The sequence below is a fragment of the Triticum dicoccoides genome, chromosome 5A, assembly GCF_002162155.2.
Source record: "Triticum dicoccoides isolate Atlit2015 ecotype Zavitan chromosome 5A, WEW_v2.0, whole genome shotgun sequence".
NCBI lineage: Eukaryota > Viridiplantae > Streptophyta > Magnoliopsida > Poales > Poaceae > Triticum > Triticum dicoccoides.
Genome location: NC_041388.1, coordinates 489,976,805 through 490,048,893, shown reverse-complemented (window position 1 = coordinate 490,048,893; position 72,089 = coordinate 489,976,805). Strand labels below are relative to the sequence as shown.

Below are 72,089 nucleotides of genomic sequence, written 5' to 3'. Positions count from 1 at the left end.
TGGATATCTCGATAACTTATCAAGAGTATGTGATGAGTCGGAATACATTAAAACATCCTCAATTGTCATATGTGTACGACCTGGGAGGATAAATATGGCACGTCCATTGTCATCGAATATCGTATCGCATCCATCAATAGTTAAAATATATTCATTCCCCTTTTTTAGACTTTGTAAATGTTTCATCTCTCTCAGGTTGGAGTTTGTGGTGGCGCAGTCCACAACGCATAATCCCCTTCCATCGGATTGCCCCGTAGAGAACGTGAGCGATTCCTCTCTTTCTGTTTTCTGTGCTCTCGACAGAGCGGTTGATAATGTGTTCGAAGGCAAAAATGAGAGAAGTAGAATGGCAAATGAACCGTTGAGATAGTTTATTACAATATATACGCCCCAAAATTATGCGATGGTACAAATTAGCGTCGATTGCTAGCGAAGCGACACTGCATCTTTTTAGGGATATCACGCAGGTCGATTCTGACCAGAGAATATTCAACTTTAGTTAACCGAGTTTAATTAAGTTGTAACATAAATCCCACAAAATGGTGGCGTGGGAGTTTATTTAACATGGTACAAAAGCATATGCTACACACATACACTCACCCCTATGAATATACACACGCACACTTTATCCCTACGAGCACCTTCGAGATACAGGCGACACAATATCTTGAGATTCACGAAGTCACAACAAGCATCTCATAGTCAACGAAAATGTCTCCTCCCATTGAATGACATCGCCGAAAAGCCTGCAATAAATTCAGGAAAATATGAGCACCAGTGTCAAGTCTATGGCTTAAACTCTGGTAGGCTGGTTTCGTCGCAAAGAACCTAAGCATTTGAGCTACGCTCAGTTTACAGTGTAGGTTGAGATGGGTATTATGTTTCGTTCACACCCCAAATTAGACTATATGATCATTTCCTCTTGCGTGAACATCCGTCTAAAGTTCAACACCCACTAGAAGGGTTGGGCACGCTTCGCTGCATCGTTTGTTGTTGTGATTTCACAAAGATAAATTTTGGTTTGGCGCTTCGGGAAGATGGTGAAGTGTTTCTTTTTGTAATGTAGTGTTTTGGTGGGTTTTTCGGCGGTGCGATTCTCTGTTATCTGCTAATCAATTCTCTGTTATCTGCTAATCAAACCATACTTATATGGAGAAGTTTCTTACGATGGTGACCACATGTACTATATTGATGCTAAATTGCACATGTTGGCGTTTTTTAGGTGATGAGAGGATGCGCGGGACTGATGTGTTTTTAAAGTCTGACTGTTGTTGATTAATTTGAGAAGTGCTACTTTAAAATCATGAATCAAATCTATAATTGAATACCTCAACTGAATGAATGAGATAGGTCCTAGAGAACTGATTGACCTGGTCAAAATCATGAAGGGAATCCAAATTGAACACCTTAATTGAATGGGAGAGCTCGAAAATTAGAGAGCATAGTGAATTAGATGATGTATCACTAGGTGAAAAGGATTTATTTTTTTACGAAAAGGGATGTATCACTAGCCAGACCTCCTGGACGGAGATGACAATATATTTCTTTGGATTTCATGCCATGTTACAATTAGTTAGTTTTAAAAGTTATGTTGAAAATTGATTAGATTTTGGAAACTAGGCAGACATGCACAACTTTTTCTCTTGCAAACATGCAAAACTTTGCTGGCTGGTATAATATTCAAATTGGTTACCTCAAAGGCATTTTGGTACTGCAGACAAGTTATAGTACCCAAATAATTTTTGGTCGACGTTCTTAATTTATCCCATGAGCTCACCTCAACTTAGTGCACCAGCTGGATGAGCTGCCAATGACACTAAACCACGTCACTACAAGGATGAAGTGACCATCTAATCTGGCTTCTCATAAGAGCCAAAGCAGCTTTCTCTTATTGCAAATGATGTGACTAAGCTCAATAAACGTTCCTTTCAGAGAGAAAAAGGAACTCTGCATACGCCTCTACTTTTTTGCTGATCAATTTTAGATGTGATTTTCTGATCTAGTGGAGCTATTCTAGAAGCAACACATCCACATCAAAGAAGAGTAGGATTAGTTTGCAAGCCTCCACTAAGGAGTCAGCATAATCTTGGATTAGTATTTTGCCTATCTTGGGTTAGGCCACCTCTCATTAAATAAAGGAATGCCACACGTTCAAGAATGGAACGTGTGTTGCCATTATAAAATGAAGATTCAGCGAAAAGGGCTTGTCCCATCGTAAAGAATTACAATTAAACTGGAAAACTATCATTTTCGTGAGAACGACATGTGATCTCTGCAATGTGTGCGTGTGTGTGTGCGTGCGTGTGTGTGTGCGTGCATGCGTGCGCGCGCGCGCGTGTGTGTGTTTTGGCGAGGTAGAATGTGTGGTTTCTCACGCAAAAGATTCACCTTAAGAGACCGGATCTCTTTCTTCATATAATACCACGGGAGTGAAAAATACCATTTTTTTAAATACGGAAAATATTACACCTTTGAAGTCAGCGCCACCCCGCTCCCCGCTCCTAGCCTCGCCGGTGGCCGCTCTGGCCCCGGCGTCCACCTCCCTGCTCGCCTGTCGGTGTCATCCACGACGCCCACGATCTGGCCATGGCTCTCGCTGATCTAAACTTCGACGTGAGGCAAGATTTCGCCGCTGAAGTTTGGAGGAAATGGGGAGTCCCAATCAACTATGAAGCTGATAAAGATCATGAGGAATTCCTCCTAGTGGCTGAATTTAAGAGATCCCAAATCCGTCTCACCAACGAATCCGTAAGCACCATCCTTCTTGCTTTCTTTGGTGGTCGTGCATCTCTTTTTAAGGTCGAGCGCTTGCAAAATTGGTCGTTTAAATTTTCGGTCTCATCTAAAGAGGTGGGTTTTTCAATCATCAAAGGAGGTAATATCTCTACAGCCTTACTCCATATCAACTTCCTTCTTTGGGGCAATGGAGGTCCGAACTCGAGCTGGGAACTTGATCAATACCTCCAAAAAAAAAGAGGATGAGTGGACTCACATGTTTCACAAGCATCCCCGCAAATCTTATCTGCAAGCTTTTAGATCTCCGGCGATCTATTCGGGTTCAGTCCCCAGGAACATTGGTTCTCCTAGGACCCATGAGAATTTTCCAAACCGCACGCCATCTTCGGTGCCTGCTCGATCATCGGACATCAATGCCTTCAATGGGCACGTTAATGCCACAAAGGCGGGATCCTCGCAAGTTCAAAAATTGCTTTGCGTCCGTTGCCTCCTCTCGGGCCATAACAGGCCCAGCTGTACGAATCGCATTAAGTGTCGGTCTTGTAAACATTGGGGCCACATTGCCAAGGATTGCCACTCCTCGGCCCTTCATCAAAGCCCACCACATGCTCCCAGCCCGGTAGCCCACCGGACGATTGAGTTTCCAAGGCAAGATTACACTATTCCCGTGATTGTGACAACACAGCCATCCCATCAACCGACCAACCAGGATCCTCCAGTTAATGCTCCTCCGCGCCTTCCCCGATACACAGACACCATCACCGGACTACCCAAAACTCCATATCCCAGCGTCTCCTAGCTGCGGTCATCCAGCCTGCGCCGCCCAACCCCTCCCCCCTGTCGCCACCAAATCCTTCAGTTCTGACCACCAACACCACTTCGCCCATGGCCACATTCCCCTTTGATCCGACACCTTTCCTTCCTCCTAACCATCAGAGCATTCAGGTGGCGGGCCAACCCGCTAGGGTTCGCGTCATTACTGGTGCGGCCCCTACCACGCATGAGGACTGGGCGATTGTCACCATTGTGCTGATGCCAAATCTGCCGGTCGCCTTCAACACCATTCATGAGGTACTCATTGATTTTCTAACAGAGAGAGGACTGGGGTTTTCTGAGATTGAGCCTTGCCCATTCGGACAAGCTTATGTTAGATTCAACAGTGTCTTCGATAGGGATGCTCAAGTCACGAATAGTCCACATCTCTTCACAGATGTTAATGTCATCTTCCAGAAACACAATCAAGGGCTAAATTGAAGAAGTTTGGTTCTAAATAGAGATGTTTGGATTTTGCTCTGTGGTTATCCTTTTGATAGAAGATCTATTCAGGAATTTAGCAATGCATGCAACAAATTTGGCAAATTTCTTATGTGGGACAGAGTTAGAAGCACTAGGGCCAATCTCATGGTCCAGGTCAGAGTTGAGGAGTTATCAGACATTCCTGTCAGTATTGTGTTTGGGGAAGGAGATAGATTTCAGTCTGGCTCACTTACTGTTCCTGTAGTTATTCTGCATCACCAGATTCTTGGAGCTATTCCACCTGATGAAGATCCCATCCCACCTCATGGGAACCCACATCCAGTTCCTCCTCAAGTGAATTTTCACCCCAATCAGCATAATCACTTCATGGGCCCACTCCAGCAGCATGAGCATGATGATCTTCACCCCCAAAATGATCTGCCTGAGGTTAACCTGCAGTTGGCACTTAATAATGCTATTGTAAACCAAGCAGTGGAAGATCCTGAAGTTGATGAGGCATAGGAGGCACCCATGCCTGGTTGGGGCCATTGGGCTATGCCCATTGACCAAGAACTGCACCAGGGTGAATTTTTGGCTCTCAATGACATTATGGAACCCTTTGATGATGCACCTGCAGATGAAGGAAATGTCAACAACAGTATTACTGTTTCAGATGGTCCTGTTGATCACTCAGCTAATTCTTCAGAATCAGCCAATGGTCCCTTGGCGCCAGTTTTACTTGGGGTTCCAGATTTGAATGTGGCCATTGAGCCCAATGGGCCTGGCCCATTACCACAGGTGCCTGCTCTCCATGCTCTGCTCCAACAACCTGAGCCTGTGGTGGAAATTAAGCAACCTACTCTGTTGAGGCAACCTATTATTGACCGGAGCTCTTATCTTATCTTTATTCAAGAAAGGGAGGTACAAGAGGACAGATCTTTGGATCCTATGCATTTAGAATATCAAACTGCTGTCAAGTTGGCACTAAACAAGGAAAATTCACCTCAGGGTTCAGAACAGGCTGCACCATCTACTGTTCCTATTCCCATTCCTTCAGAGTTGGCTACTGCTGATGCAATTGCACCTATGATCAGTCAGGCATAGGACTATGTACTTGAGAGAGTCATTCCCCCACTGGAAACTGCAGGTGAGATTTCTGAAGATCTATCTGCTCCACTTGGTTTCCCTGTTCCTGAGTACATTAACTAGGCTCATACTATATGCTCAGGGACAATCCATAGGACTGACAAGACTGTTCAGGCTGCACCACAGGACATTGCCACTGCAATTCAGACAGAGGTGGATCTTCTTGGAACTTCAGGTGCTAAGATTTGGAGAACCCACTTTGCTCCTTCTCCTCACAGCAAGGAAACTATTCAGGTTCCATCTGACTGGGTAAATTTTTTGGCAGTTAATTTCTTATCAACAGAGAAGTTTGATTGGGCAAAGACTTTTGTTACCTCAAAAGTATGGACTATCATTGTGCAAGGATCCACTTGTCCTACCTCTCTACCTTTTGTTATCCCTGAGAAATGCCCAGATCCTGTCAATCTCACAGGCTCTTCATTTCTTTCTGTCGGCGTTCTGGGAACGGGGGTCCCCAGACTTGCCTGCATCCGGCGTGGCTCAAAGGGGGGCCCATCACGGCCCATCTTCATCAACATAGACCCAAGACCCTCGCGAGGGGCCAAGCCTCGCGGGGCGGACGACACGGAGCTTCCTCAGGCACAGCCTCATCAGGCTGGCTCGCGAGGAGGCAGAGAGATCAAGGCGGGGTACCTCACGAGGTGCCCGTGACGCAAGCCGTGACGACCAAGGGCGCCAGGCAGGCGCCAGCCCGTGCAGTGTCCTCCTTTCCTCTTTGGTGCAAAGGGACCAAGCGCAGGCGAGAGCATCAAGCAAAGGCACCCGTTTCGGTGCAACGAGACCAACACCAGTCCAACGGCAGGGAGGAAGTCATTGTGGAGCCCAAGCCAGCGTCACCACCAGAGTCTTTGGCAGGCGAGGACCAACTTTAGTCAGGATAAGTGTACCGAATGTTCCCCTTCAAAATGGCCAATTGTTGGCGCCCTTCCCGCTCAATATTTGGGAAGAGGCCCAGGGCCTTTGCCTATAAATAGGACCAGCCACCCACAGGGTAGGGGTTTTTTCGATCGATCGGTGGGAGATCGAAATCAGAGAGAGAATCAAGAAGAGAGAGAGAGAGAGAGAGAGAGAGAGAGAGAGAGAGAGAAGGGTGACTGAACTCCTCCTAGCAGTTCGTCCCCCCAGCCAAGAACAGACCCTCGCGAGGCTGTTCTTCATTGTATTGCTCATCCTCATCAGCCCAAGAGGCAATCCACCACACCACACACTGGAGTAGGGTATTACACCACAACGGTGGAGCGAACCAGTATAAACCCTGTGTCTCTTGTGTTGTTCTTTCCATAGCTTAGATCTTAGCGAGGCGGAGGGGTGCAGGTAGGTAGGAGGCGAAATCTGCGCGCGCACCCCAGTGTTCGAACCTCAAGGGTCTGCCGGAACCCGAAATCCGACATTTGGCGCGCCAGGTAGGGGTACGCCGGAATCCACCTTCTACCGCTTCGTGCCCCGTCGCGTCGTCATCGCCATGTCCGGCGACCAGGCGGGCAACCCAGATCCATGGGCGGCGTGGCCCGCCCGTGCAGAGCCGCTCGCCTCGGGGGACCCCGTGCCCCAGGCAGCTCGCGGTCCGCAGGGTGCTGCGGGCCGCGGGCGACACGGACAGGCTTCGACAGCTCTCACACCGCGGCAGGCACGGTCGGCAGCAAGGGCCTCCAATCACGCCGCGACCATGACACCGTACACCCGCCGGGAGCAGGCGAACTCGAGGGCCGCGCTCATGGTGGCCCGAGAGCTGCTGCAGTGCAGGCTGCTGGAGGGCGGCCGCGACGTGCTGCCGGAGCGGGTGGCAGAGCTCCTGGGCTTCGCCGCCTCGGGGGCTAACCCCTTCTGCACCCAGCTCTCATCTCAAGCCCAGGGCGGCCCGCGCGGGGGCTCCGCGCGCGCCCGCGGACTCCAAGGCTACTCCAACGCCAGCGAAGCTGTCGGCACCGGTCCGGCGGCGGCGCCGCCCCCGCTCCCGGTTCGTGAAGAAGAAGGACTCGACGCGACCCACGGCCCCAGTGGACAGCCGCACTACCACCCCACGGTGGGCGCGTCAAGTAGAGCTGCGTGGCACGCGGAGCACTACGGCATGGCCTTCGGGATGACGGCACTAGAAGAATACGTGCCCCTCATGATGGACCAAGGACACCCTCACGAGGGTGAACAAGGCTCGCTCCTCAGCCCAAGCTAGGGGGACGAGGCGCCAGAAGCTGAGCCCTTTCAGGAGTCCCGGGACGGTCCCACTGGCCACGCTGGAGGCAATGATTATCGGGTACCACTAATTCCTCAGGAGTAGGCATACGCTAATCATGGATCGCAGGAGGTGCAGGTCGCCACAGCGAGCAGCTACCCCGCTCCTACAGTCTCCTACCCCTCAGGAGGAGGGCGCAGGGGGCTGCAGGAGAGGGGCCGAGATCCGACATCACCACCGCGGTGTTCGGAGCAAGGTGTTCTCAGGAGGTAGGCCCTCTGCTGGGGAGGTGCCTCAGGGCCTGCCCCTGACGGAGGACCCATGGTCGTCGGGGGAACCGCTGGCGACCGCTCTACCCCATCGGCGGCGTCCTGGTTTCCAGTCGTCGTTGATGGCACTAGAGTGTGGCGCAAGGCGGGGCCCTCATCTGGCGATATGAAGCAAGGCCGGTACCTGTGAAGAAGGCCCAGTGCCTGTGAAGCTCGCCGCCCCGTGACACTCTCACTTAATAATGAGTGCGGTTGTACACGCCCCGGAGTCTCAGGGGTGCCGGCCTCAGGCCCTGGGGCTCCCTCCCACGTCCAGTGGCAGCACTTAGCTCCGCGCTGGTGAGAAGACGTCCAAGACTAGATTAGGTGCCGGACGCGGCCTTTTGTCTGCTTTCGTTGCTTTTCCCTTTGGTTGTCACTTTCCCCCGCTGGATTCAAGTTGGATTCAAATTTGAGATTTGCGTGTGTTCGGGGAAGGGGTGCTTAGTCTCGTTCGAGCAATTTCTCGCGTTTTGGTTACCACTTCGCCTCAGCTGTCTCCCCTCGTGAGCCCCTCGCGAGCCGGGTCAGGCCTAGCTTGCGCGCAGCCCAGACTGCCACCGCCACGTCCTCTCAGGAGGGTTTTTTACTACAGATCCTACAGATTCGATCATGGAACACTCGGGACACCATAGCCTCCCACAGGCTACCTCAGGGCCCGCACGGGACAAAGGTAAACTAGCCGACCAGCGCGTCACTTAAGCCAACCACTTGGCGCGGGCGCATGGGCAATGTAGCGTCTACTAATACGATGAACACAAGTTTTACATGAGGGGCTCCCCCTCCCAAAATGCTCTCACAGCCATCAGGCCAAAACCTGAGTTCTATTCATGCAGGGTAAGGAAGCAGGAACGACGCACAATCAGTCGGATAAATCCCCCAATGCGTCCTCAGGAGCACCACCCGAACCGTTGCTGGCGTCGCTGAACTCGCCATCGCTGTCCGCGTCGCCGCCAGCAGCATCAGGGCCGTTCACCACACCGCCCTCTCTGGCAGCCACGATCACACCGTCGTTGTCTGAAGCGAAGGCCCTGACAAGAGCATCCACATTGTCTTCCACCCAGTGCGTCAGGTCGTCTCGGACGGCCTGGGGGACTGGGGCGATGGCGGCGTCGAAATCGAAGTGGGGATCCATGTTCCGGAGATGGCTGAAGACGCGAGAAAAGGCGCGCCCGAGCAGGGCACGGCTCCTCTCCTCCACCAACCTGTCAGCCCTGACCGACCGCGCCTCCAGCTGCGTCATCACGTCGGTGAAGAACTGAAGATTGCCGGCGTAGTTGACTGCGTGCGGCTCGCCAACATCCGCCTCGCAGATGTTGCCCAAGGCTGTGTTGGCTCTCTCCCGGAGCGTGGTGAGCATGGGGCCGTGCTCATGCTCCAGGATCCGCCGCTGACATATCTCGTCCGCATTCTGGCGCGCGACGCCTCAGCCTCCTCCACCCGCTGGCGAAGAAGGAGTACCTCGGCCTGGGAGGTGGTTAACTCACCTTGCGCCACCTCAAGGGCGGCCAAGAAAGCATCGGCCCGCTGCATCGCTTCCTCCAGCTTGGCCGTCAAGGCAGCAGTCCTGCCTTCAGCCTCGGCCCGGATCAACCCCAGCTTCTCCCCAAACTCGTGCTCGAGGTTCAAACGCGCCATCGCCACCCGACGTCCGACCTCCTCCAGGACACGGGCTTCCTGTGCAGCGACATCATCCTCCGCCTACGTCACCAAGCGCTCCCTCGTCTCCAGACGCTCGTACTCGCGGGTACGTTCGGCAGCTTCCAGCGTCAGCGCCTCCTCACGCTTTTGGAGCTCTCCTGAGTCGCCAGAGGCCACCTTCATCAACGTGAGGGCTGCCTCGCGCAGCTCCACCTGCTCCTCCAGTGAGTGGCACCAGGCCAGGAGCTCCCGAGCCCGCTCCTCCGCCGCCTTTCGCCGCCGGTCAGCTTCCCGGGCCTCTTCAACGGCCCAAGATCGGGCCTCCCGAGAGGCCACCAGCGACGCCTTGGCCTCTGCATCGTCAAGATCGCGCTGACGGCGCGCAAGGGCGATGGCGCCCTCCAGCTCGCGCCTCTTTGCAGCCAGGCGCAGGCCCTCGGCCTCAAGGCGCGCGTCCTCATTAGCAAGCTCCTCACCAAGCAGGCTCACCGCGTCAGCCGCCCTTCGGAGGAATCCTTCGCGGAGAGCGCGATGCTCCCGGGCGCGCTCGAGCATGTCTTCCACACCATCATTTTCCCCAAGCAAGCACCGGGGGCCACGAATCCGCACTCCCCCTCCGGGCAGGGGGACTGGGGGCTGGCACCCTCGCGACGGCCGGGCACGCCATGCCAGAAGCCCGGCCTGGAGCCAGCCCGTCCCCAGATGAAGAGCGCAGGGAGCGCCTCAGCCAATCACAGACCATGACTAGGCGAGAAGTCCACGGCAGGCTGGCTATGCCACGAGAAGGCCCGTGAAGGAGGATCGCGAGGTGCGCAGGGCCACGAAGCACCTCGGGACGGTTTGCCTCTCCGATCGCCCTCACCACAAGGGCTCTGCTGCTCGGAGCGCTTGAGGACGGTGGAAGGGGCGAAGCCAAGGGGGACGGCACCTCAGCCGTCTCTGCGAGCTCGGCTGGAAGGGGCCTGTGGAGCAAGGATCAGTAAAAGCAACAGAAGGATTGGGAGCCGGGAAAGAAGAAGGCTTACTCATCAGTGGCGAAGTACTTCCTACGCTTCAGCAGGTGACAAGGGTAATCGTCGCCCAGGGCCTCCCTTCTCTTCCGGAGGGCCTCAAAGTCCACGCGGAAGTGGCCCAAGAGTTGAGCGCAGGGATCAACCTGCGACAAAGACGGAGCGTCAAGGCGATCCGTGTCAGGGGCGCCTGCCTGTTGCGCGCTGCCAATCGCCTCGCCAAGAGAAGCGGCTGGAGCCTCAGGAGCCTCAGTCGTAGGCGCTGAGGACAGCTGCTTGCCACCCTCAGCCTCAGCGGCACGGGCCCCAAGAGCTGCTCCCTCATGAGCATCGCCCGGCGCTATCACCCCACCGGGAGCCCCCTCGGCCTCTGGCGCCTCATGCCTCCCTGCTCCGCCACTTGAGGAAGAGTCGCCTTGGCCGACTGGAAAGGCGGTCACCATCACTGGGTTACCGCGAGGCCCCTGGAGGCCGGCGGGGCGCGCCCCCCACTCATCAAAGATAGGCATCTGATTCACAAAATCACCCCTGCTCTGGTAGAGGTACAGTAAGGCCCCTCCCTGCTGGATGCTGCCAGGGTTGGGGTCCCTTGTCAGGGTCAAGAGCGTTGTCCTTAGCACTTCAGGCGTCAGGTCCTCTTCCTGGAGCCTCATACGATCATCGCGCCCGCTGAAGGCCCACATCCGGCGGGAGTGGCGTTGGAGAGGAGCAACACGGCGTAGCAGGAACTCCTTCACCACCTTGGGTGCTGTCACGCCAAGCGACCTCAAGAACGCGAAACGGTGCCAAACGAAGACGAGCCGGAGGCTCTCAAGCGTCTCCTGGCCCCAGCCCGAATTGGGGACAGCAGGCGAAGTTGGCTCCGATAGCAGGAGGCTGGGCACCCCTGCATCCACATACAGACACCGCTCGTGGAACCCAGCCGCGGGCAGAGGGAGCCTGAAGTCAATCCCAGAGGCCGCTGTCTCAAACGCGGCAAAGAAGCTCACGCACGCCCAGCATTGGGTAGGGTCGACAAGGCGCAGAGAGAAGAAGTGGCACAGCAAGGCAACCGAAGGAAGGATGCTCATCATAGCCTCGCAAACAAAGGCGAAGACCAAAAGGAGGGTGATGGATTCAGGACCCAGATGCATCATGTGGATCTGATAGTGGGAAAGCACGGCGTTGAAGAAATCAGAAAAGGGAGGAACCAGACCCGCCCACAAGGCGTCGATAAAATACGGGACCTCGGTGACTATCCTGTCGATGGAGAAGTGGGACGCGGGCCACGCCGTCGTCCTCCCGCATTTGTTGAAGATAGTGGCCAGAGCCGAGCTGACCTTGCCCAAGCCCTCGGCGGGGGCCGCCAACGGCGGCGGGCAAGGCAGAGGCACGGGTTTCTTCCCTCTTCCCTTCTTCATCGAAGCCATGGCGATGGGAAGGGGGGAGGTTCGAGATTGGGTTGAAAATAGAAGCTAGAGTTCGAGCGAAGGAAGGACAGAGGGCGCTCGAGCAACAGAAAGGGGGGCGACTGTGTACAACTACGAGTCCGCCTAGCATGGCGCAAAATAAGGGGGGCGTGGGGGAACAGTGCCACCCACGTCCAATCAACCGCCACGCGGCACCCAAGGCCGCAGGCTATTAGGGCCCGCGGCGCTTCGCTCTTGCCCTTCCGCCTCCCTGCACGGTCAAGTCCGGGCGCGCCTTGGGCCCGGGGGCTACTGTCGGCGTTCTGGGAACGGGGGTCCCCAGACTTGCCTGCCTACGGCCTGCGGCGTGGCTCAAAGGGGGGCCCAGCACGTCCCATCTTCATCAACACAGACCCAAGACCCTTGCGAGGGGCCAAGCCTCGCGGGGCGGACGACATGGAGCTTCCTCAAGCACGGCCTCATCAGGCTGGCTCGCGAGGAGGCAGAGAGATCAAGGTGGGGTACCTCACGAGGTGCCCGTGACGCAAGCCATGATGACCAAGGGTGCCAGGCGGGCGCCAGCCCGCGTAGTGTCCTCCTTTCCTCTTTGGTGCAAAGGGAGCAAGCGCAGGCGAGAGCATCAAGCAAAGGCACCCGTTTCGGTGCAACGAGACCAAGACTAGTCCAACGGCAGGGAGGAAGTCATTGTGGAGCCCAAGCCAACGTCACCACCAGAGTCTTTGGCAGGCGAGGACCAACTTTAGTCAGGATAAGTGTACCAGATGTTCCCCTTCAAAATGGCCAATTGTTGGCGCCCTTCCCGCTCAATATTTGGGAAGAGGCCCAGGGCCTTTGCCTATAAATAGGACCAGCCACCCACAGGGTAGGGTTTTTTTTCGATCAATCGGTGGGAGATCGAAATCAGAGAGAGAATCAAGAAGAGAGAGAGAGAGAGAGAGAGAGAGAGAGAGAGAGAGAGAGAGAGAGAGAGAGAGAGAGAGAGAGAGAGAGAGAAGGGTGACTGAACTCCTCCTAGCAGTTCATCTCCCCCAGCCAAGAACAGACCCTTGCGAGGCTGTTCTTCCTTGTATTGCTCATCATCATCAGCCCAAGAGGCAATCCACCACACCACACACTGGAGTAGGGTATTACACCACAACGGTGGCCCGAACCAGTATAAACCCTGTGTCTCTTGTGCTGTTCTTTTCATAGCTTAGATCTTAGCGAGGCGGAGGGGTGCAGGTAGGTAGGAGGCGAAATCTCCACGCGCACCCCAGTGTTCGAACCTCAAGGGTCTGCCGGAACCCGAAATCCGACACTGTCTGAGCAGGCCACCTCTACAGAAGCTGACCCAACTGAAGTGACATCTGCCTCCTCCACTTCAGGGCTGCAGAACAAGAAAAAGAGGAAGGACAAAATCCCACTGGTTGACATAGAGGTAAGGAGAAGTTGTAGACTCCTAAAGCTAGCTAAGGGTTATAAACAATTAGTATGTTTGGATAAAGATTGCCTTGCTTGTTCTACTAAGCCACCCACTATCTCGGCTAAAGTGGTTAAAAGTCTGAATACCTCTTTCTGTAAGGTGACTGACAAAGACACCACTGAAGAAATCTTGTCCAAAAAGCCCAAGAAGTCCAAGGGTGCATGCACACTGCAGGAGGGAAGCAAGAACTCCAAGGAGCCTGGGAAGAAATGGATATAACTCCATTCCCTCCTTTTCTCAGTAGTAGTCTTGTGGGTGCTGAATTGGCTGCTACAGTTAGTATCCAGTGGATGGTGTTAACAAAATATTTTTGTGATAGACTTCTCATATCTGCTGCTATGTGTATCAGTATGAACTTTGGAACAGTTCTGTTCTTTTGGGGGACTATGGAAAAGGGGCCATGCTTTTATCTGTATAAGATGCTACTATCTCCTATGTATGACTGTTTGATGGGCTCCCTGCAAATTTCTGTTATAGTTCTGCACTTCTACCTATCATGAACGGAGAATGGAATATCCTAAATTGGAATATCAGAGGCATTAATGACCCCAAGAAATGGACTGTGATTAATAACAAAATTGAAGAGTCTCAATGTGCCATTGTATGTCTTCATAAAACTAAAAGAGAGACTTTTGACAGTTCATATCTCAAGAATTTCTGTCCAAGGAGGATTGGTAAATTTGAATATCTTTCCTCTGTGGGAGCGGCAGGTGGTATGCTTGTTGCATGGAATGAGCATATCTTTGGGGGGCAGGTTATTCACAATAACAGCTATGCTCTCTCTATCCAATTCACCTCTAAGCACAATGGGGAACAATGGATTCTCACCAATGTATATGGGCCATGTGAATCTCAAGAGAGACTGCTTTTCATCGACTGGTTCAAAAACTTTCACATTCCAGATGATAAGAGTTGGATTATTTTGGGGGATTTTAATTATATCAGATATCCTCTTAACAGGAATAGAGGGGATGGTTGCATTGAGGACATGCTCACATTTAATGAGGCCATTAATCAACAAGCTTTGATTGAAGTTCCACTTAAGGGCAGAAACTATACCTGGAGTAACATGCAAGATGCTCCACTGTTGGAAAAGTTGGATTGGTGTTTTACTTCAGAATCATGGACCTTACAATATCCTTCCACATTTGCTTACCCATTGGCCAAGACTACCTCTGATAATGTGTCCATCAACATTAAAATTGGCTCCTCTATCCCTAGATCCAACATCTTTAGATTTGAAAATTTCTGGATCAAACATCCCCAGTTTAAAGAGGTGGTCAAATCTATCTGGTCACAAGATGTGAATGAAGTGGATAGTGCTAAAATTATTGCAGCCAAGTTCAAGAGATTAAGAAAAGGGCTTAAGATTTGGGCCAGACAACTCTCCGACCTGAAAAGTACTATTGCAGATTCTAATTTCCTTATACTCTGCTATGATCATTTTGAAGAATTCAGACCACTCACCGCAGAGGAAACAAATGGGAGGAACATCCTTAAGGATCATATTGCTCAGCTACTGGATCATCAGAGAATTTATTGGAAGCAGAGAGCTACCATTAGGCAAATTCAGATGGGGGAGGCAAATACTAGATATTTTCAAGCCAAGGCCACTATTAAACACATAAATAATTGTATTGCTATGCTCATAGATGAATCTGATAATGAATTTCATGATCACCAGGCCAAGGCTGCCATCCTGTTCAGAGCTTTCAGAAATAGGTTGGGAACAAAAGTACCTTCTGAAAATCCCCTCAATCTTCATGAGCTGCTGCATCCTTCAGTTGATCTAGCAGAGCTAGAACTCCCATTTACAAACAAGGAGATTGATGAGGTGGTCAATCATATGCCATCAGACAAGTCACCTGGGCCAGATGGTTTTAATGCTGCTTTCCTTAAGTCATGTTGGGATATTGTGGCTGTGGATTTTTACAGACTCATTCATGATTTCTACAATGGCAATGTCAATATACAAAGCATCAACTACTCCTTTATCACTCTCATCCCCAAAAATGATGCTGCAGCTAGACCATCTGATTTTAGACCCATCTCTTTGCTCAACTGAACACTCAAGATCATTACCAAGTTGCTGGCAAATAGATTGCAGAAAGTTATCCTAAATTTGGTCCACACCAACCAGTATGGTTTCTTAAACAATAGATGCATCCAGGACTACCTTGCATGGTCTTATGAATATATCCACCAATGCTTCCACGGTAAAAAAGAACTGGTCCTATTGAAGCTTGACTTTGAGAAGGCCTTTGACATGCTTAATCATGAGACCATCATTCAGATCATGAGAGCTAAAGGTTTTGGTCCAAGGTGGATTCACTAGATACAAATGATCTATGGGTCTGGGTTTTCCTCTGTACTTCTCAATGGAGTTCCAGGTAAATAGTTTCTCTGTAAGAAGGGTGTTAGACAAGGTGATCCATTATCACCCCTCATCTTTGTGATTGCTGCTGATCTTCTTCAATCCATGATGAATGAAGCCATGCACAACAATTTAATACAATCTCCATTGGTACACCATTCATGCCCTGACTACCCTATAATTCAGTATGCTAATGACACTATTTTGGTGGCCAATGCTGATAGTAGACAGCTGGAACATATCAAAAATCTCCTACTCCATTATGCTGCATACACTGAGCTCAAAGTAAACTACTCAAAGTCAACTCTCATTGCTATCAACACCCCCATGGACAAGATGGACACACTTTCTTAGTTATTGGGCTGTCAAATTGGAACTTTGCCACACAAATATCTGGGTCTTCCTTTGTGTCATTCTAAGCCCAAGATTGTGGATTTTCTCCCTATGTTACAAAGGATTGAATCAAGGCTACTGAGCTGCTCTACCTTGCTATCAACTGGTGACAAATTGACCCTCATCAAATCTGTCTTCACCAGTATGCCCACTTTTTTCATGTGCACTCTTTGGATCCCTAAAACAGTGGTCAAGCAGATCAATTCTTATCTCATGAACTGTTTTTGGAGAAAATTTGGTACCCAGGATAGAGGAATGGTTTTGGTTTCTTGGGATAAAGTTTGCCTGCCCAAATCTCATGGTGGCCTGGGAGTCCTTGATTTATATAAGCATAATCAGGCTCTGCTCATGAAATTCTTGCACAAATTCTTCAACAAAGATGACACACCTTGAGTCAGGATTATATGGGAAACATATTATCAAGATGGGCTACCATGTAACAAATTGGTGGGCTCATTCTGGTGGAAAGGCATTCTGCAGACATTGCCTGAATACAAGAAGCATTCTAGATGTATTCCAGGAAAGGGGGAGACTATTCTACTGTGGCACGACAATTGGTCGGACCTACCACTTCATCTAAAGATGCCTGAGCTTCATTCTTCTGCCATCAACAAAGATATCACACTGAATCAGATGCATGAGCATCAGGCACTGGAGAACTGCTTCCACCAACCTCTATCACAATAAGCGTTTACTCAATTAAACATCCTTCAAGATCAACTACATGGTCTGACTCTCACTGATGACTCTGATAAGTGGACATACACTTGGGCCTCACCAAACTACTCTGCAATGAAGATGTACAAACATTTGTTTGCCAAGAATGGGGCTCACTTCATCTTCAGGCAGCTATGGAAATCGAATTGCAGACTAAGACACAAGATTTTCTTCTGGATGCTACTCTATGACAGAGTTAGTACAAGGAACATGCTACACAGAAAAAACATGTATTTGCTAGACTACAACTGTGCTCTTTGCTTGGACAGGACACAAGAAACTTTAATTCACTTGTTCTAGGACTGCCACTTTGCATTAAACTGCTGGAACTGTATCCTCCCAAACAGACAGAGGGGTATTTCGACCTACGATGAGATTGGAATGATGGTTACGCTTCTTCCCCAAGATTTGTCTATGGAGATCATTATCATGGGCTGCTGGGCCATCTGGATGGTCAGGAATGATAAGATTTTCAGATCTTCACCTCCTAGTTTGAACTCCTGGAAATTCTATGTTCAGGAAGGCATGCAACACATCAAACTCAGATCAAAGGAAGCCAAGGCCGCAAAGATAGACCAGTGAATTGAACAGACTTTGTAATTCTTTTTATTATGATACCTAGAACAGGCATTGGGTGATTTGTTGTGTGGTCTTGTACTTTGTACTTTGTTTATATTATATAAAATACCATAGAACAATTGTTCTATGGTCACAGGGTCAAAAAAAGTGAAAAATACCATTGAGCGAGGTACACATGTCCTTGATGCCCGCTTTTTATTTTGTCTTCTGATTTTTTAAATTTTATATCTTTTAAATGAAAATTTCCCCCGCAAAAAAATGAAAATGTCAAAGTAAGTTCTATTTTCATATTCATGTTTTTTGTCGGCCAGCGATTTCAAATAAGATCCATTTTGAATATATTTTAATGACTTTTAAAAAATATGTTAAGTTTTAATGTTGAGACTTAGTACAAGCGGACAAATAAAAACCAATTATTTTGTGTCTACTACCGACGAAAAAATTGCTTGAAATTATATCTCTAAAACTGGTTGAAACTTGGCAGTTTTAGATCCAAAAACCGCAAGTTTCATCGTTGAATTTTTTTGAGGGATTTTTTTATTGTGTCCTCGTGCGGAGTTGAACTACAACATAAATCGCGAGGCAAAATGAGCGGGGCGGGACTTGACAAGTGAGTGCCCCGCACCTGTGTGTCCCTGCGCATTTCAGTCGTATCACAATATTATAAATACTCACTTCTTCACATATTAACTATATTAAGAAAGACCGTGCGTGAAAAAATGACACATACATATGTCAAATTCTCCTATTTTTCATGGTCCGGTTGTGGACGGATTTGAAGAACTACAGAGAGCGTGATGAGGACATGACTATCTTGGATACGACCAAAAATATTGCATACATGCATATTTGTCAGGTGATTTCTAGTGGAAACTATTTAATAATCTATTTATGTTATCCAGAACTTGTGTTTTGTCTAATTATAGGTGTATGGGACATTTGTACAATCCACATATAAAGATAAGGAAAAAAATAGAAGTTTAGGTGTTGTTCAAAAAGTCCTCTCACGTCACTTTTGGGTCAAGAGAAGATAGAGTCCAAGTCTCACGTTTTAGATTCAGATTCGGACTGCATAGACATACCTGACTCAAAACGCCAACAACTTTTTCATACGGACTCCGGATTGGGTTATTCTTTCTTTGTTGGAAAGTAGACTTCGTGTTCTTTCCAACCCAATTGGAATCACCTTCAAATTCGTCCGGAGCATTGAGATATCGACGAAACAATCTAACACTGCAGTAGAATCCGAGTCAAATAACAAGTACAAAGGTGTTGCACCACCTCCACTTGGGCCCATGAGCCTTGTACGACCTATGGTTAGTTTTAGGCTGCCTTGGGACGTCCTTCCACCTCCTTGGCCGCCACCCCTTGCTCCTATATAAGTAGATTTATCTAGTAGCTTTTTCCTTGGGATTTGTTTAGTTAAAAGTCAGCCATTGCAATTTCGCGTACTTCGTTTGTGTCCAACGACCAGACCAAGACCGCTTACAGATCCCCACCTTTATCAATACTTCATCTATATTCGCAATATTCAGATTGCATTATCATATTCTTGCTTGTTCTTCGATTGCTTGCAGGAATAGACCTTCGTGGTCAGGCTGACCGTGCTTCCAGCATCGTCAGTAACATCAGGAGATTGGTTTAGGATTGCTAAGGCGCAACGTTGTGCACGTTTCTAGTCGAATCGTCAAAGTCGTCTCCACCAAATCGATAGTTATCATCTCATCGAAAGATCGGGACACCCTCGCCTCTATCAAGTGGTATCAGTTTTGAGGTTGCTCGGTGAGAATTTCCAGTTTTTCCTTGTTAGATTTATTTTCTTACCTATTGTCCAAGAAAAAGCCACAAAAAAAGTTAGATCTATTCATCCTTTGTCCAAGCCAGTCTGAGCCTTTGCAATTTTCCTTTCATTGTTTGTATAGTTGAATTATCGGTTGCATCGTCGTGTCGAGTTGCTGGTCTTAGTGTCTAATTCGTTTAGAGTCGAGTTCTGTTCACATTAGTCACGCCACCGCTGCATCGTTATCCCTTCCGCTGTCCATCACCCATCCATCAATTTCCACCACATGCTGCCCATTGTTTATTGTCGCAATCATCGTTGAGATCGTTCACATCTTTGCTTGATCCAATGTGCATCTTATCTAGTTTGTTTTGGAAAGAGGGAGAGAGAAAAAAAGAGAAAAAACGAAAGAAAAAAGTCAGAGAAAGAAAAAGAAAAAGAAAAAGAAAAAAGAGTGAGGAAAAAAAGAGAGAAGACAAAAAAACAAAATTCGGTTCTATCTAGACTCAATCTCGTAGTTGAATTCGGATTAGAATCTGTTTTGTGCACTGTTCAGTAAAACAAGCATAACTTTCTCATACGAAGTCCGTTTTAGCTCCGCAAGTACTCAAATGAAAGATAGCGACGAGCCGCATCTAAATAATTGCAAAAGCTAGTTCAATATTTGACACCTCAAAATCGGCTTCTAAATAGGTCTTTTTGCCCTTCGAAGTTCGCAAACACAGCTTGTTCCAGTTTTTCAGGCTAGTTTCACAATTTTTTGACTCCTCGTATCAACTCGGAATTAAGTGATTCTTTTTGCGTTTGAAAGCTTGAGTTAGTAGAGTTCTTTGAAAAAAGTTATCAGAGAATTGGCTCAAACTTTTCAAGAGGAAAGTTGGAGAGAGAGTTGTTGTATATCGTGTTTGGCAATTGTTTTTCATCATTATCTTTACTGTCGTTGTGATTTTCACTTATATCTTGCTGCCCAAAGCTATTTAGTATTCTTCATTGATTCTAGTTGTGCTACGTCGTGACCTCATTAGTGTTCTAGGCTCGCGTCTCTAGTCCGGTCTAGCCTAGGAACAGCACAGTATCGTCGTTGAGCGTTTATTCAACATTGCATCTCTGAATTGATTATTGTCAATCTTTTGCTACCATATATAGCCAACCCAGCTCCACATATTTCTACACCATGTATATGTATGTTCTCCTGGCAATCGCTTTACACAATCTTCAGAGTTATTTGACACCGCTGGTTGCCTTTCACCACCTGCTGCATGGTAAGAACTTGTAAGATATTGATATCTGCTTTATTGTGAGCACTTTACAACCACATCCTAGTAGTTCATAGGAACATTATTCTCGAATTTTGTTTCTTGTTTCTACTAATCATGGCAGGTTCCGAAGATAGAAGTTCTTGGGCGATGGACACATCTTCACCATCACGAGAGTTGGGACAACACACACATGCACATGGTCAGGTTATCTCTTTGCCGTCATTTGAGGGTAGATTTAATCCTGCTATTTATCTAGCTTGGGAGCTTGAAGTAGAACAAGTTTTTACTCACCATGATTTTTCTGAACTTGAGAGAGTATGAGCTATCACTAGAGCATTTAATGGTTTTGCTTCTGTTAGGTGGAGTGTACATTGTAAGAAAAACATTGATAACCAACCCACAGCTTGGAAAGTTTTGAAAGTTGTAATGAGACAACAATTTTTTTCTCCTTACTATCGTCGTGAATTGCTTCGCAAATTGGAACAATTAAAATAAGGTAGTAAGACTGTTCATGCTTACTACCAAGAGTTCATCTTATATGCATCATATTGACATGGAAGAATCCGAGAATGATATAATAAATAAATTTTTTGGTGGTTTGAACCATGATATCCGTGCAAGGTTTCAGTATATTCCTTGTTGCACTACTGGTATGTATGTTCGCGTTTGTACCTTTGAGAGACAGATACAGGAGGATGCATTGGGTGACTACAACAACTACTATTCCAGTTCATGCTCACCACCGTCGGTTGGTTCCTCCACCATTGCACCTATTAGAGCATCCCCAACTCGGATTGTGAGCGCGACATCATCTCAAGTGTATGATACGTTGTCAACGTCCGTACCTACATCAGCTACGTCTTTGCGACAAGGTAACAATAAAGATATTGATGATATAACTTCACATGAGAATGATGCATGCCTAGTTAACTTGAATGCATCATGTGTTGAGTTACCTGTTGATTTGAGCACACCACCTATTTTAGAGAATCTTATTACTGTCATGAATGTGTCATGTGATCAAATAACTGAAATAGCAACAATTTTGAGTGCACCCATTGAATTAACTGTTGATGCAAAAGAACCGATGTTTAATCATTTTGATATGACCTCTAATCTTGGTGATGATTCTATGTCCAATGATTTATTGCATGTTTGCTTATTTAAGCATGTTGTAGCATGTAAATTTGATGCAAGTGAGGTTTATTCACCAATGTTGGGATGGTTTAATGATGAACATTGTCAATCTTTTAAAATGAATAAGAGATTCACTTATATGTGCAAACTGAGTTGCTATATTTTCATGCCTTCTACTTCTTGTGATAATTTTTTGGTTTTAGATTTTATGAACTATGAAAGTTACTCATGTATACATGTGTCATATGTGCAAAAATCAAGGGAAGTAAAAATGGATGACATATACATATACAACATGTACACCTTGTCTCTTTTGTTAGCCACATTTCAGATTAAGCAACGTCGAGGATGGCTTTGTTTTCAAAAAGGGGAGGATGATGAGGACATGACTACCTTGGATACGACCAAAAATATTGCATGCATGCATATTTATCAGGTAATTTCTAGTGCAAACTATTTAATAATCTATTTATGTTATCCAAAACAAAAATACTTCACACACTTTTGTGTTTTGTCTAATTGTAGGTGTATGGAACATTTGTGCAATTCACATATGAAGATAAGAAAAAAAATAGAAGTTTAGGTGATGTTCAAAAAGTCCTCTCACGTCACTTTTGGGCCAAGAGAAGATAGAGTCCAAGTCTCTCACGTTCTAGATTCAGATTCGGACTGCACAGACATACCTGACTCAAAACGCCAACAACTTTTTCATACGGACTCCGAATTGGGTTATTCTTTCTTTGTTGGAAAGTAAATTTCGTGTTCTTTCCAACCCAATTGGAATCACCTTCAAAGTCGTCCGGAGCATTGAGATATCGACGAAACAATCTGACGCTGCAGTAGAATCCGAGTCAAATAACAAGTACAAAGGTGTTGCACCACCTCCACTTGGGCCCATGAGCCTTGTACGACCTAGGGTTAGTTTTAGGCTGCCTTGGGAAGTCCTTCCACCTCCTTGGCCGCCATCCCTTGCTTCTATATAAGTAGATCCATCTAGTAGCTTTTTTCCTTGGGATTTATTTAGTTAAAAGTTAGCCATTGCAACTTCGTGTATTTCGTTTGTGTCCAACGACCAGACCAAGACCGCTTACGGATCCCCACCTTTATTAATACTTCATCTATATTCGCAATATTCAGATTGCATTATCATATTCTTGCTTGTTCTTCGATTGCTTACAGGAATAGACCTTCGTGGTCAGGCTGATCGTGTTTCCGGCATCGTCGGTAACCTCAGAAGATTGGTTTAGCGATTGCTAATGCACAACGTCGTGCATGTTTGTAGTCGAATCATCAAAGTCGTCTCCACCAAATCGATAATTATCATCTCATCGAAAGATCGGGACACCCTCGCCTCTATCAGAGCGTCTCAATGTCGCTCTACTGTAATCTTTACAGATGTATTCTCTACATTAAATATATCAGTAGAGGATAAATACTCCCTCTGTCATTAAGAGGGATTTTCTTTTTCAGTGTCAAAAACGTCTTATATTATAATGAGAGGGAGCGAGTATATTCTATTTATAATTGTCTATATCAGTCGATGCAAAGATGAGATAATATTCCTTTAATATTCTGAAAAGAAGCGGTTTGAATTACTATTTGTTTTGTTCATTTGGAATTAGTTAGTCATGCTATGTCCTGTTGCTTTTGGCTCACCAAAATGGGGTAGCAACAAACTTGGACGGAAGCTCAAGTAAACACAAAAGTTCACACGTGTGGGCCCGGTCAAGAACTAAAGCATAAAGCATAAGGCCATCTCAACGCTGACCCTCAACTTGTTCACATACGTCCAAACCGCACGGTTCGAAGGTGCTGTGCCAACCAACATGGTTCTGTGTTAGTTCGTTTGCCGGTTTGGATATGTTTTTTTCGCAAACCGGAGACAAAGTTGGGAGGGCTTTGCGGGTGCCCGGACCTCTACCACGCCCGCGTCTGACTGCCCTGACCCATAAAAAAAACCTCGCGCCTCTCCCGCACTTTTCATCGAATGCCCGCGCCGTTTGTCGCGCCGCATTTATGCTGATCCAGAGCACGCAACGGCCAGCATTGATGCCTATGATTTGAGCGAACAGGTGGGTGGCACTGGCGGACGTGACCTCTCAGGCGTCACCACTTCAATGCAGACACTGTGTCCCAAGAAACCAACTCCGGCCACTGCGCTACATTGAAGCAGGCTGACCTCCCTTTTGCCTGGTCTGGCCGCGGCTATTTAAGTCGTGTGCCGGCGACGCAGAAAGCCACACTCCATCTCCTCGAGCACTATCCCCCCTCCTCTGAGTCACCGTCTCCAAGCACTTCCTCCTCTCCGATCCCAGCGGCGATGCCGAAGTCCTTGTTCTCGTGCCAGCAGGCGGAGGCGGTGGAAGTTCTTCGTCCGGTGGTTCTTGGAGTCGCCGCCCTCGCTCTCTGCGCCCCTCGACATCCACGGCGCCTAGCTCCTACGGCAAGGAGGAGATCGTCATCTCCTCTGGTGACGAGGAGGACCAGACGCCGCCATAGCAGAGGCCGTTGTGACGGATGGAGAATCCGTCTGTCAGATTGAGATAATGATGGAGCTTTCGCTCTGTCACATGGGCATGTCACCACCATCGCTCGCAGCATCAAGGAGGAGCCACCGTCCCCGCCGCTACACCATGTGAAGCGCGAGTCGGTGTCCCCCCTCCAGCGGGTCAAGGACGAGCCGACGTCGCCCCAGCGCAACTGCGGCGTCCAGATCGGACGCCGCGTCAAGGATGAGCCTGTGTCGCCCCTGCCCAACCACGACATCTAGATCAAACGTCGGGTCAAGGACGAGCCAATGTCGCCCCCACACCTGGCACGCCTGCATTGACATGCCTACTTTGCCGTCGCGCCACCACGGTAGCGCCGTCGGAAAGAGTTGTCACTTGCGATCACAAAGGTGTGGGGCCGCATCCTCCACTACCTTCGAGGTGCCGTTAGCGGTCCCTCGGGCTCTAGAGTCGTCGTCTTCGACGAGGAGCGCGTGACAAGGCAGTAGGCATGGTACGACCGCCGCAACGCTGGCCACCACTCCGCCTTCGCCAAAACCGATGAGGCGCCAACCTGGATCCGCGTGGACCGCGATCTCGTGGAGGCCTAGGCCCGCGACCGATCGCTGACCGTCATGGAGGATGTTGCACGGGTGACTACGCCTCGACGGGGAGGACATTAGTATCGACAAGGAGTGGTCTATCAGCAAGACCGATGTCGTCGCCGCCGCCGACGGGGCAAGGGCAAGGCTCCACGACTAGGATTCGCGTCGCCCGCGGCGGCCCTCCACACGACGCATGGGAACGGCTCCTCCGTGAGCACTAGGCAACGACCGAGCAGGGCTATCGCGCCCCCGCGCCCTTCCGCTGCTGGAAGGACCACTCCACGACGAGGACGGCGATGGAGGTGCCACCGGCCAGCCCGACTACGCGTACGAGGTCACCGTCCGCTACAAGCTAGTTTAGTTTTTTTAGGTTTTATTAGTTGAACATTTGAAATATCGTCCGGTTTATGTAAATTATGTCTGAACTTAAATGAATTCCATCCAAAATTGTTTGTATTGCGAGCGGACATTTACGCCAAGCATTGGATGGTCGTCTCCCGTATCACCGTCTGGTGGACCCATCCGCGCACAAATACTATGTCTGTCTTAGGGGGTCCATGTTGGAGATGCCCTAAGACCGTGAGATGCAATTTTGGTCTGTTTGTTTCTCTGGCCCACATTCAACCCTCCGGTCCGCCTGCCCCGACTATTTAAACCAGACAGTAACATCCCAAAACTCAACCCCTCTGAGCCCTTCTCTCAATGTTTGAGCCACCATCCTACCACCTTCGCACCCTCGTATGTCGTCCACCGTCGCGATGACCCGGTCCTTTGGTATGAGGTAAAGGAGGCTCACGTCGGTGTGCTGCACCTAGATCATGGTGAAGGTCCATGACGTCGAGGCTGGGGCCAGTCCCACATTGGTGCATGCCAATCTCTGAGCTCTTCGGAGAACTCGAAGGAGGATGAGGAGGAGGGCGCCCCCATGGCCATGGAAGAGATGGAGGACGAGGTGAGCCCAAGTGAAGGAGTTGTAGGTATCCGCATTCAGATTGTTGCAGACGGGGTAGCACTACAACTTCCAGCTCCTGGAGAGCATCGACTGGCTGAGGACCAGCTGGAGATGGAGCGCGTGTCCGAAGCTACCTTCACGATCAAGGTTGGGGCGGACCCGACGATCGACGTCAACCGGGCCGTGCTCGCCTCCATTCTCATCGCCGCCGCGAGCATTGGCAGCTCCGCATCGACAAGGCAGAGCACAACCGGCTCTTCGAGGGGCGGGAGGACAAGGACGACGAGGCTCCCGAGTAGCACAACGATGATGCCAAAAGGGCATCTGTCGTCACCTCTGCCTAGTCGCGCTGGATGTCAACGTCGACCGGGCCAGACAGTCCCGCGTGGGCCTGTCTACCTCACCTACAGTGGGGAGAATTACATTTTTTCTAGGGTAATTTTTTAAAAGTTGTTTTCAGGGTTATTTGGGTATGTAAAAATTGATCCGAAAATGAATTGAAAATTGGTGTCTGTTTTATTTGGTAACTACGGTTGAATGACCTTTGTCCGCCAAGCTGTTCGCAGACGTGTCTAAGGACATTTAGTGTTGTCCATTAGCATATGTCTTTTCGTACTCTTACTGTTAAAATATATAATATACTATGTATATGTTAATTTAAAAATTACCCCACCACCCCTCAAAAGCATACACGACCACATAATTGCACTCAATGCTCACCTTTTGAATGCCTCATATTGACATATTTGTAATTACTCTCAAACGGTGAGGGGCATAACCGTCTTTGTCATAGCACTAAGATAGAGTTTCAGGGTACAAAAGTGTGGTTGTTTTTGGTACATGACAGGTCATTCATTGGATAATACTATAAGCTATCCGGTTTGTCTTCTTTCATAGGATTCTGACGAGTAGTTATGTTATGTGAAGCTTTTCAATTTAAAATGAATGCTACATGGTACAATCTGACGAAAGCTTCTCAAACTGATTAGTTTTTTTGGTAGAAAGAGAAGAAGATATATAATTATTTCTATCTTTTTTTAATCCAAAAGATAGGCTAATTAATCATACATTGCTTGAAGCTTGTGGCACAGGATGGTGCTTGCAGTTTTATATGAACTGTCAAGTTGTGCAGAGGTACGTACACATTAACTAATCTGTTATCAGTTAGATCGAACCCACTGTTTGGTATTTTGGTCGACGATCATAGTTGGCGCAGTTTCTCAACTTTGTATTTTTTTGCTCGGATTGTACACAATAACATTGATGCTTAACTTTTTTGGATTTATTTCAGACTTTTCGGTAATGTTCGTTTAGTGGGAAAAGAATCCCGTGAACTATAAGGTGTCTATAGTAATTTTGTCAATCTTAAAATGGTGTGTTGGCTTATTATCTTGGATGTGCTCATAAGGATGTGTTGTTCTACGATTTCAGGTTCAAAAAAAAAGAGGATAGAATATGCATGAGTATGTTCATAGAAAGGAGTGTATGTGTGTATGTGATCATCTGCGGTTGTATCGTGTTAAAGAAAATCCTCCATAGTGTCTATAAGTCAGTTTATTGTTTTTCTTAACAAGGAAGTACTTTTTTGTTGTTGTTTTTTGTATGGAAGTTAGTATTGTTAGGGCATCTCTAATGGCAAACCGTAAATTTTCTTCCGCATCCGTCCGCAGACGGGAGGTGATCAGTTCACGGACACAGATGTGAGAGGCCGCCATCCAACGCTAGCTGCATACATTGCAAACTCTTTTTCAACAAATCGGATGAAATTCATGCAAACAAGGCCGGATTTCAAACAAACATGACAGATTTCATTACATTTCGAACATGTAGAACAAAAAAAGGCCCGACCATAAACCTATCCTACGGCGGTGGGGCCCGGCATCCAAGCCCGTGTCGTCTTCCATCCACCGTCTCCATGAGCACCGGCGATAATACCGATGAAGTGAAGGTGCGGTCTCCGATGAGGAAGAGTAGAACATGGGAGACGGACCGCCCCACATGGGACACCAGGCCCTACCGCCTCTCGTGGCCTACTCATCTTTGAAGGAGTCCGTGACCTGTCCGTCACCGGTGGATGTGAGGTCCACGGTGGAAATGGCGGCGCCAGTGCTGTCATCGTCCCACTGGGCCGCCTAATGGTTCGCCGTTGGCGCATAGGAGGCGCAACTAGCGTTGTTCTCTTTCGTGATCTCCTGCAACTGAACCTCCGTGGCGGCCGCTTCCTGGCGAGCGGCGACTTGAGCACAGACGGAAGCGTAGATGGCACGCTGCTCCACGACGGAGTTGGGGTTCATCACGGCCTCCTCACTCGCTTGCTCACTGTAGATTTGTCAGTCTGCCAGCCGGTGCTACTCCAAGAGGAACATGTTGTACCATTTTTCATCATGCGCCTGCCGGAACGCCGACAAAGGCGCCGGCGCAGGCTGCACCTCTGCCATGGCGGCGTTGTAGTGCGCCTACTCCATTGTGAAGCCAACGTGCAGAAGGCGCGGGAGCCGGGCGGTGTCGTCGGAGCACGTCTCCATTATGGTCTCGTCCTCGTCGTCAGAGACCTCGGTCGAGCTGGCCGGCAAGCCGGCCTCGATTCGCCTGGCACCGTGGCTCTGCCAGGCGGCGGCGAGGGCAGCCACGACATGCTTCATCTCCGTGGAAAGGCTCTCCCACAGAGCTTCGTCGCGTGTAGTCATGGCAGATGCAGTGCAAAGGAGGAGGATGGGGAGGGGCTTGTGTTATGGTGTGGATTTAGCCGGGTGTGGCCGCCTTTAAATAGCGGGTTCCGGTGAGGCGAGACGTCCGGTGCGTCAATGCGCGACGCCGGGCTGGGTTTCTCGGCCAACGAGTCTCGTTAATGTCGGCATACGGACAGACAGGAACATTGATCGGGCATGGTAGATATCCGTCCTGTCCCGTCTAGTCACGTGTCTCCGGCATTGAACAGACGCAGACACTGCACGCGCTTCACGGGCGGCGCCCTCGACCAACGTGTCGCTTCAATGGTGGTGACAATGAGAGGTCGCGTCTGCCCTGAGCCGTCTTCAATGTTGAGCGTCGCACTCTAGAGCGGCATGAATGCGGTCAATTGGCGCCGGGCGAGGACGCACGCGGGAGAGGGAGGAGGGTTTTTGGTGGGCCAAGGTGGTCAGAAGCGGGCTTGTGATCGGTCCGGACTCCCGCAAAGCCCCCATGTTTGTCTCTGGTTTGCAAGTAGAAATCACGTCCGGACCGCCTCGCGGACCTATACAGGACCGCGTTGGATGGCTTCCGCGTCGGAACGGTTGCGGGAAGTTTACGGGTCTGTCTTGAAGATGTCAAGAACACTCTTATATTATGAAATGGAGGGAGTAGTTTCAAACAATTAATCTGGTAAATATGTTTTGAATACGACCATAGGGTTATAGTTAGATCAAACATTAGTTGTTAGCGGATGGTGGTGTGTTGGAGTCGGCAGGCAGATCAGTGCGTCGAACCGTGGACTTGGTGTCATCTGAGCTGGGTCTCTGCGACGACTGTCGATAGTCACTGGGTTATGTTCCCCTGGTACACCGGGATTGGGGGGGGGGGAATAGGCGTGGGCCCCCATATGGTGGTGGTGCCGACCCTGACTCAGTGGCTGATGCCGGGCTGTTCCATCCGTGGGTTGTGCTCTGTGAAGCGGGCGGGTGGCGGGATCTCAGGGTTTGAATGCCGGGGCGACGACCCTGGGTGGTGGTCCACATGGTTGGCTTTCTGGCAGGCACCGTGGTGGCGGTTGTGGCTTTGTTTCTTGATCGTGTGGGCAGCAAGAGATATTGCGGCGGGTAACTCGGGCGTGCTTTGTCTCTGGCAGTAGTGGCGACCCGATCTGGACCTGGAGACTTGATCTCGTCGCTCTTACCCTTAAGATTTCACGGGCACGAATGGGTGCCTGAGCGAAAGATCTGCGCTTGATCGTCGACAACGGCGACGCCTGCGGGCGCCCCGTTCTCTTCTTAAAGACGTCGGGGCTCCTCTTCGTATCCGGCTCCGGGTGAAAATCTCTGTCCATTTTGGACTCGGCGGCGGCGCTTCGCGTCGTGTTCCCTTTTAGGGGCATTGTTGTGGAGTGTAGGTGTTGTAGGATGTAGGGTGACGGTGTTATCAGCTCTTCCTGTATTCTTTGTCGGTCGCGCATGTGTGTTTCGGTCCTTGGGATCGGCGTTGTTAGAGGGTTTTCATCACTTATTGTTTGGCCATGTACTCTTGTGTGGTTGCTTTATAATAAAGCAAGGCGAAAGCCCTGTTTCAAGAATGGTGTGTTGGAGAGGAGCATTATTTAACCTAGGTATAAATACATAAAAGGAGGGGACGAGGGTGATTAGCTGGGGGAATGCCCATCCTGCCCCTCGTGGAGGGAATGATGCCCGCCTCGGGAGCCGCGAAGGCCAAAGGAAAAGGAGGGGCAACCAAAGAAAGCGACAAAGAAAAAGCCAGAACGAAATTTTACTCACACTCACACAAGCCAAGCACACCCCAAAGAGGCCAAAGACTCCCAGTCCCAGACCAGACCAGAGTGAGAACCCAAAGCGAAAGCGGAGAAGGAAGAAAGAGATTGACGAGGACGCGCAGCGGCTGTAGCAGCAGCAGCAGCAGCCAAATCCAAGACCGCATTGCTCGCTCGCCCGCCGCCGTGCGGCTCCGACGCTCCTCCGGGGACCCCGCGCCATTCTCCTGCCGGGCATCTCTGCCTCTGGTGCTGCCCCGTGGTCCCGAGGTCCCCACCGACGCTGGGACCAGCGCCCGCGGCTGGTGGCGAGCCCCACTGATGTCCGCTTGCCGCGCGCCGGCGGCCAACGGAGCAAGTGTTGACGTTCCTGTTGCGGCAGAGCAGAGGGACGGCGGGGTCCGCGCGAGGCAGGCCGGGCGCGCCGGCTCTCGCTGCGCCTAGGGAGGCAGCGGCGTCCTTGCTCGTCTTTTCGTCGCCCTCTCCCCCCGTCGAAGAAGCTAGGGTTTGCTCGTTAGGGTTCCGTTGGGCTGTGGGGCTGCGGGGATGGCGGTGGGGGAGGCGCTGCGGCGGCTCTGCGAGGAGGTCGGGTGGTCTTACGCCGTCTTCTGGAAGGCCATCGGCGCTGCTGACCCCGTGTAAGCCTTCCATCCTTCTCTTGGACTTTTTTTGTCACAATCTCCCCCCGCTCGATCTTGCGGAAAATCTCAAAACCAGTGTCTTTTCTTCATTTTTCTGGGTTCAAAGTCTTCTTGAACATTCCATTTCAGCTAGATTTGTCTCGTACGAATGAAACATCCGCGAGGAAGATTCGTAGGATGGGTATATTCCTCAGCAATTACTAATAAGGGACTCCTTTCCTTGTGGGAAAGATAGTGCCTGGAAAAAGAACGCCCGTACGCTCGTGTGGGTGTTCACTCATGCTTGCAAATTTAGTAACGCCTTTACAACAAGGAACATGAACCAAAAAGCTACTACCGCCTTGTCTGTGCAAGTTCGTGTTAGCTCCTGAGGCTTAAAAGAGCGTGAATGTGCGAGATGTTGTTGCAATTCCGTGCAAGCTTTTTTGGGGGGAGGGAGAAATGGGGACACGATGTGGGGATCATGGAGGAATGCTAAATGCAATGTGGAATAAACTTCTTGATGCGCTGGGAATTTGGGTTTTGTTTGATGATTTGCGCGCACTGTTTTCCCTTGGTGATGTGCAGGCATCTAGTGTGGGAGGATGGCTACTGTGGCCACGCATCTTGTCCAACTGGATCTGAGGCTTTTGAGGTTGGCTGTGAATCAGGTGGCACTGTGTGCACCCTAGTTAGGAAGGTTATGGCATCGCAGGTTCATGTTGTTGGAGAAGGGTAAGGAAGAACCGGGAACATCATTTGTTTGTTACTAGCTAGCACAATGTTCTTGGTTGATTTCTTTTATTGATGGATAGATGCTACATTTTCTGTTTTTTCAGTACCATCGGCCATGCTGCTTTTACTGGGAGTCATCAGTGGATTATCCATGATACTGCCAATGATCACAGGCTCAGATCCGAGGTATAAATTCTTCTTCTCCGTTCTTGTGAACTGATATAAATATAAGGCATGTTTGGTTTGTAGCCTAAGGTTGCCACACCTAACATTAGTCGTGCCGCAAAACCTTAGGCATGTGTTTGGTTCAGTGCCACACTTATGGCTTGCCACACTTTTCTAACTACATGGTCCACATGCCATAGACTCATTTATTTGCCAAATCTTGCCACACTTGTGGTGGCCATTTTGTTCGCCACATTTTTTGTGGCAGCCACAGTTTGCCTAAGTTTAGTTGTGGCAAAGTAGTCATGAACCAAACACGCCCTCAGTGCCACACTTATGGCTTGCCACACTTTTCTAACTACATGGTCCACATGCCATAGACTCATTTATTTACCAAATCTTGCCACACTTGTGGTGGCCATTTTGTTCGCCACATTTTGCCTAATTTTAGTTGTGGCAAAGTAGTCATGAACCAAACATGCCCATAGCCCTAATTCAGTTTTGTCTGGTTCATTTTTGCTGTTGTGTCATTAATAGCATGCTGTCCAGGAATTTATGTCATCGCAACAATCCTTGTGGGGTTATTTTGTCCTCACATATTTGTTCCTTCTGTGTTGAAATTTTGGCTTGTAGTGAGTTTGATCTATTGTTCTGCCGCATAAGTGGTCACTGGATAAGCTAGTTGCAAAAGCACACAAATGGTATTTGAACAAGTGGAAATCATGTAGAATTTCTCGTTAACAACTTAACATGATTTGCCACACAGGCTTGAGCTAACCATGATCTTTTTCCATAATGATTTCTAATTTTCTTTTAATAACAATGCAATTTGATTTTATCAGTTGCTCTGGCTGTTTTGGTTATCCCCAATTGTTATGTGTCCTTTCATAATGGAACAATAAGCTGTTGTCTTCTGGTGGTGATAGGTTGCTGCTGAGATGAACTATCAGTTCAGAGCTGGCATTCAGGTTAGTAGAATTTCGCCCTTGCATGGTAGATTATTTACTGACTTTTTAACTTCTGATCTCTTAATAATTTATACTTGTTCTGTTGTTCCGCAGACTATTGCAATAATTCCTGTGTTACCACGTGGTGTACTACAGCTAGGCTCTACTAGTGTGGTAAGATGCCCTGCTTTTGACAATGCATATCATCATACATATCCCACTTAACATGTTTTGAAGTTTATTCTTGTTTTCAAGTATGGGCCATGAGGTAGAACAGTGATACTAATTTGTGAATATTATGTAGTTGACTGGTCAAATATTCTGTCCTTCGAATCCTTATATAAACTATATTTGCGGTGAGGTTCTAGGAAGACCAAAGCTTCTTGTGATTGGAGCGGTGAACTGGAATGAAAAAATGATATATAATTGTCTCTGTTATATATTTACTTATTTAGCATTTTGAGAACTGCATCAAGAGGACTTGCTCTGGCGTTGTACCATTAGCACTAGGACTTAGCGCTTGTCTTTGTGGTTCCAACATGTTAGAGCTCATAAAATGCTTAATTTATGACAGGTTATGGAAAATACAACTTATGTGCTTCAGTATAAGAAGCTGTGTTCTCAGTTAAACAATCGATCAAGTATGGTTGCATCTACTTCAGCTAAAAATGATTCTAGCCAGAAGGTCCAGTCACGCTCTTCACATGGTCTTCTGAGTGTCTACCCTACAGATGGTTGCTCAAAAGCCTTCAGTGGTTCTCCAGCGACTTATGAACAATGCTATGTTCCTGATGCGACGGCAGTGTCAAGTAGTGCATCAGTAAACATAGGGAGAAAAGCTTCCTTGCTTAAGGTGGCACAGAGAAATGGTGAAGCTATCAGAGACCACAGTTTATATGCTCCTGATGTGAGGTTCAGACGACAAACTCCTTACTGTGACCGGAGAGTTGAAAGCACCACACAAAGCAGTGTGGTTAGCTCAGATTTTCTCTCTTCTACCTCAACATCAGCAGAAAAGCATCCACTGTTGATGAATGATGGACAATTGGGAATGGGAAACATGGAAGAGGCGTCTGATACCAGAAATCTTCTGCTAAAATCTCTTGCATTCCGGAACCTGCCTCCATCCCATGGAGGGGGTGAGGTGTTAGATTTTCTAAACAGTCATGGAAACTTTGATTTTCTCCCTGAAGGTAATAGCATAGTCAAGTCTAACTTCCATGACTGCTCAGCAAGTCAACTATTAGACCAAAGATGTAACTCTACTTCTGGGATGATAGGGCACAAACCGGCTATTTCATATAAAACCCCCCAATCTGCTCAATTCATTATGAGAATGGGGAGTCCCAAAAGAAACTCATGTCATGTTGTTGCAGCTCCATCCTCTGGCTCCGAAGTTCAAACTTCTAGTGAATTTAAAACAGACATTTCTCAAGATAATCAAGTGGATATTTCGGATCGTGTTTACCAAAACAGAAAGGCTAAAGAAGTAAATGACTCCAGTTTTGCTGTAAGAATACAAGGTTTGAAGAATATGGATCGGCAGAAGCTCCCAGACGTTTCAAGTGAGCGATCTTCCTCACTTCTTGTGGATCCAACTGCAGGAAATGATTTGTTTGATATATTTGGTGCTGAATTTCCTCATCTGTGCCGCAATGTGGATGGCGATTCGACCTGGAACACTGCAAAACCGGCTAGCTCAGGAAAAGATGCACTTGAATCCTCAGTTTATCTCGATACCTCTCCAGTATTTGGTGCACTGGACGATGAGTTCCCCTTTTCTGGAATCTTCTCACTAACTGATAGTGACCAATTATTGGACGCAGTTATCTCCAGTGTCAATCCTGGTGGCAAGCAGATCTCTGGTGACAGTGCCTCTTGCAGGACTTCATTGACAGACATGCCTAGCAGCTCTTATTGTGGCTCAAAAGTGATGAAGCAACACGAATCATCTGGTGCTCCTCCTTTGCTAGTCAAGGATGAGTTGGCTGTATCAAATTTTGTTAAACAACCAAGTTTCCTAGAGAAGACCGAGGATGGTTGTCTTTCCCAAAACAATGGAATGCACAAATCTCAGTTACGCCTTTGGATCGAGAGTGGACATAACATGAAGTGTGAAAGCGTGTCAGCCTCAAACAGCAAAGGTCATGATACACCAAACAAGGCAAATCGAAAGAGATCTCGACCAGGAGAGAGTTCTAAGCCCCGGCCAAAAGACCGTCAGCTTATTCAGGATCGTATAAAGGAGCTCCGGGAACTTGTACCTAATGGTGCAAAGGTACCCTCTAGTTTGACTTCTGCATTTTATGGTCCTTTGGTGATTATTTTTTATTTAGATATCACTTCACTTTAAAATGCTCATGGACGACTTGTAGCATAATAACTGCTATTCTCATGTCATTTGTTGTCAACAGTGTAGCATTGATGCTTTACTGGAAAAGACCATCAAGCACATGGTTTTCTTGCAGAGTGTGACAAAGCATGCTGACAATCTCAAAGATTCTAATGAATCTAAGGTATACACTAGTATTCCGCGTCTGAGCCCAGGCTCATCTGCACCTGATGAACAGTAAATTCAAAAAAATAGTAAAAAGTTCAAAACAATCTGAAATTATTTGGCATCGAAGATGCTCCAACACACTAGCTGCATGCAAAATTTTGGGGCAAAATGACATTCGAGGAGCTCTAAACACGAAAAAAATCGGCTCCGAAGTGTTCTTTTTCATAGTTTCTTTGAGACCAATTTTTTTTCCGAGAGCTCCTCAAATGCCATTTCACCACAAATTTTTTGCACGCACATAGCGCATTGGAGCATCTTCAATGTCGATTCTTTTGCTATTTTATTTGAATTTACCGTTGGCACCCCAATGCAGATGCACCTGGGCACCGAATCGCCGCACTCTAATTTCAGTTATTTTTCGCTGCAGTTTATTCCATGAGAAAATAGTTGCAAACCCTGTATAATCTTTTCCTGTGCTATTTGATAATCTTCAAACAGATACTTAGCGGTGACAATGGTCCTCTTTGGAAAGACTACTTTGAGGGTGGTGCAACTTGGGCCTTCAACGTCGGCAGTCAATCTATGACATGCCCAATCATAGTTGAGGATCTTGACCGGCCTCGTCAGATGCTTGTGGAGGTAAATGATTCTGCTATTGTTTGTTCTCTGTATCCATCCTGTTAATCTCAGTTCACATATTGTTATATATACATACTTCCCATTTGTTGACATCAGTATGTCTGCAGATGATTTGTGATGACAGAGGAATCTTCCTGGAAATAGCCGACTTTATCAAAGGTCTTGGACTAACCATCTTGAGGGGTGTGATGGAAGCACGCAAAAATAAAATCTGGGCACGATTCACTGTTGAGGTAAGTAGTTCAATGTTATTAAGATCCCTTGGTTGGGTCAGATTGCACGGATCCATGCACTTGTACAGATCATCCTTGGATTCTACGAGTTGCAACATTTTCTTCCTATGAATTTAATTGTCAGTTGCTTCCTTCCGTGCCTGCTTTTGACAGGTGTTCCTTATTTGGTTCCATTTGTGCAGGCCAACAGGGACGTGACTAGAATGGAGATTTTCCTCTCACTCGTGCGCTTGTTGGAACCCAGTTGTGATGGGAGTGGATCAGGAGAGAACCAAGAAAATGGAAAAATGCCTCTTGAGATTGCGCAGCACCAGATTATCCCAGCGACAGGCCACCTTAGATGAGTGATCGAGCATGGGCAGCATCAAGGCACCTTTCAAGAGCTAAGAGCAGGGGTTCAGCTCGCTTCTGCAATGACTAGCGTTGTCAGCTCACGACTAGCTGGTTTCTTGTGACGTACCACGGATCTTTCTCACAACCGGGCGTGCAGAAATCCTAACACAGTAGAACCATGAAGGCATCGACAATTGGTTTAACAAAATGATCACTAGGAAGTGTTTGGATTGTAAAATCTGTGTTCCTGTTTTGTTACTGATGTTTCTTCTATTAGCGAGTTTTGTTCTGTTTACTGAATGACAATTCTAGGTTGATCTGTCTAGCAGGAGTTTTACTATTGGCAAATCACGAGGCTTTGTTTTCAAATGTGTCATGCTGTCTTACTGGACTTGGAATACTTTTTGTTGTGCCTCTCCTAAGAGCATCTACAATTGGACTGGACAAAATCTGACCCCCTAAACGTTCCCGAGCATGTACTGTTCATATCTAAATCCTCGTATTCATGCAAAGCCATGCACGCACTGCTCATATCTAAATCCTCATATCCATGCAAGCCCATCATATGGCATCAATTCGACAAAGCAAAATAAATCACAATTCAACACATGCCATAAATAAAATTCAACAATTCAGGTGATACAAGAATGAATCATCTGCCTCTCACTTTGCACGTGTTGATCTCTTTCATGTGGAGCCACTTGCTTTCTTCATCCAAGACACTGGCATCTAACATGATTCTTGAATCCTCCGTGTCCTTTGCAAGCTTCAACCTCTCTCCGTGTAGCTCAATTGTTGTATTGTCTTCTTCTTTTCAAGTTCTCATTTTACATATTTCTCATCTTCTACAAATCTATCTTCTTTCTCTTAACGCTTAACTTCTCTTTCACCCTCTCCTGGTCAAATAACATCCCGATGATGATATCACTATCACTGTTACACCCACAACCCCTGCTGCTACACACATTGGATCAATTACTAGTGTTCGCGCATGTCAATTGAATTATCAGGTACTTCCTTTTTTTGGTAATGATTCTAGTGTTCATGAGAAATTGAGAATATCATGCTGCTTAAATTGAACACATTTGTTTTGCTTACGAATGAAGGGCCTGGCATGGGCAAGAAGGGTGAACATTGGGGAATGATCAAGCGTGGAAATGAAGGCGTGCGTGAAGGGAATAACAACAGAGTTGGCCTTCTTTGGTTCATAGGATAGGAATTTTATAGGAATAGGAAAATTATAGGAAGTGAGATGACATGCATGTCAATTCCTATAGAGAAAGATATGTCATTTGATGCATAGGATAGGTTTTTTTCCATTGAGTCTAGGCTAATGTTTTTTTTCCTCCAAAACGTGAAGGATTGATTCCTATCCTACATAGGAATAGAAATCCATTCCTACAAACCAAAGGGCTTCAAATGAATTTTTCCTTTGCAAATCCTATCCTATAGAATTCCTACAAACCAAAGGAGGCCTTACCACTGGAGATTTCAACAGTTTGAAGCAACCATGATCCAAGGACATGGACGAAAAATACAAGATGGTCTTTCATAAATTTCATCCATAGTTTATTATAGGTGTCGCGCCACCTTATTTTTGGGCCAAGCCATGTAATTTCAAAATACCTTTCCGTAGGCTGTTTTTAAAGTCCATATTATAGGGGAAACGACTAAGGAGGTGTTTTAGTCACACCTTGTCAAGGGGGACGAAATCCCCTCTCTTCCCTCTATAAATATAGCCCTTAACGCGTCATTTAGACTTGGAATTTTTTAGATTAAAATCGCCATAGCTGCAACTCGCGTCTTTCGTTTGTGTTCAACGACCAGACCAAGACGTTACAAAACCCCACTTCGATCAATAAAGCTTACCTCTTAAATCCGCAGTATCCAGATTGCAATCTCAATTTCTTACTTGTTCTTTGTTTGCCTGCAAGAAATAGACCCTCGTGGTCAGGTTGATCGTGCTCCGGCGTGGTCACTAATCTCTTAGAGTTGGTTTAGCGATTGCTAAGGCATGACATCTTTGCACGTTCCTAGTCGGGTCGTCAAAGTTGACTTTCACCAAAAACGATAGTTACAATCTCATCGAAAGACGGGACACCTACGTCCCTATCACATCTCCTCCCTTTGCACATACAAGAAGAGCAGGTCCCTCTCCTCCTTCTCTTTGACGGAAAAAATGTCCGTCCATGTGGCAAACACTTTGCTTGCCGCTGCGTCACGCGCGTCCCTCTCCTTCTCCCACTTGTTTCCCATCACATGTCGGTTCCTCTTTGGCATGGTCGATTGCCCGTCCGCTCCTCCACTTTGCTCATCATCGTCATCCAATCCAATAGATTGTCGGGAGCTTGAGCCATCGTTTGTCTTCCACTTCTTGGTGGTTTTTTTAAGCTCATCAAGGGTTAGTTGCCACTTTAGTTTCCATTCAATTTCAACCAACAATGGGACAAAGTGAATGGCTTGTCCTCAGTTTGGTTGTACAAAGTGGCCGCCAACCCCAACTAGCAAACAAGAATCACTCAAGATAATGCAACGAAGGGAGCTAGCAATACAAATGATGATAATGTGAAGCATGTCAAACTTACATAGCTATGGACTCTAGTCCCACTTTGGTTCCGGCCAGCCACTTGTGAACACAAACATCTAGGACGGTGGAATCAGATCGCGGCGCGAACGGGAAGCAAGGGTGGAGGAGGGCAACGAGTTGGACGCGGGTGCAGGGCTGTCGATTTGGTGGACTTGGTCAAATTTGGAGCATATTTGAAGTAGGTCCAACTCGTCGAATCCAACGTGGCGGACGCGTCCAAGCATCCACAAATCCGCCCCACATATGGGCTGAGTTTGAGGGTGCCGGACAACCTGGACGTTTGGGCTGGTTTTGGGGGGTCTAGTTGGGTGGCAATTTTGTGACCGGGCAGTGATTGAGCTGTCCGCTGGGCGTTTGTGGAGGGTTTGAGGGGTCCGGTTGTTGACGCTCTAAGGGCCTCTTAGATTCACATGTTTTTTTTCCTAAAATGGAGGTACATGATTTAGATCGTCCATTCATTAAGAAGAAGAAAGATGCCTAATTAATTTACGGAAAGCATACTCAAGATACAACACACACTCCTGCGAAGAAAACCCGTCAAGGTTTCATATTGACATCATCGTCATCACTTGTCCTGGAGCAAGTGACTTCGGCTTCATTGAAAATAGCCATGGATGAAACCAGCATCGGAAAGGCCATGAGAAGCAACACGAAGGCCCATGACAAGGAATTAGCCACACGTGTCGGCAACAACGCAGATCCGATAGACGGCGAGCTACGAAGGAGAATTATACAAGCCCGACGTCGTGGAAGATCATCGGACATACCACTTGCCACTCAGATCACACCGTCACAAATTCGACTTCATATCAACAAACAACCCAAGACAATTCCGGTAACATGCTCAGAATAGCCGACTAATAGGCACAATGATATCCCGGTCTTTCAGTGAGAGGTCTCTATCAGTTTAAGTGGAGTAGACTTTGACCATTCAACTACAACGTGCAAAGACACCGTTCCTTACCAGTCACTAAACCAATTTCGAAAGGTTATTGACCATTGCCGAAGCACGATCAACTTGGTCATGAAGTCTAATTCCTGCAAGCAATCGAAAAACAAGTAACTATGATTTGCAATCTAGATGTTGCGAGTAAAGATGAAATATTGATGAAAGTTGGGGTTCCATACACGGTCTTGACATGGTTGTTGGACACAAATTAAGTATATGAACTAAAACCATGACAGTTATTATGCATCGGAGGGAGTAGCAGTCCAGTCCAAGACCTTTGCGACATCAGAATTTGACACATAAATCAGTCGGGACTTCTGCCATGTAGGTTGCCCTGTGCCCCTATATATGCAGCCCTCTTCTTGGGCGACTTACTCCTCAGCGGCCTTCCCTGCCCTGCTAGTTACACCCAGAATGCAATGTTACTTGAAGGAATTAAACACCCTTAAAATACTTGAAATAATTACGTCATATACATCAACAACGCATCTAATTAGCCGTGGGGGGCTTATTGAATTATTAATCATTATCAAAAAGCCAACTCACTCTCCAGACCATTATTTGAACGCCAAATTACTAGGAGACGACGGCATCGTCAACAACACATCAGTTTAGCTATTAAGGTTAAATAAATATTTTGAAACAACACATCAGTTTAATAGCTTAGCTATTAAGGTTATTATTAATACAAAAAAGTAACTCACTACAAGAAGAAAAAGCATGGCCAGCATCATTGCAAACGAATGCACTGGGAATAACAGAGAAAAGACTGGCGGCTCGGTAGACGACAATCCATTGCAATTCCAGCAAAATTGTACTCGGCCAGGTTCGTAAGGAGCCTCGGCAGCAAATATTACAGGATTGACCCAGACGATGCTCGGGAACGCGCACTAAGGCTCAGGTCAAGATCTACCTCCTTGCTAGTTTCTACCCTAGGAGTCCATCCAATATGCTCCTGCCGAACTGGGAACAGTTCCAGGCAGGCTTCAGAAGCCACATCATCATCCAATGGAACGAATCCGATGGGCTGGCAGCGCTCCTGCATAGGCGGAGACGCACTGTCAGGTGCCAGATGTACTTGTGCTCCAGTATTACTGCCTACTGCAGATCCGCCGGTCGCAATCTCTTCAGCCACCGAGAATAACAGCGCACCTTCGCTGACCATCTCCTGGATGAGCTTCTGCGCTCTGGGTGTCCGAGCCGTGAAAAACCCAAACAATTGGGTCACGGGAGGCGCTGCCCCACACTCGGCAGAATCGATTGAACTGGGAGTGGCTGCAGCAGGTCCCGCAGAGTCAGCTGATGGCTTGGTGAAGTTTTGCTCATCTTGGTGGTCCACTTCTTCAGGCACATCTGGTTTACTGTCAGCTCTTGGTTGTGTGAAACAGTTTGATCTAGCCTTTGGTGGGTTCGGCTCTGCGGATGACGAATTGTTGCCAGGTGAGTGAAGGCCCATCGTAGCACTCATGGTCGCCTCTTGCCCTCCACAGTTCTGCTCCACCAGCAATTGATTCTCCACATGCACGACATGCTTCACAGCGGAAGTTTCATGATCTGGTGACTCACATTGTACTTCATATTGCCGGTCCATAAAAATGTGTTCTTGTATCTCCCCTTCTTTGGCACATGCTGAACCATCTTGTTCTTCAACTGGATGATCTTTGTCGGACTCATCTTCCCTATGCTTGAACATCCCCCACAGGTAGCGTTTGCCCTGGCACACTGTACATAACACATTTTGATCAACGACTGGTAAAGCCATGGTCTATGTTGCAAAGCAAAGCTTATCCAATCATTATTTTGTTGGCTCAAGAATAGACCTCTAAGTAAGCAGATTGATAATAACCACATAACCGTGTTCAATCTCAATTTAAGCATGTTGACTATGTGGAATGGAATGCCATGTGTAGCATATGAAGACAATGCAGAAATAAGAAAATTAATCTCCAGTTGGACACGTACAATGATATTGCGCTGGCAACATTGTGGAGGGGAAGATTAGCAGCTCAGCGACACCAATAACAGCTTGTAAGACAGCACCACTATCAATGATTTCCTCCACTGGACCATCCGATTCTTCATTTGGGCTAGAGATGAGGACATGGGACCTTTAGTATCACAATGAGCTGAAGAAAAAGATGCCGAGAATCATAAAGGCAAACACATTACACACCTCGCACTGGGCGGGAAGAAATACAATGCAATGTCGCCGTCAGTAGGTCTTGAAGTCCTCCAACTCTGTGGCCAGGCTTCCAACTGAGGGAGCTTGATTACTTTAACTACTGGTTGCAACGACCTTGACAATTCCCGCACGAACACACAAGCTGTTGTCGACAGGTGTGCAGTCAACGAGATATATACTTCGTTGTTTATCTTAAGTATTCCACTGTTGACATGAAAACAGAAGAATGGGGAGACATCAGTATTTCACACAATAATAATATAACTATGATTGTTGAGGAAAAGCAGACCTCCAGATAGGTTCATCAGTGGGTTGTGAGTACATAGAACATTGCTGATTGGCAAACTCTGAATCAAATGCCATTCTGGACACGAGAACAGGATCCGTTGCAACTAAAGTTTCTGATGTCAACTTTGAAGCATCATCAAGAGCACATTTACGATTACTGGTACCTATTAAAACCTCTTCATCTTTGTTATCTTCATTCGCCTCTATATTTCTCCTCCGTTTCTTCACAGGCTGAGTAATCTCACAAGATTTTGGAATCAAAATATCTAGGTGTACAGCATTGAGATTTTGACCATTCAAATCACCAGTCTGTACAGCTTGTTCGGCACAATCTTCCATTCCTATTCTACGCTTGCTCAGTGATCCATCACACTCAAGCGACCGATGATTATAATCTTCTGACTGCACATCCTCAGCCTCTTCTTCATCATCGTCCAGTACAATGAGCTGTATTTGCTTCCCTTGATTGTCCTTAACACAATTCTCCACGGTATAAATATGTTCCGCTGATGTATCACTGTCCTCCAGAAGAACGATTTCTTTCAAATTGGTTCCTGGGAAGGAACCTGAATCCACCCTATCCAGTAGTGTTGATGGTACACTCTGATTTCCCCGTGCTACGACTGGTGTAACATGACCCATTGGATTTTCAATTTCAACATTCCCTGGCGACAGGCAGTCACTGTCCTTTGAGGGGTTCAATTGCCTTGCATCACCTAGAGGAGGTTCAAATTCATCCAATGGGTTTTGGAGATTGATTTGTTTTACCCTTGCTGGCAAACAATTTGCAACACAATCATTGTTTAATGTATGAACACAATGTCCATGGTCAATCTGCTGATTCTCCTCTTTGCCTACCTTGGATGTTTCAATGGTCATGACTTCACAGGAATGAAGTGCCTTCCCACTATCACAAGAAATATTGGGTACACGCTGATTTCCCCGTGCTACGACTGGTGTAACATGACCCTTTAGATTTTCAATTTCAACGTTCCCTGGCGACAGGCAGTCATTGTCCTTTGAGGGGTCCAATTGTCTTGCATCACCTAGAGGAGGTTCAAATTCATCCAATGGGTTTTGGAGATTGATTTGTTTTACCCTTGCTCGCAAGCAATTTGCAACACAGTCATTGTTTAATGTATGAACACAATGTCCATGGTCAATCTGCTGATTCTCCGCTTTGCCGGCCTTGGATGTTTCAATGGTCATGACTTCACAGGAATGAAGTTCCTTCTCACTATCACAAGAAATATTGGGAGCATTGCAATCTCGTGTAATGGTCTTGTTACCCATTGGTTGCATATCTGACCCCTTTTGTTTGTGCTTCCTTAGCAAAGAATTCTTGCTTGACGAACATTTCTTTCTTCGAGATTTACATTTAGACTTCTCTGACTTACTATTATGGTTTCTACATGGCCCTGCTTCCCTGGTTGACCTCACACTTAAGGTACTTGCCCGGCGTACTACAGAACCAGACCGAGCATGTTTTGGCGCCTTCTGCAAAAATCCCTCATAAGTAACTTCACCACGCTTTGGCAGGCATTCATCACAGAACCAGCGTTCTACTAATGATCCATCAAAAAGAACCTTGGCCAAACAGTATCTACAAAATGATTACTCACAATAAGCAAAGAGCAAGTAGCACTTTTCCGGAAACCAACAAAAGATAAGAAGCGTAGTAACAGAACTTATTGGGTTTGTCCTGTAAACAATGTATGACATCTGATGTGATCAATAATAAGTTCCCATGAGAACATTAAAACTTATTGGGTTTGTCCTGTAACAAGCATAACGTCAAGAAATAAAATAGATTTGATTGAGTATTGATTTATACTTCCACCATGAGTGCAGCCAAAACTTTTACGGGACAAGTGGTGAACAGATGAGCAAGCTATGAATGCAGCCACCTATTTTGCAAATGTTTCAACAATCTAACTAATTTGTTGCAGCAGCTATTGAAAACATAGCACCATGATAATATATTGTCCAGAAATCAACAGAAGCAGACATGAGTTGCAACTTGCAAGGTCTAAGAAACATTCATATGTGAGGTAGAAGTTCCGCAATCATCCATGCATTATGCATCCAGGAAACGTACAAAAAGAACTTGGAAGTATCTGTCCACACAGTCACTATTCAGAGATTGCTACATAATTATATCATCATAGGTAAATTAATACTAAGAAGTGACAGCACATATTAACTATATGCTCCGGAAAATAGACAGTGCAACACATATTTTAGCCTTGTTAAAGGTAAAGGCATGTGATGTGCTATTAGTTCCCTTCATGGAAAAGTTTGGTTCCTACATTGATAAGTTTTAGCACTTTAGACTCCCAATGATTAGTGTTGCTTCAAATTGTACACCATTATTTGCCAACATGTTTGAGTGCAAAGCATTAGCACACTACATCACTTCCTGGATGTATACATTTTAGTATTCCTTTTCTGACAAAAAATATTATGCATGTACTCCCTCCGTTCACAAATATAAGATGTTTTAGATCTTTCAATATGGACTACATACGGACTGAAATGAGTGAACAAACACACTAAAATGTGTCTATATACATCCGATTCACAAATATTAAAACATCTTATATTTATGAATGGAGGATGTATTAAACATCTTACAGAAAAAGCATTTTAATACACAGGACAGGTCTGGAATTATCATCAGACTTTTCTTACATTGAGCTGACTACTTAATCTTTATACAAACAGCTATCAACGAAGCATCTATGCTAAATTGCTGCATGCTGTATTTAGAGGAAAATAATTATAGTGGATAAAAAATCATACTGGTGCATGGCACACTTGCAGTGATCGCAAGATAGCAAAAGATGTCCATAACCAACATCTCCACAGATTTCACATACAGCAGCCTGCATGGTGATAAAAAAAATGTTAGGGAAGTTATACACAGTACTATCATAAAGAAACAAATAGAATGGTGAAAAGGTGAGGAGAACGGAGAAAACAAAAGGAATGAAGAAAATAGAAAAGGAAGAAAGGTCTATGCACAACAAACAGAATGGAAAAGGATAGAAAACATGAGGAAATGGGAAAGGAAGTAGGGAGGATTATGGAGGCGTAGACATGAATAGATTAAGCAATTTAGACAGCAAAAAGCCATCGATGGGTATAGTAGTTAAATACCTTGAGGCCCTGCTTCAAACTATTTTCTCAGATCTAATACACTTGTGAGTTTAGCCATAAATTTCTCAATATAGTCACTTCAATATGTTGCAAGGGAAAATATCTGTGCTTTAAATCACGTTCCTTCACAGGCAGACGTAGGGAATTGGTATGGTGGGTTGTAACGTGAACCTATGGATCTCAATGAACAGCTTCGATACCACAAAAGGATGGGCAAGAAAGATAGCAGGTGTTGAGCCAAAGCCCTAGTTCATACACAATCATAATGTTGGTCAACCATCCGAACCGGGATTCCTGTTATTCATACGAAGGAACAAGAAAAGAAGAAGTATGGGATAAATGGTTTTTGAGTTGGGCATGATGAAAGCGGGTACAATGGCATTACTTAGAAGCTATTATGTCCTGTCTTGGCTTTAGCAATAAGCTTGTGCGACTGATGACTCCCTCCATCCCTGGCATCGCCAAGACTAATGGATAAGGTTTTGTCGCATCTTAATCGAACCGCATGCGGAGCTCAGCTCCTAAGAAAATAATAAGAAATATCTAATTTTGTTTCATAAGTGGCGAGCCAAGGAATAAGAATACCGCCCCCTGATCTGTATTTCAAAAGCGGATTCAGCGCTGCAAGAAATAGAATTATGCATAGATTGACTTGTAAAGAAAGACGAACCGAACAGTGCTAAGCAAAGAAAAACTCTCTTATTTCTATGCTCGATCAATCTCTACTCATCTGCTTTTAGTTCTACTTTCTGTATACGAAGTCCGAGCTTTTCGAGCTGCTCAGTTCTCGCTATGTCATTTCTTGGTTTTTAGTGCATTCACTCAATTCTCTGTGAAGTCCATGGACATGTTGTGGTTCATTGCAGAGAACAGCCATCACATGGATCAAGCTATAAGGAATCACCCGCGAGCGAGGGCAAGTCTCAATTACGGTAGGAATGGAATACACCAATCATAACTCTGGTCTGGTCCCTAGTTCCCTAAGTAGTTAGTGAAACTTCCAGCTGGACTGACTGGATTTAGAGCTTAATGCTCCTATCTTTGAACTAGAATCTTAGCGCTTATTTCATGAAGATAGCTACTTTAATTGATACAAGAATGCCTACTTTGGACCAATAGGATCTACTCCTACTTGAATGCCAATCCAATCTCTTTCCCAATAAGAATTCCTAATCCCTAAATCCAAGCAAGGCATGATTGTTAGTCAGGATAACCAGCTTACGTACCGCATTAAGAAGTACTATTTTGGCATTAGCAGGCTCGCTCGTAGGCTATCCTACACATAGTTGGTTGCCACATGATACATTTCAGTAGTTTCAAATATTAGGCGTGCGCACTAATATGTAATGACCTTATATTCAAACTTACGAGTATAGATTGCGACCCAACACTTCTTTTTTTAATGCTATTGTGATCCAACACATGATAGACGTACATTGTCTAAGAAAAACTTAATGTACAATGTTTCCTTACTTGTAAATATCTGTAGAAACTAAATTAATTACCTTATCCTTTCAAAAATAGTTGTCACATTTGACTTAGGCAGAACTACGCGATCATCGGGGTTTCGTGCAAAATCACCAAAATCACCAAAATGCCTTCATAACTACTACCTCCTTTTCAGTTTAATAGGCCTGCGCGTATCCCTAGACTAACAATTTAACCAATATAATACCAGCAATATCTCCCAATTTTATACCACTTGAAATTTCTAATGATATATATTTTTGTGATATATAAATTGTATTATGTTGGTCAAATTGTTAATCTAGGAATACACGCAAGCCTAATAAACCAGAACGGAGGTAGTAAAACATATGCCATGGGCCTACAAAATGTATTGTGGAGTGGGTGGGGGTGGATAAGTGTAACTTGTGAAATGTGACTTTGTGAAAGGTGAGGTGACATGTATTTGTGACCAAATCACATGGTCAAAAGTGTAAAGTAAACATGAAATGAGGGACTAACAGTCAAGAGTATCTTGAAGAGCTGGCTAGCCCTACCGGCTATCAGATCCATATGACAAGTGAATGTGAACGGATAGAGCAACAATTAAGAGTGTACAGAAAATGCAACCAATGTTTACAGGACAAATTTGATGCATGTAGCATAGAGTAGCTACTAGCTACTGAGGCTACAAAAGTAGTTGATTTGGATTTGAGCATGGATGGTGCTCAACTGCTGATTACAAATACATGAAGTTGATCAAAATCACTAGAATACAAGTATGTTGTCATATATCATACAAAACAGACATACCGTAAACCATATATAACAATAATCAACCAATCTGCAACCGTAAATCCCCGAGACTCTAAAACAAAGTTTTATACCAAATAAAATAGCTCCATATTTCCATGCCATTGCAAATGGGCGGCGGCGGAGGTGCTCCATTCCATGTTTATGGGATGGAGATGTCCTATTGGAGGAAGCAGGAGCGATTGCTACTCACATTTACTCCTTCTATAAGGAGCTCCTCATGGCAAAGCCACGATCCAGGGTTTCTTTGGCTGCTGACTGCTAGCCGGTGGAGGCCAGGACCTTAGCGAATGAGAATGCAGAACTTACTCTGCCAAACTCGCCAGAGGAGGTTGGTCGAACAATTGCTGAGATGAAGGCTAATTCGACCCCCGGGCCAGATGGCCTCCCGATCTCCTTCTTCAGGAAGTTCTGGGCGCAACTCCGGCTGATGATTATGATAATGTTCCACCAATTTTATATTGGGACATTGGACATGTCCCGCTTGAAATTTGGTGTCATTACCCTAATCCCCAAAATAGTTGGGGCGACAGATATCCGACACTTTGGGCCGATCAGGCGATCATGGTGATCAATGTTCTTCAACGAATCGTATGTAATGTGTGTGCGACGCAGTTTGCCCTCGTGGTGGAACGCCAGTTCGCTTTTCTGAAGGGGCGTCCTATACATGGCGGAATTTTGGCTCTTCATGAAATTGTTCATATGGAGTGCCAGAAAGGCGTATTCCTTAATCTCAACTGCCAAAAGGCATATGATCGCCTTGACTGGTCCTTCCTCCGCCTAGCCTCAGAGTGGAGGTGGTTCAATGACCATTGGTGTTGTTGGAACATGCAGTTGATCATGAGCGGTAGCACAACACTTAACATCAAAAGGGAGGTGGGCCTATCCCTCCCCCTTCCTCTTCAACCTTGTAGTTGATGCCCTTCCAGCCATCCTGGATAAGCCTAGGATGGCATGTCACATTCTTGGTGTGGTTGGGCACTTCTGGGTATGGTTGGGCACATTATTCCTGAAGGTGGTGTGACCCACCTCCAATATGCAGATGACACCATTGTTAGACTTAATTATGTGTCCGTTCATGTGAACCGTCCCAGGCATATGAGGGATCGGTGGTAGGCTCTAGAATATGCAGTGGAGTTTTATGGAAGGTCTTTCCATCTCCTCAACCTGTAACGCTTGATGGATGACGATGATCTGGTGTCTCATTTGTTGGCTGGGCTTGACATGGAATATAATCCTCTGGTGGCCTCGGTGTTGGGGAGATCAGCAACAGATCCCGTCTCCCTCAATGATCTGTACGCCCAGCTACTCAGTTTTGACACCCGTATGGAGATCCTTCAAGGAGGCCGCAGCTCCGTACTACAAGCTAACTCTGCCGCTCGCTCTAGACGTGGCGGACCAAGCCAGCGTGGCCAAGGAGGACGTGGTGGTCGTGGTCCAAACCATGGAGGTCGTGGTGGCCCAATGTAGCGCCCCGAGACCGATGTGCCAGGTGTCTTCCAGTTATTCGCTGTTGTTGCCTTGTCATTGCTTGCATGTCATGCTTTTCATATCATGTCATCATGTGCATTTCATTTGCATACATGTTCGTCTCATGCATCCGAGCATTTTTCCCGTTGTCCGTTTTGCATTCCGGCGCTCCTATGTCACCCGGTGTCCCTTTCTACCTCTTTTCGTGTGCGGGCATTAAACGTTTTCGGATTGGACCGAGACTTGTCATGCGGCCTTGGTTTACTACCGGCAGACCGCCTATCAAGTTTCGTGCCATTTGGACTTCGTTTGATACTCCAACGGTTAACCGATGGACCGAAAAGGTCTCGTGTGTGTTGCAACCCAACACCCCTCCAAAGTGGCCCAAAACCCACCTAAACCCCCTCTATCATCTTGGTTGTTCGATCACGATCGCGTGGCCGAAAACCGCACCTCATTTGGACTCTCCTAGCTCCCTCTACCTATATATAAGTGTCTCCCTCCGTTTTTCTCGCGCAGATCAAACCCTAGTCTACCACCTCCCCGCGCCGCCTCCCCCGTCCACTCCTGCGCCGCCACGTCACCGCCGCCATCTTCTCTCTCCCCAGCCCCGCCGTCGGCCCGCGCGGCCCGGATCGGGCCCGCGGGGCCCAAACGTCGCCGCCGCCACCCGAGGAGAGCGTCGTGCCGCGGCTCCTCTCCCGCCGGCCACCGCTGCTCGCCGGCGCACCCCGCCGCCTCCGACTATCGCCACCGTGCCTCGCCTCCTTCCCGCCGGCGCCGCCCTTCGCCGGCGTGGCCCCGCCGCCGCGGGCCTCCTCCACCGTGCCCCGGCGACCGCGCCTCCACTCCGGCCACCTCTCCGGCGCCAGATCCGGTGAGCCCCCGGCCACGCCAACCGTCTCCGTCCCTGTTCCGGCAAAGCTTCGGCGAGATCCCGGCTGCCTCGGTTTCCGCGCCCGATCTGGATCCAGGTCCACCTCGGTTGACTTCTCCCCCCGAAACCCTAGTTTATTTGCATACTTTGACGCATCATAATTTCATCATCGTAGCTCCGATTCGTGCGTGTAGCATATCAAAATGTTCGTCTCGACGAGTACATCATTTCATCTCATTGCATCATTTTCATTTGAGCTCATCTTGATGCCCGAGATGCTGTTGGAAGATGGCTATATGATGATTATTTCAGATCTGTTTCAGCAAATGAACTTTTGTCATTTTTGCCATGATTAATGTGTGCATGCTATGATCCTGAGCTCTACATGTGTTTTGTAGAATGCCATGCCATCTTTACAGGGGTGTATGCCATGCATTTTTGTGATCTTTGTGGTGACTAGCACAAGCATGCAAAGTAGCTTACTCAATGATGCTGATTTCAGGGACTTAGAATTTCACTAAGTCTTTATCCTGATATTGTTTTTATGCCATATGTTCATGTTGTTTCCTAGTGATCCATGCCTCTTTTGAGGATGATCAGTAAGGATGTTTTGTTAATATTGTGGTGCTCTATCCATCCATGTCCTTGTTTGCAATTATGGAGCACCCTAGCTTGAGTCAATCGAGCTCTACTTTTGCTATAAAATGTTCCTGGCAGATTGTTAACATGTTTAGCGATTTTGCCGAGCTTGTTGTTGTTGATCCATGCATGCTATGTTGTTGTTCTTGCCATCTCTAGCTTCTATGCCATGTAAATCTGAGAATGGTTTCATACTTAAACCATACTTGAACCATACCCGTACATGTATCTCTCAAAACCATACTTGAACCATACCCGTTTAATGCTATTTTCAGCCCAACCAAAACTAAACCATTTATTTTTTCACCCAAACCAATTTAAACCCAATACATAACCGTGGGTTTAAACCTAATACATAACTATGGGTTTGCTTCAATGTATATATGATTGCACAAATCGACATGTTAAGAAGCAAAAAATGACATAGAAAAGGCATAAGTGCATCTACAACAGTTTGGGAACAAAGTTATCGTTGAGATACGGTCAACACACAACAAGAGTCAAAAAGACAATGCCCACAACTGAAAAGCTCACTGACAAGTGTATTGAAACCAATTGCTTAGCTAAAGCACAAGCAAACACATTCGATTTGCATGTGGTGTTTCCTCATAATACAGAATTACATAGTGCATCGTAGCATGTACGCGGATCAAAGATACTCATTGTCGATGCGTCCTTGCTTATTGCACATAACCAATGCCCAGAAACCGGTTTGGACCCATAGTTTATAGCCGTTAATAACCAAACTGTTTAAGCCCATAACCAACTATACCCAAATTGGTTTCTTCACATACCCAAACCAAAACCAAACTAAAAAAGATTCAGCCCAATAAAACCATAACCAATCAAACCCAAAGTAAGAACCGAACCGTTTCACCCAGTTTTTTAATAACCATTCTCAGGTTTAATTCCATGTCTATTTGCTGGGTTTATGCTTAGTTTGTCATGCAATGCCTCGTAGTGAGTGCATCGGGCTCGTAAACATGCCTTCTCGTTATCTATTTTGCATGCTCCAGTTTTTCACTAAGTCTGAATCTGTTTATGTTTTTGCTATGTTCACATGCTTGCAATTGTATTTTCTGATCCCTTTTGGCTCATGGTCACTAAGGGACTTTTGTTACATGCTTTGAGTAGCTTCATGCCATGCCTTGCTTTGCCATGATATGTTCCTGTAGCATGTAGTTACCGTGCTCTAAACATTGCTTCCTGATGATAAATTCCTGACATGCTGTTACTTTCACCAAGTCTGAAACCTGTTATCTTTTGCACTTTTGCCATGCTTGTTTGAACCTGTTAATGAGTGAATTAGCCATAGCTCAGTGCTCATCTTTTGTCAAGCATCATGAGTGGATCCCTGCCATGTATTTTGTTGCCATGTTTGAGTGTTGTAGCATATTTATCTTGATGCATTTAGATGGCTACTTGCTGTTTATCGCAGACCAGTGCCATATTTGTTTTGCTTGCCATTTCCAAACCGTGCATCCGATTCCGGTGATCTTTATATCGATTTCGACCGAAATCAACTCCTCTTTCCAGTGGCACTCTTGGATTTCCAAGTTGAGGCCAGGTTCAATCTTTTTTTCCAAATCATGCATATGCACCGCATACCGCATCCCGCATATCATACCATGTTCATGTGTTGGTTGTTTACTATGTTGTGTGCTTCTTTCCGGTGTTTCTTCTTCGGGTTGGTTCCGATAACGTCGCGTTTGTGAGGACCCGTTCAATTACATCCGTTTGTCTTCTTCATGGACTCGTTCTTCTTCCTTGCGGGATTTCAGGCAAGATGACCATACCCTCGAAATCACTTCTATCTTTGCTTGCTAGATGCTCGCTCTTTTGCTATGCCTATGCAACGATACCTACCACTTGCTTATCATGCCTCACATATTGCCATGTCAAACCTCTAACCCACCTTGTCCTAGCAAACCGTTGTTTGGCTATGTTATCGCTTTGCTCAGCCCCTCTTATAGCATTGTTAGTTGCAGGTGAAGATTGGAGTTTGTTCCTTGTTGAACATGGATATTTTGTTGGGATATCACAATATCTCTTATTTAATTAATGCATCTATATACTTGGTAAAGGGTGGAAGGCTCGGCCTTATGCCTGGTGTTTTGTTCCACTCTTGCCGCCCTAGTTTCCGTCATATCGATGTTATGTCCCGGATTTTGCGTTCCTTACACGGTTGGGTTATAATGGGAACCCCTTGACAGTTCGCCTTGAATAAAACTCCTCCAGCAAGGCCCAACATTGGTTTTACCATTCGCCACCTAGCCTTTTCTTTCCCTTGGGTTCTGCAGAGTCAAGGGTCATCTTTATTTAAACCCCTGGGCCAGTGCTCCTCTGAGTGTTGGTCCAACCTGTCAGCTGCCGGTGGCCACCAGGGGCAACTCTGGGCTGGCCTAGCGGAACCTTGGACAATCCAGTGTGCCCTGAGAATGAGATATGTGCAGCTCCTATCGGGATTTGTCGGCACATTCGGGTGGCTTTGCTGGACTTGTTTTACCATTGTCGAGGATGTCTTGTAACCGGGATGCCGAGTCTGATCGGAATGTCTTGGGAGAAGGAATATCCTTTGTTGACCGTGAGAGCTTGTGATGGGCTAAGTTGGGACTCCCCTGCAGGGTTTTGAACTTACGAAAGCCGTGCCCGCGGTTATGGGCAGATGGGAATTTGTTAATGTCCGGTTATAAAAAACCTGAAGTTGATCTTAATTAAAATATATCAACCGCGTGTGTAGCCGTGATGGTCTCTTTCCGGCGGAGTCCGGGAAGTGAACACGGTGTTGGAGTTATGCTTGACGTAGATTATTCTAGGATCACTTCTTGATCATAGTTTCTCGACCGTGCTTTTGCCTTCTCTTCTCGCTCTCATTTGCGTTGTTAGCCACCATATATGCTAGTCGCTTGCTGCAGCTCCACCTCATACCTTTTCCCTACCTATAAGCTTAATAGTCTTGATCACGAGGGTGTGAGATTGCTGAGTCCCCGTGACTCACAGATACTCCCAAAACCAGCTTGTAGGTGCCGTTGAAACCGTGCAGGTGACGCAACCAAGCTCAAGGAGGAGCTCGATGAAGACCTTGTTCGTCGTGTTGTTTCGTTCAGTTGATCAGTAGTGGAGCCCATTTGGGACAATCGGGGATCTGTGTAGCATTTGGGGTAGTCTTCTTTTATTTTGGGTTCCGTAGTCGGACCTTGTGTGTATCTGGTTGATGTAATGCTTTATTCATATAATTGTGTGAAGTGGCGATTGTAAGCCAACTATGTATCTCTTTCCCTTATGTATTACATGGGTTGTGTGAAGATTACCTCACTTGCGACATTGCTTTCAATGCGGTTATGCCTCTAAGTCGTGCTTCGACACGTGGGAGATATAGCCGCATCGAGGGCGTTACACCCAAGGCAAGGTCAAGGTGGAGGCCGTGGGAACCAAGGCGGACCGTCTAAGCAGATGTGCCAAGTCTGTTTCAAATTCGGCAACCACACGGCACTTGACTGTTGGCATCGTTTTGATCCAGACTACGTTCCTGATCATGGACGTCAAGCAAATTCCATGATGACCTCCTACGGCGTTGATACTAATTGGTACATTGACTATCAGAGACCACATCACCGGAGAACTCGACAAATTAACTATCAGAGACCGGTACCACTGCCATGACAAGGTTCACACCGCAAATGGTGCAGGTATGGAAATTAGTCACATCGGTAGCGCTACTATTCATACCCCAAATAACAAACTCCATCTCAAAAATGTTTTGCATGTTCCAAAGGCAACAAAAAGTCTCGCCTCTGCTCAAAAACTTGGTATCGATAACAATGCTTTTGTTGAAATTCATCCAAATTTCTTTGTCATCAAGGATCAGGTCACAAGGAAGGCTCTTCTTCAAGGCAGATGTGAAGGTGGTCTTTATCCACTCAAGTCATCCTCTCCAATGTCAATAAAGCAAGCCTACGGTGCCATCAAACCATCATCGATGAGGTGGCACCATCGCCTAGGGCATCCGTCTTTGAAAATAGTTCATAAAATTATTAGCAATAATGAGCTTCCTTGCTCTCAAGAGTCGAGCATTGAGTCGGTTTGTGATGCTTGTCAACAAGCAAAAAGTCATCAATTGCCCTATCCCAAGTCTACTAGCATATCAAGTTCACCTCTGGAATTAGTGTTCTCCGATGTTTGGGGTCCTGCACCAAGCTCCGTTGGTCGAAACACTTATTATGTGAGCTTCATCGATGATTTCAGCAAGTATACATGGATTTATCTCTTAAATAAGAGGTCTGATGTGTTCTCCATTTTCTTAAATTTTCAAAGTCTTGTTGAACATAGACTTGGTAAAAAAATTCTCACCATGCAAACCGATTGGGGAGGCGAGTACAGAAGATTAAACGCCTTCTTTCAAAAAATTGGCATCACACACCATGTATCATGTCCGCATACCCATCAACAAAATGGGTCGGCCGAACGAAAACATAGACATATAGTCGAGATGGGACTAGCTCTTCTTGCGCAAGCATCCATGCCACTAAAATTTTGGGATGAGGCTTTTGTCACCGGCACATACCTCATTAACATTTTACCTAGCAAAGTCATCAACTATCAAACGCCCATAGAGCGTCTCTTTTCCATCAAACCAGATTATTCATCGCTTCGAATTTTTGGTTGTGCATGTTGGCCACACCTGCGCCCATATAACTCTCGCAAACTCGAATTTCGTTCAAAGCAATGTGTTTTTCTTGGCTTCAGTCCTCAACATAAAGGTTACAAGTGTCTTGATATTTCTACTGGCCGAGTGTATATTTCTCGCGACGTTGTCTTTGATGAGTCCATTTTTCCCTTCACAGATCTTCACTCGAACGCCGATGCACGACTCCGCCAAGAAATTCTACTTTTGCCTCCATCTCTTGTTAATTTTGGAGGTGGATTAGTAGGCGCTGACCAGACATACTGATCCCTCCACCAGGAGTCTCACGTCTAATGTGCAGGTCACGCAGAATAGCAGTACTGAAAATCACGGAGAAAACACTGCAGCAAATTCAGAAACGGGGGATGAACACATGCCACACGGAGTGACGGAGATGCAGAAGATTAGGGCCACGATCCCGGAACAGATTCGCTTGGATCCGCTGTCAGCGCGCGATACGAGGGCGATTTTCCCGCCCACCACGCCCGATCCGAGGCGACTAACCGATAGTTGATACCATCAACTTCAAGTTCCTTCTCCTCTGCTTTCAGGTCATGTGTGGCCTTAGAGATGGGTGTGGCGGATCATGGGGGTTGGGGGGAGGGGGCTTGTGGTTGCAGCTTAATAAAACGAAGTATCTATAGTGCGGCCCTCTTCTTACGTGTGAACATAGGAAAGGGTCTCAATTCTGGAAGTATATTCAGTCGATCAAGCATGAGATTCAACTGGCTTTTAGTTTCTATAGGAAATGGAGATGACACCCTCTTCTGCGTGGACCCGATGATGTTGGTTTCCTCAGACACTAAAAATGGGAACTGGAATGTCTCGTTACGACGAACATTTGGCCCTCAGGAAACTGTTGCTTGGCCTGCCTTTCGGCGGCCCTCCCACCGATGCTTACAGACCATCCAGACGCCATATGTTGGCGTTTGACCCCTTTGGGGTTCTTCTCTGTTGGCTCAACATATAGCGCCCTATGTCATGTGCTGACTCTTGCGTGGACCACATCTTTGTGGAAAGCGCCCCTCGGTGTAGATCAAGATCTTCATGTGGCAGCTTCTGCGTGATTGCCTTCCATCGGGGACAGGGGTTCTCAAGCGGCATGGCCGACATCAAGCAGGTCTTTCATTTTTCATTTCGTTGGTTGTTTCTTGTTCCTTGTGCTTGTAAGCTTTTTGGTAGCGCTTTGTATTTGTCGTTTTCTTTTCCTTGTAAGATGATGGTCGTCATAATTCCTGGCCGGTTGAGAGCTTTGTTAATTCAAAGTCGAGCTCGTCTTGAGCCTTCGTTCTATAGCATTCACCTGGGACCAAAGGTGCTCAGTATGGCCACCACCTAGTGCATTGGTGAGCATAGAACCACCGTGTAGTGCATTGGTGAGCGTAGAAGTATCTCGGCAAAACAAGTATCTCGCAAAAAAAATTATAACCTTCTCCAGTTGTAACAGATATATTGTTTGCCTATATTCTAGGTTTGGATTGAGAAAATGCCAAGCATAACAGGAAAAGGAACAAACTATGTGTATTCTTCGTAACCATATTGGGATAAACTCAATTTATCAAATTCCAATGAGACCTCTTGAAAAACATCCATAAAACTATCTATTCGAATGTGAAAACACATACTAGTTACCATACGATATCCGATCTGAGTGTGACTGGTCAGTTGGTCGGATATCATGCTACATACTGGCAATCAGAAAAATAAGGGGAAAAATCATCAACATCCTGATACTTGTTGGTATCTACATGGCCTTGAAGAGGTGGAGAGGCCCAACCCACAAAGAGACAGCAACAAATGAATGCCTTGTTTCAGTATTTCGAAATCCTATAGGAATTCATAGTAAGGTCCTGTACAGTGCAGGTGCCTGGACAGCTGCCCCAATAAAAATATCCAGTTTTTTTTTGTGCACATCAAGATAAGCCGGTGCTTGGAGAATGAAACGAGTGCTTGAGTTTGCTTCGGTCCTGTCCTGGTGCTTGCCAAAGTAACCATCCCTTTTCCCATACAGTTCTAACATGTCTACTTAACGTAAGCACCTATGTGCATTGCAAGTCAAATTTTTATTTGAGACGCAAGGATTGTCTCTCCTAAGGCCCTGTACAGTGCAAGATGCTTAGGGAAGGTGCTTAGAGAAATAAATCAGGCTTTACTTAAGCGTCTACCCTGTACAAATAGGCATTGGTGCTTCAAAAAAGCCGGTTTATTCTTCTAAGCACCTCCTTAAGCACCTACCATTGTACAAGGCCTAATAAGCCTTGTACAATGCAAGGCGCTTAGGGGAGGTGCTTAGAGAAATAAACATTAGTTTCTTTAAGCACGGTGCTTATTTATAGAGGGTAGACGCTTAATTAGGTATCTCTCGTGTAGAAATAGGTACCGGTGTTTAAGAGAAACCCTGTTTGTTTTCTAAGCACCTAGCATTGTACAAGTCCTAAGTACTGGTGCATAAGCACCCAACATTGTTTAAGGGCCTCCCTAAACACCTAGCATTGTACAAGACATCAAATTTTGTGCTTTTCTCATTCTTAAGTTTTCAATTTCCTGCAATCCAAAAAGGCCCTTAAACAGATTGGCCTTTCACTGGGCCGAATAGGATTTGCGTCCACCACAACAATACCCAAGTCGACAATAAGCCAACATCTCTATGCACAATCGATCAGAAAAAAACATCTCTGTTTTAGATTACCAACGAATCGGCTCTGGCTCTGGTGTGAAACAAAAGAAGAAGAAAAAACTACTACTCCCTACACATTTTTAAATATTTGTCTTTCTAGATTTCAACAAGTGACTACATACTGAGGGCTGCCACCAGCAACATGATGCTTGAGGACTCAGGAATCAGTCGACGGCGGTGAAACCGCTCGCTTGAAGCGCTCCGTCGACCCCCGCCGTGCGCTACTCCGGCGCCGGCGTCCACCGCGCTTCCGCGCTCCCGCCTCGCGCCACTCCGGCCGTTGCGGCCACCACCACCTCCTCCCCCTCGCAGCGTGCGGCGGTGGCCATGGGTTCTAGTCCCAGATCTGTTTCTTCGTCGGTCAGGCTGGAGGACGAGCGCCCCGTCGTTTCTGGTCTCGGGTTGTCGGAGGGGTCGGGAGATTCGGAGGCCCGCGACCTCCAAGCGGTGGACTCGGAGCTGCGTCCGGCTGCGGCGGCGGGGGCGGGATGGGTGCGGCCGCCACCGACCAAGAAGGAGATGTGGCGGATGCGGCACGGTCTGGATGCCCAGGCTGGTGCTTCTGGAGCTCGCGATGGCAGGGCCTCGCCGCCGCATCAGGATGTGCTTCGTGGTGGCCGGACCTCGCCGCCGCGCCAGGAGGTAATCCCGGAGATGAAAGACAAGTGCTTCCGGTGCCTCGAGAAGGGCCACTTCAGGCGCGACTGCACCAACCTGGAGGTGTGCATCAGATGCGGGCTGCAGGGCCATGGCTCCCGGGACTGCAAGAGGCCTAGGAGTCCTTCTTCGGCTGACGAGCTCCGGTGGGAGGCCATCGCCAAGGTGGCCCGCAGGTCCTCCCCGCGTGTTAGCCCCGACCTCCCGCCCCCGCGGGCGCCGATCCTGCCGCCGCCACCGCCCCCACCACCAACTCTGCGGCAGGCGGACGCCGGCCGGGCGTGGCCACAGCTCGCCCCTCCTCGGCTCCAGGTCACCTTTGACACGGAGGACGGGGCGGCCGGCCTTTGCGTGGTCCGGCGCTCGCAGTCCATGGAGGATCTGGAGCGTCGGCTACGATTTGCCATGGTGGCCTATGTGGGCGGTGCTCGGCGCCGGTTGTCGCCGCAGCGGGTGCATGAAATCTTGGAAGGAAAGCTGGATATCTCGGCGGACCAAGCCTCAGTTCATCCATATCGGCCGGAAGATTTCTTAGTGGTGTTTGCTTCTGCAGAGATAAGGAACAGAGTGGCGGCATGCCCGTCGGTAGAGTTTCAAGGGGACCGGCTGTTATTCAGGCCATGGAATCGGCAATCGCAAGCGGTCCACTCGGTGATGGGTTTCAAAGTTTGGTTAGTGCTCGAAGGCATCCCGCCCCATGCCTGGGATCGGGCAACAGCAGAGGAGCTGCTGGGATCCTCGTGTAAGGTGGATGTTGTGGCGCCGGAGTCTACCTCGCGGGCGGATTTGTCTTCCTTCAAGCTTTCTGCGTGGACGGCCGACCCGGATGAGATCCCTACGATGCGTTGGCTAGCAGTTCCGGAGCCTGGTACTGAGGCTCCGCCGCCATTGTTGCAGTACAAGGTTCTAATCCATGTCGATGCGGTGGCGGACTTCAGGGACGCAGGAGAGCCGCTTTTCCTCGGTGGTTCGTCGGACAGTGGTCAGAGCGGTATTCCAGACTCAGATGAGGACTTCGGCGGTGAATCAAGGCCGCGCAAGCTTGTGTGGACGTTTGGGGTCCGGGATTCGCGGGGAGGTGGCCAGGGCAGCGGCGCCGCCGGCGTTGGGCATGGAGGATCGGTGCGGAGCCGTGTGGCGTCGGATTGGCGTCTTCCGCCGATGGACCCGGTTTCGGTCGTCAGCAGGAGTGGGCCAGGCAGGCAGGTGTGCAAGAGGCTAACCACTAGGCAATCGGCTTTTGACCGGCTCAACGGCCAGCACGACCACTGTGCAGCTTAAAGGTTTGGTTCAAACCAATTTGAATGGCCAAGGCGCGGCTCAGTCGGGTCAGGTGACAGTTGTGAAGCGGGCCCTCATGGCCTCCACGATCGTGGCAAGTGCGCCACAGCAAGCTGCGGGCCCAGAGAGGGTTCGAGAAGTGCGGCCTGGCATGACTGGATCACCAATCGCATCTCGTGCTGACACGACAGTGGTACCCGCGCGGGATGGATTGGCCAATAATGTATCAGGTGCGTTGGTCCCATCGTCTGTGCTAGCTGGACCTCAGGTGGTGGGATCGGCTGCGCAGCGGATAGCACCAGATCCCGAGGCAGGAGGAGTGGTTGGAGTGGAGAAGAGCGCTTCTGCCGGCACTGGTGGGTCTAATGGTGAACAAGAGATGGAACCCCAGGCGGCGACAGGCCCGGAGCCCGAGGAGGGTGCATTGGATGCGTGCACCCTGCTGATTGTGGGTGGACCACCTGATGGGAATCATGCGGTGGAGCCCTGCATGGAGGCAGCTGAGATTTCGATGGTGGCACCTGCACCGGAGGAAGAGGCAGGCTATTTGCCTCCAACGCTGGGGGCGACCGCGTACTCGTGCATGCAGATGAACCCCACTCATGCTCGTGCGACACAAGTGCTAGGATCATTGGAGACCCCGGACGTGGGAGGCGACAGGCAAATTGTGCAAGGATCATTGGAGGTTCCGGACGTGGGAGGCGACATGCAAACAATGCAAGGATCTTTGGGGGCACCGGACGTGGAAGGCGACATGCAAACAGTGCAAGGATCATTGGAGACCCCCGACGTGGTGGGAGGCGGCATGCAAACTGTGCAAGGGCTAGATGTGGTGGGAATGAGGCCACAGGAGGTGGTTGCTTTTGACAAGCTAAAATGGTTTTGCTCTAGCCTGGTCAAGAAGCTAGCACCACCACTTCTCAAGGAAGTGCAAGCGTCGGGCCTTCGGCCAGAGGCGGAGCCATTTACACCGCGACGCACCACGCGCGCAACGAAGCGAGCGCCACAGAGCAAGCAAGGAAAGGCTACTCCAGCTGAGAACGTCCTTATGCATGCGCTCGGGCTGATGCCCCAAGATCTGGAGGTAGACGAGGCAATAGTGGATGAGTTGCAGCAGCTCTTTGACTCCCCTCTGCGTACTCAGCATGTCAGGGTGATCGCCGCGTTATTTGGGAAGGAGTTGCCGACTGGGAGTGAGCTGCACAGCGAGGCGGGACTGTCGGTCGTCGCGCACTAAACGTGCAGCTGGTGCTGGATGTTTGATCCTGTTATGGATTTGAACCCGCATATTTTATGCTGGAATGTGAGGGGCCTTAATTGCCCTGCCAAAAAGAAGGCAGTCCGGGAGTTTGTGACTTCGATGCAAGTTAACCTAGTGTGTTTGCAAGAAACGAAACTAGATGTAATTGATCCCTTCATAACTATGCAATGTATTGGACCGTCCCTTGACGGCTTTGCTTATCTCCCAGCGCATGAAACTCGTGGTGGTATCCTATTGGCGTGGGATAAAACGGTGATGGACGTTGATAACATAACACTTGACGGCAACTCGCTCACGGGCCTGGTGCACAATAAAGATGGGGCGGTTTGGTGGATCACGGTGGTGTATGGCCCCCAAGGGAATGAGCTAAAAATAAATTTCCTGGAGGAGCTTAGGAGCAGGAGAGCTACTTGCCAGGGACCGTGGATGGTTCTTGGTGACTTCAACATGATCCTACGTGCTTCGGATAAGAATAACACTAACCTCAATAGGACGATGATGAGGAAGTTCCGGGATTTTGTGGACGAGCATGAACTGAAAGAGCTTTACCTACATGGGCGCAACTTTACGTGGAGCAATGAGAGAGATGCACCGGTGATGACTAAAATTGATAGGGTTCTGGTGTCTGTTGACTGGGAGCTGCATTTCTCTGATAGCTTGCTACAAGCTCTATCAACAAATGTGTCAGATCATGCGCCTTTGCACTTGTCCACAAGTGCACAATTCTGTCCTAAAAGGAGATTCCGGTTTGAGATTTTTTGGACTAAGCTTGAGGGATTCCTGGAGGCGGTCCAGGAGGCTTGGGTATGCGATGACTCAATCACGGATCCTTTCAAACGACTGGATGCACTTCTCAGGAACACGGCCGTGTTTTTGCAAGCCTGGGGACAGCGAAAAGTTGGTAACATCAAATTGCAAATCGCAGTGGCCAACTATGTGATACTTCGTCTAGACAGAGTCCAAGAGTTCAGAGCTCTATCTCCCGAGGAACTGTGGCTTAGACGTATGCTTAAGTTGGCAGTCCTGGGATTGGCGTCTCTGGAAAGAACGACCGCGCGTCAGAGATCAAGGATTAGATGGTTGAAAGAGGGAGATGCCAATACAAAACTTTTTCAGATTGTGGCCAATGGGCGACGTGCAAAAAAATTTATCCTCAAGGTTAAGCAAGGAGAGGAGATTGCCACAGAGCAGGAGCGCAAGGGGCAGATCTTTACGGAAGCTTATGAGGATCTGCTGGGAGCGTATAGCGCTAGAGACGATAGCATAGACCTAGACTTCCTGAATATTGAGGGATGCGATCTGCAAGAACTAGAAGACATTTTCACGGAAGAGGAGGTGTGGAATACCATCAGAGAATTGCCATCGGATCAAGCACCGGGACCGGACGGTTTTATTGGCGCTTTCTATCAGCGGGCCTGGCACATCATCAAGCGGGATGTTATGGCAGTTTTGATGAAGCTGTATGTTGGTGACGGCCGTGGATTTGGTAAGTTGAACAGGGCACACATCGTACTCATTCCGAAGAAACCGGACGCGGAGGAAGTTGGGGACTTCCGCCCCATTAGCCTGACGCATAGTGCGGCGAAGTTGTTTGCTAAGATGCTCGCTCTACGGGCTAGAAAGAGGATGAAGGAGGTGGTGGCAGCAAACCAGTCGGCCTTCATACAAGGGCGGAACTTGCACGACAATTTTTTGCTGGTGAGGCAAGTGGCGAGAAAGATCCAGGAAAGAAAAGAACCAGGGGTGTTCCTCAAGCTCGACATCTCGAGAGCGTTCGACTCCTTATCTTGGCCTTTCCTCTTTGAGGTCCTGAGACAAAAAGGGTTCGGCGCCAAGTGGATTGGGTGGATCTCGATCCTCCTTAGAACGGCATCTACGAAGGTGGTGGTCAATGGTGTACCTGGTAAAAGTGTGATTCATGCTTGCGGCCTCAGGCAGGGAGACCCGGTCTCACCCCTGCTGTTTGTGATTGCCATGGACGTTCTTACACATATCTTCAGGAAGGGTGCAGAAGAGGGAGTTCTAAGCTCATTTAGGGGAATAACACCAATGCAAAGAGTCTCCATATATGCGGATGATGTTGCTCTCTTCATTAGACCAACCGAAGGGGACCTGAACTTTGTCAGGAGTGCACTTCAGGCGTTTGGAAGAGCCTCGGGACTGTCCGTGAATTACAGCAAGTCGTCGGCCATCCTTATCCGTGGCTTTGAGCAGGACCAGTCCCGTGTTGAGGCGTTGCTGCAATGCAACATTGCTGAATTCCCATGTAAGTACCTCGGGCTACAGCTTGCTATCCGGCAATTAACACGTGGGGAATGGCAGCCGATCTTGGACAAGGCCAAGAAGCTTGTTCCAGCTTGGCAGAGGGGGCTAATTCAAAGGCCGGGCCGGCTCGTACTGGTGAAATCGGTCATGGCTGCTAGGCCGGTGCATCATCTCATGGTCATGGATGCTCCGAAGTGGGTTTTTGAAGAGCTGGATAAATGGATGCGAGCATTCTTTTGGACAACAGAGGAGAAGGTTAATGGAGGAAACTGCCTTGTCGCTTGGGATACAATCTGCACACCTGTGTGCTTTGGAGGGCTCGGCGTCAAGAACCTGGAGTTGCAAGCATTGGCACTCCGAGTTAGGTGGGAATGGCTACGGAGAACAGACCCTGACAGGCCGTGGCAGAAGCTACATATGGTTGTTGATAGAGAAGCACGACAAGTATTTGACAGTCTGGTTAGCATAACGGTGGGAAACGGAGCCAAAACTCTATTTTGGAGAGATAGATGGCTGCATGGCTTGGCCATCGTAGATATTGCACCACAGATCCATGATATGGTGGACACTCGGACACAAAACCGGCGCACGGTTCAGCAAGCCTTGGAGGATAACAGTTGGGTCCAGGATGTGGCGGGAGAACTCAGCTTCACAGGACATATCCAATTCCTAAACCTATGCCACGCCATCGCTACGACACATCGAGATGATAGCTCCCTTGATACATTTGCGTGGCCGGCGGATGCTTCGGGACAATACTCGGCCCGATCAGTTTACAACATGCTCTGCCAAGGGAGGGAGAGAGTTCCTTACGCCTCGTGCATCTGGAGGAGCTGGGCGCCGTTGAAATGTAAAATCCATGTCTGGCTCACTATCCAGCATCGGATCTGGACCTCCGATCGGCGAGCGCGACATGGACTACAAGACCACCCCTCGGCCTGTTTCACGTGCCTGCAAGAGGAGGACAATGCAGAACACATACACTTACAATGCTCTTACGGTAGACAGGTGTGGCACAAGTGCATCGTCGGGTTGAACTTGGAGGTGGCTCACCCGCTTGGGCAGGATAGCCTGATGGATTGGTGGCTACAAGCTAGAAGAAACTTCACGCGGGCTGCAAGAAGAGGATTCGACACGTTCGTAATCGCAGTAACTTGGTCTCTATGGAAGCAGAGAAACGCGAGAGTCTTCAACCGGATAAATCAACAAAAAACCGTGGATGAGCTACACAACCACATCATGATTGAGATCAAAGAATGGAAGGAAGCCGGACTAGGTGTAGGTGTGTTAGACCGATTTGTGAGAGAGTAGGCTTTGGGTTATGTGTGGGTGTAGGTGTCTTGGTTCACTTGTGTTGATGTTCGCATCACTCGCAAGCTCTTGTAATTACAACTTCTGCCTTCTATAAAAATATGATACGCCTTTGGCGTACTCTCGAAAAAAAAACTACATACCGAGCAAAATGAGTGGATCCACACTCTAAAGTATGTCTATATACATCCGTATGTAGTAGTTTATTTGAAATCATGAGAATAAGAGATGAGATAAGAGCGCGTACCATGTCGCACCACCTTCCGCCGCTCCAAATAATCTCCCCGGGACACAAGCACAGCGGCTTGGGCGTCCTGAGCTCGGACGAAATCAAACCTCCCAAATCTCCAAGAAACTGGATTCAACAGAGACCTCGGGAATCCATCCAGCACATTCCCCGCGCAAAACCCATCCTCTCCACGAAACCTTCAAAGATGGAAACGGGGTCACATTGACCTCAAGAACTTCTTTTAATGGCCGAGAGATTTTGGAGGCGAAACCCCGCTTCTCTCCGGTTGTGCTTGTGCTGGTGAACCCAAGGTTGCAGGCTGGGAGCGGGGGAGGGAGAGGCCGCGTGCGTGACACAAGAGAGGCAGCAGCAGGTGAACGGAGCAATAATGGCTTCCTTCTTGGGACGGAGCAGTAGGATTAGGATGATTAACGGAAGCTGCGTGACAATGCCTTCGTATTTATAGGGGCTTAACGCCTTAGCGTAGGTTAAGGAAGGCCCGGAAGGAAACCGTCCACGTAAACCGCGGCGATAGACGAGATCCGGCGCGTAAAATGTGGTTGGATCCCGATTTTGATGGTGATTGTGTTGGGCTTATCTTTATTTTTAATGGATCAGTTGGTAGTCTCGTATGGTTTATTTTCGTCTCATCACTTTCAATCGTTTTATTTCGCTGGGTTTTTTCGTCCCTTTTTCCACCCCATCGGTTTAATTTCACGTCATTTTCACGTACAACGAAAAAAATCTGAACGGATCAGAACTTTTCATTCTGACGCAAGTTATTGAGGAATGTTTTTATGTGAAAGAATCAATCACGATCAATCTCTAAATATCAAATCTAAATTAATCGATCTTACCTTAAATTGCTCAATCATATTAATCTCTGCTCCTCGTAGTCCATGCCTTGTTTCTTTCGTTCGCTTCCATCACCTTTCTTTTTTTTTTCTTGCAGCAATCTCTACTCCTAATGAACAAGTTGGTTGAATAGTCTTATCACTTTCGTCTGGGTTTTTTTCGTCTCAGCTTCCAACACCCGCCACCTTGCACTGGTTTATTTTCGTCTCACCTCTCACCACTCCTCCTTCCATTTTTATCTTTGGTTACTAAACCCGCCAACTGATTTTTCTTCCTATCCCACCGATCTTCTCTCATTGTTTTCATTCTGTTCCGGATCTCCGTCCCCCAATCCTTTCCAATCACTCTCAAGTCAGAATTTTCTTCCAAATCTGACCATGCCTATCTTGTTTCCATTCCATTTCCGATCTCCTTCCCTCAATTTTTTCCAATCATTTCCAATTCAGTTTTTTCTTCCAAATCTGATCACACCCGATCTAGATCTCGAGGGTTGCCTCCCGTTCATCCCAGCACGTCCCTTGTACCAGCCATGGAAGAGAGGAGGGAGAGAAGATGGGAGCATAGTGGCCTCTCTTGGCCCTGGCGGGAAGGCATTGGGAGGAGCCCGGGAATGGGCGGTATGGCGAAGGTCGTGGCCATCATGGTCGCGGCAGTCGTGCTCATGGCGTGCGTGTTCCCGGCCATCTGGAAGTACCGACGGTAGGCCAGCACCGTTGCACGCACACGGACACAGTCACTCGAGTCATCCACGGCTGCGCCGCAGGCCAACGGCTCCGCGAGCCTTGATCCAGTATCTCTGTCTTAGTGGTCTCCGAGAGCGTCTCCGACTGGGGCAACAACCTGTTGCCGGCGGGGAAGCAAGTCGCCTTCTGGGGCGGGCGGGGCAACAATGGCAGGGACCAGCCCCTGTCCGTCTTTGGGATCCCGAAGTACCATTACAAGTATGACAACTACTCCTCCGTTGCAATCTTGATTGTAGTATTAAGATCACATGATCAGTGAATTGTAAAGTTGAAATATATTAGCTTGACTGTCTAATGCATTTGATCTAATTAAGGATAGTACGTTCATGGCAGCTCCAGAAATGCATGCATGCAACTTATACCATGATCTTATTGTAAATGTTAGTGTTGGTGTGAGTAGCCAGAAGCAAATTAACGTCTTTCTGATTGCTCCATGTTAATGTGTCGGTTGTTCAGGGATCTGCAGAAGGCTACCAAAAACTTCACAACGATTCTGGGCCATGGATCATTTGGTCTTGTGTACAAGGCTGTAATGGCTACTGGTGAAGTCATGGCTGAAAAGGTTCTTGCGACACCGCTGCTACTTGGTGCCCGCCGCACCCAAGGCATCGGTTGCCGTCCCTGTTCTCCCGGTGGCCCTCTCGTCATGCGTTCACTTGGTCGAGAGTTTGTTGCAGCCGCTGAGGAAGAGGTCGGTGAACTCTATTTACTTTTTCTGGTCTCACCTTAGCTATTTGATACCCTTCAATTGTGTGTCGCATATGTGCAGTCTAATTCAGAATTTTAAAATTTACATGTTAGTTGCAGAGTGGCTCCCAGGAAAATTACTCAAATTTATCCAATGGGTAATGACAAAGTAAGAATGGCGGGTCCACTGCTAGCCAGCTCCGAATATGGAGACAAATCATGATTCTTTTCTCGATAACCATCAACAGAACTCCAAATTCTTGATATTGAAATGAAAAGTGAGCCGACATCTATGCCATGTTAAGCTTTGAGTTCAGCTACTTCTTATGTGTTTCCCAAAGCAAAGCTGATGTTTATGTTTCAGTTTTTTCTGTAACCATTTATCTTTTTAGTTGTTCAGTCGTCCCATAATATATTTGTATTACTACCCTTTATCAATACTCCATGTGTTCATTCCAAAGCAAAGTTGTCCAGCCAAGCTACCTGCTTTTCTGTTCTTAACATTTTCACTTAATTTTTGTCACTCTTGTCTTGTTGATATGGTATGGTGCTAAATACTTGAGAAATATCTTGCATGATATTCTTCTCTTCCTACGTGCATTTATTTATCAGATTGGAGGAAAGGTAGATTTAATTTCAGTATACTCTATGCCAAGAGACACTCTAATTTTGCTTTCTTACACATATTACTGCATGACCATAGCAGACCATTGCAATGCGGCAACCCAAATTTCAATTCAACGGTGTTCTGTGCGCATCAGTAAGTTATTTATCTTACTTTCACTTTTAAATTTCGTGCTGAATCACTACAAGCATGTGTTCATGTCTCCTACATGTCTCTAAATTCTAAGATTTGGCCAAAGAGCAACCAGTGCTAACATTTATTTGCTTGCAAGAACAAGTTGTGTTATAGAACTGTTTCCATGGTGCCCATGTCAAGTGTTGCAGTGGATTAAAATTTTTACCCTATGAATATTCTTTTTGTTGTTGTATGGAGTATAACCATAAATTTGTGTGCTCTACAGTGGTGGAGTAAATGAGTCAGGATTAAGTTCAAAAGGTTGTCTTAGCCCCTACAAAGGCTAAGATTTCCCTTTAATATTTAAGCTTCTAGGATATACTATAGCCACCGAATGTTACGCCGAGCAAAATTAAGTTTTGAGTTGTGGGAGAGGGAAAGGGAGAGGGAGAAGTGTGTGTGTGTGTGTGTGTGTGTGAGAGAGAGAGAGAGAGAGAGAGAGAGAGGCGTTGGAAAAAGGGGAGGGAGAGAGATGGAAGGTGGTAGATAGAGTGGGGGAGCGAGGGACATATGTAGGGTGTGAAAGAGGGAAACTGACATATTACAATCAGAGAGAAAGGAGAGATAGAGAGCTTTAGTGTGAAATTTAGCACAAGTGCATCGTTTCGTGTCAGAAATTAAAGGTGTGTGTTGATGGAGGGGGAGGGGGATTGGGAGCCAGATATGTCACTAATTAAGGTGGGGTGGTGAACATGGACTGGGGTTGCGGAGATAGTTGGTTGGGAATGAAAAAGATGTTGAGTGATTTATTTATAGAAAAGTAGACTGTAGAAGTGCATTAGAAATTTGTAGGCATATGTTTACCCGATTAAATTTTATATATATACTTGCTGAAATATCGTGCAAATGAAGCTAAAGACAATATTTCTGATATTTAATGGGAATATCTTAAACGCATCAATTAGATCTTGGTTTGTAACATATGCTTATTTATATTATTGATGTCAATGTATACATCATCGAGTTACATTATGGGTGAATTGAATTTCAATTATTTTTTGATTATTGCACACTATCTTTTGTATATATGTGAAATATAATATACATTATATGTGCAATCAGAAAAAATCTATGCGAGCAAAATTTGATATGCTTTGTATTCAATGATGCAATCGAAAAAGACAAATTAAAAGCCCATGGCAACGCACGGGCGTTCTACTAGTGTATCATGATGATTCGGTTAACGGCGGCTGATCCCTCTACGGGGTTGGTTTTTATTCTTTATTTTTTATCAAAGGCATATTTTTATTCTTTAGAATTAGGAAAATTACCCGTGTGTTGCAGCAGGAAACACACTATTGAAACATTGTCATGGTCCCTAAAAAAACATCGTTATGGGTGTGCAAACATGCATGAAAAAAATAAAAAGATCATATATGTTTTTACCTCCTCGTCGCATCTTTTTTTTAACATCCTCCTCGTCGCATCCTGATTGATGCCTTTTTACTATTGTGTACAGTGATGTGACAGTGTACACACCATTGCGTAATGTCATATCCGCCTCAGGAGTATTGTACATTGTATTTTTCATCTATATATGTTCTGTAAGAAGTAAGATCATGGTTCGGATAAAGTTGTTCAGACTAACTAACCACTGCTCGTCATATAATATCAAAATAATCTATGCATAATCGGACTCGCCAACTATGATGTTAGTTTCTACTAGCAAAAGAGCCCGTGCGTTATAAGGGAATAAAGTAAATTTCAAAATTCATGTGATATTGAGGAGTTTATCTGTCATGGTGAAATATTGAGCTATATCTCTCAATCCGTTAAATTCTTCATTGTCTTAATATGAATTCATATTTTATACTTGCCCACTTCAAAAATAAGATGATCGGTTAGAAAATAAAGAGTTTACAATGATTGATGCTCTTTTGTTAATATTGTCGTCAACAGTAGGAGCAAACCGACTGCATCAACGCAGTCATGCTTCCCTTGACACCAACATCACAACCTCAAGGAGGACCAGTATTGAAGCATGCAAAGCCGGGGGAGAGATGGTACGACAGAGGGGAGTAGCCACATGAACGTGGGGTATGGAATGACTAAGGACATGGTCACATGCTTCTCTCTCCCCTCTCTCCATAGCCGACGTGTGGAGCGAACAATACGTGGCCCCTCCTTCACCCAGTTCAAGCAAGATGCACCGTCGTTGTACTCTTTCAACTCTCCATCCCTCCCTCCCTCCTCTGTATTTCACACCAACGGCACTGGTAACATATAGAGTGGAAGAATATATTGACGGGAGAAACAAATCCTCATATGCGCTTAGCAACTTATTCTATTATGTTATCATTTCTCCTCCGTGTCACCATCGCCAATGATGCTTATATTGTCCATCCGTTCACGACTAACATGATCAATCAAAAGTGATGTGCTTGTGATCATACTATGGCATAATGCTCGTGCGTCGCTATAGAGTAAACACTGAACAATGGGTCCTCTTCCTCGTGTGATGGTGAAGGGTGCCACCGTGCCAGCAGGTCTAGCATGGGCGACTTCTGCTAGGCGGCACATGCTTTGTCGAGCACCTTAAAATCATGAGGCCCTCCTCGTTGATTTGTCGTATATAGTAAAACATGTCATTGATGCAACTGGGGCACCACCGATCCACCGGTCACCTCGGCAAAGGAAACATATTGTTGACTGGGAGCAAATAATAATAAGAAACATATAAATCAAAATAGCTATATTTTTTATGCGATGAGAATTTTACTTATCTTTTTTGCGAAAAGAGAATTTTTCTTACCTTTGCTTTTCTAGGCAGGTCTATCAATTAATGCATGGCCGTTGTACGTTTTACATGAGTCAGTAGTATTTGTTTTTTTTTCTTGAATTTGCATGCAGGTTTACCAGCTATGCACGGCTGTTGTGCATGTTTGACAGTCCCTAGACGCAGGCAGTATGATCTCGCGCAGCTCATCAGCAGCAGCCGCCGCCGCCCCCTGTTGCCTGCCTTGCGTCGCCGGAGCTACAACGGCGCCACGGCCACGGCCACGTAGTTGGCCGACCTGGAACACAATTCATGTATAGCCCACTGTTTCTCGCCTCACTGATCCTTCAGATGTTAATTTCCATCTCCTTCCTTGTGTGACAACATTCTAAGATTTTTGTTTCCATGTCTCTCCCATTGGCCCATATTATATTTCCACATCCTTCCTTCCTTTTTCCTCATATATGAGAATTTATGCCTTCTTTATAACTTTCCTTCCTGGACCATATCAAAATTGATTCCCTCTTTTATGACTTTTCTTTCTGTCCGTTGATTCTTCAGGAGGCTAATTGACATCAAATTATAAGCGTATATAAGTTGTTCTGATGCAGTATACGCAAGCGAGGTGGGACTATTTAATAAGTTAAGAAATAGTCTTTTCTATAAACAACAATGATGTAACTCAGATGGATTTGGGCTTTGTGTTAGTACCTCAGGTGGGGAGTTCGATCCACCACGCCAGCTCCTATTTTTGCCTCCTCAGATCAGATGGGTCTGATGGGCCGCAGCCCAGGCGCGCCGAGACCCAATGCAGCGACCAAGTGTAAGTTCGTAAATAGATTTTTGGACCATTAGAAATTTAGTACCACCTCAAATAAGTTTTAAAATTCAAAGTAAAAGCGTAAAATCACGGAAAGAAAGCGCATTGTGACGGTGAACCCACGGAATCAATCCGTGCTTTATTATTACTAGCACAAATGCCCGTGCGTTGCAACGGGTATAAAAATTGACGTATATTTAATTAAAACAAATATGCATTCCACATACTAATCAAATGCTCAAATTACCAATAACATGTCTCTAGTCTCATAATACAATAACTAATTAATCTTACTCCAAAGAGAAGGCATAAATATGTAACTGGACAGGATATAACAGGGCAGGATTAATCCCTACATGGCTATTAATGGAAGTAAGCAAAACTGGCACTGCTGGTGGTATGAGGTAATGAACACATTGAACTAACTAAAGTGTAAGCACTGCTGGTGGTACCTGAAAGCACCCTCAGAACGATGCAGCAAAACCAAACGCAAAAAAATCATTGAATGGTCAAGTCTCCTATATTGCACATCATCGCCCTATTATGTAGATCTGCAGGTAGCCGATCACATGAGAACCATGATCAAATGCAGTATGCCTGAAGAAACAATAGAAGTGAAATATTTCAAAATCTAATTTCGGAAGAAGCAAGGTCCTTTGC

The 72,089-nt window shown here is 47.0% G+C and overlaps 2 protein-coding genes and 1 pseudogene across 2 annotated transcripts; 2 read left to right on the top strand and 1 right to left on the bottom strand.

Moving 5' to 3' along the window:
* The first annotated feature begins 29,876 nt into the window (after nt 1-29,876).
* Nucleotides 29,877-36,403, top strand: LOC119302383 (transcription factor LHW-like). Its single transcript, XM_037579415.1, has 10 exons — nt 29,877-30,500; nt 31,071-31,217; nt 31,322-31,403; nt 32,309-32,350; nt 32,444-32,503; nt 32,904-34,607; nt 34,744-34,845; nt 35,328-35,468; nt 35,576-35,701; nt 35,884-36,403. Exons 1-10 carry the CDS (start codon nt 30,409-30,411, stop codon nt 36,043-36,045), a joined length of 2,658 nt encoding a protein of 885 aa, XP_037435312.1. The 5' UTR covers nt 29,877-30,408; the 3' UTR covers nt 36,046-36,403.
* Nucleotides 36,404-40,353: 3,950 nt separating this feature from the next.
* On the bottom strand, nt 40,354-65,217 carry LOC119302382. The gene is made up of 6 exons (XM_037579414.1): nt 64,828-65,217; nt 44,843-44,925; nt 42,042-43,643; nt 41,744-41,956; nt 41,533-41,657; nt 40,354-41,292 (listed from the first exon to the last, which is right to left on the bottom strand). Exons 1-6 carry the CDS (start codon nt 64,828-64,830, stop codon nt 40,424-40,426), a joined length of 2,895 nt encoding a protein of 964 aa, XP_037435311.1. The 5' UTR covers nt 64,831-65,217; the 3' UTR covers nt 40,354-40,423.
* On the top strand, nt 48,635-48,779 carry LOC119304592 (annotated as a pseudogene).
* Nucleotides 65,218-72,089: the final 6,872 nt, after the last annotated feature.

Excerpts from the sequence above, each read along its gene's own strand:
- LOC119302383 (XM_037579415.1), top strand. The coding sequence starts at position 30,409 with ATGGCGGTGGGGGAGGCGCTGCGGCGGCTCTGCGAGGAGGTCGGGTGG. Across the intron at positions 34,608-34,743 it reads TTGTACCTAATGGTGCAAAG|TGTAGCATTGATGCTTTACT; the intron begins GTACCCTCTAGT and ends TGTTGTCAACAG. Across the intron at positions 34,846-35,327 it reads AAGATTCTAATGAATCTAAG|ATACTTAGCGGTGACAATGG; the intron begins GTATACACTAGT and ends ATCTTCAAACAG.
- LOC119302382 (XM_037579414.1), bottom strand. Across the intron at positions 41,957-42,041 it reads ACTGATGAACCTATCTGGAG|TGGAATACTTAAGATAAACA; the intron begins GTCTGCTTTTCC and ends TCATGTCAACAG. Across the intron at positions 41,293-41,532 it reads GTTGCCAGCGCAATATCATT|TGTGCCAGGGCAAACGCTAC; the intron begins GTACGTGTCCAA and ends TGTTATGTACAG.